Here is a 72,089-nt window from a genome sequence, read left to right as displayed (position 1 = left end):
CTTTTTACTTTTAATTTCCTCTTCCCCTTTTTCCCCTGATGAGTATCTCAGTCCATCCCTTCTTCTGCAGGGCACCAAGGATTGCAGAAAAAAAACACAAAGAAAACACACCAAAATAAAAAGAAATAAGAAGGGAAATCTTTCTTTTTTTTTTTTTTTTTGAGACTTAGAAAAAGCATTTTATTAAAATCTGAATCATGAAACACCCAGCATATTTACAAGAAAACAGAGGTGAAGGACGACACGCTGCGCGCACTGCCGTAATTTCACGGATCTCCCTGATTATGTCTTGCTGGTACCAGCAGAGGCGCTCTTCTATTTGTCCGTCTGTGCTGGTGCCTTTAGCAGGGAAAGCTTTTTGGGCATGTTGGCACTGGCTTTCATGGTGACGTCATGCTCAATCTTATTTCGGATCTGGACTTCTAGATTCTTCTTCAGCTTTTGCTGGTGGATCACCCGAGACTTCTTAGGTGCGATCATTCGAGCTCCTTTCCTCATCACCAAGGGCTTGTTGGTGGCCTTTTTCTTAGGCTTTGCCTTGAGCTTTCCTGACCCCTGCGCCATCACCACAAGCTGACTGCGACACCGGGAAATCTTTCTTAATATGTTATAAATAGTGTAGGGATTTCATTTTTCCTTTTTTTTCAGATTTTTCTCCTCTCTCCTTGTCTGTATACTCTTGCCACAGTTTTCTTTATACCCCTTTGGATAAGTCTGTGTATGCATACAATAGCAAAAGAAACTGTCACAGTCAATGATTTCTGTAGTGCTTGCCTTCCCTTAGCCTCCTCTGTCCAGGACTCAATCCACTATTCCTTTACAGGTTTTGAAGCAGGGGTATCTCATTTAGCCTTTCATATAATACTGTCCATATAGCATATCAGCAAAAAAAATGGGGGGGTTTGTTCCCCTCTCACCTCCTGCACCCGTCAGTCATGGGGACTCTACTCTCCTCCTCCGAACTCTTCCCCGGCCCCAGGCAGCCACTCCGAGCTTCTCTCCGCTCTCAGCCTCTTGCACCGCTAACTGCAGAGCGCTCTCCACAGTCTTTCCTCTGAGGGGGGGCAGAAAAGGAAAATACGGATGCATTCAGGCATATCGTAAAGCCATGATAAATTAAGAGCATGTTGTTAAATCGCCAGACCTATGCGGACACATCAAGGATTTCCCCCTATCAGAGAGGAGGAACATATTCCACAGACCCCACATCTTTTCATACTTCTCCCATTGATCCCAAGCAGTGAGGACAAGATCCTACATTTTATTGACATGCAATCGCTAACAGTGGGAGAATACTGTGTCTTCCAGTACATCGGAATGCATGATTTGGCTGCACCTAAAATATGATGAAGTATCGACTTCTTATATTTTTGCATCGGGATGTCCAACACATGGAGAAGAAAGAAAGCCGGGGTGTCTGGAATTTCATAATCAGTAAGTTCTCTAAAATTTACCTCGACACCCTCCCATAATAGAGAGAGTTTCAGGCATGACCAAAAGATGTGCAGTAACGTTCCCTGCCCCTCTTGGCATCTCCAACACTTGTCAGTAGTGGTCGGGTAGAGCTTGTGTATGGTTGTGGGGACACGATACCACCTTGTCAGTATTTTGTAGTTAGTCTCCTGCAGTTTTGTGCAGGTGGGGGTTGTGAGTACTAGTATGCACACATTGTGTTTCTGCGCAGCTGTGAAGGTACAGTCAAGGTTGAGTTCCCATTTTTGTAGACAAGCTAAACTATAGTCCTCTGTTGGGGTCACCAGTAGATTATACGTTTTAGATAGTGGTCTGGGTAAAACTTTCGTACCCATACAATAATAAAAAAAAAAAGTGCAGCGCTAAAAAGTAAATAGTAAAAAATGTACAATTGTGATGAAAAGATTGATTCAAGAGACCAATAAATGAAGTAACAGAAATTGGTCTACACATGTGGAAGTGATGTAAATCAATGAGTCAATACAAATCAATATAACCAAATGAGAACACACAATCCAGCCAGCAAGGTGTAACTTCTGGAAAGACAAAACGAGGGCAAAGATTGGCCCAGATAATAGGTCAAGCCGTGTCCTCAAGGAGAGGGGGATTTAAATGTGCCTCTATATATCACCAAAATATGCATATATTTGTACAGGATAACAATAACACATATATATTTAAAAAAATTGGAAAATCTTTATTAATACATAGAATAAAAACAATAAGTACGTAAGTTCATCTACAATGATTGAGATGGGAGTAACAATATATTGTACAGCATTATATAGCATGTGCAGAAAGAATTGCTGGAGCTACGCGTTTCGCATAATGCGCTTCCTCAGGGTCCAGCAAAAAGATGTATTTGAGCAGAAAATCAATTTAAACAATCTAAAAATATACAGAATAAAGAGAAAAAGGATTAATTTTCTTATTAAATTCATAAATATAGTTGTACAGATATAGTATTTTTATTATTTTTTAACCCTTTAATTTATCTATATTTAATTTTAAATCATCTGTTTCTTATATCGTACTCTATTGTATTGACTAAAAGGGATCATCTCTACCATTTTTACTCTATAAAGCAGAGCTTATACTATATCATATCTGTAGAAATTAGAAAGAACATATTCTGTATATATATCTTAACATGACAGGATATTTAGGTCTCACATATCAAACAAGAGAAATACAGAAGATTCCAAGAGATAACAACATCAAAACATGATTTCCAAAAGGTATAACCTTCAAAGACATAAAACATAAACAAGAGGAGAAAAAAAAAAAAAAAAAAAGAAAAAGTCCTTCTCTGCAAGGTGTAACTTCTGTTGTAGGTGTGAAGTTCAAACCACTGCAAACAGATGAAGATGATGAAATCTCATACTGATGTAATAATATGCGCTTACCGCAATATATGGACTCACAGTACCTCATGGTAAGAAAGTCAAAATAGGCCAGTAGAAACCACCGTAAGGAAAGTAGGACATGGATCTAGCCACTCCTCCTTGATGTATGTTTCTCAGATAGAAAGCAAAGAATAATCTCCCATTGGCCAGAGGTATATAATCCACCCAAAAAAAAAGGAAAAGTATATAGTGTAATATTGCCAGGGTATGTTACACTAGGCATACATATATATCACTCTAAATCAGGTGAAAAATTGGTATCACTTAGGGATCCAGTAACAAAGAGTAATACAGACAACCGTCACCAGACATGTAAGTAAATTGCAAGTACCAAACAGATGATGACAATCATGCAAGAAGGAAACTCCGAATTGAAATGGTCTTCATGTTGTCACGAGTTGAGCGGACACCTGGATGTCCGTGCTCGGCGGGTTCGGCCGAACTTGAAAAAAAAAGTCCAGGTCCATGTCCCGGACTTTTTCCAAACTTTACCCGGACACCGAACCCCATTGAAGTCAATGGGGACCCGAACTTTCAGGCACTAAAATGGCTCTAAAAAAACCAATGGAAAGGGCTAGAGTGCTGCAAATGGCAGCACAATGTAGTTAAGAGCATGGCAAGTGCTCTGCAAACAAATGTGGATAGGGAAATAACTTAAAAAAATATAAAAAACAGAAAAATAAAACAATTTTCTTCATCTGTGAAGGACGAGGCCCATATGGAGTAGGAGGGAGGTTGAGGTGGCGGTGGATGTGGCGGTGTAGGTGGAAGTGGCGGTGGAGGGGGACGAGGTAGCCAACACTGCTTTTTTTTTAGTCATTTTAAATTAGGGTATACCCCAAAAGAGTGAAAAAGATCAAAAATATAACAATGGCTGGTATCCATATCTATTCTGCACAAGGTACGGAAAAGTCCTGTGGGATCCATGCCTGGTTCATTTTAATGAATGTGAGCTTGTCCACATTGTCTCTGGACAGGCGGCTGCGCTTATCTGTGATAACGCCCACAGCCGTGCTAAATACACGTTCAGATAATACACTGACTGCAGGGCACGCCAGCACCTCAAAGGTGTAAAGGGCAAGCTCAGGCCATGTGCCCAATTTGGAGACCCAGAAGTTGAAGGGGGCAGACCCGTCATTCACTACATGTAGGCGTGTGCATACATACTGCTCCACCATGTTGGTGAAATTCTGCCTCCTGCTAAGACGTTCCATATGAGATGCTGGTGCTTCTGTTTGTTGTAGCGTGCTGACAAAGCGTTTCCACATTTCGGCCATGCTAACCCTGCCTTCTGAGGTGCTGGCGGTGCCCTGGTTGCGTTGGCGACCTCTCCCTCCTCCTCCTCTGCCTTGGCCTTGTGCTTCCACTGTGGCCCCACTGTCAGGTGGGAATGCCAGCAGCATCGCGTCTACCAGCGTGCACTTGTACTCGCGCATCTTGCGATCACGCTCCAGTGAGTGAATTAAGGACGGTACGTTGTCCTTGTAATGGGGATCCAGCAGCGTTGCCACCCAGTAATCAGCACAAGTTAGAATGTGGGCAACTTGGCGGTCGTTGTGGAGACACTGCAGCATGTAATCGCTCATGTGTGCCAGGCTGCCCAGAGGCATCGAAAGGCTGTCCTCTTTGGTAGGTGTATCGTCTGTGTCCTCTGTATCCCCGCAGCCACGCACCATGGTTCCATTTCCTCCTCCATCTCCTCCTCCTCATCCTCCAGAACTGTGCCCCTGCTGGACAATTGTGTACCTGGCGTTTGTGGGTGCAGGAACCCACCCTCGGAGCCACTTGTGAATGACTGCCCTGAAAGCCTTGGAAATGATCCCTCTTCCTCCTCCTCCTCCTGTGCCACATCCTCTTCCATAATCGCCCGAATAATTTTTTGAAGGAGGCATAGAAGTGGGATAGTTAAGCTGACAATGGCATCATCAGCACTGGCCATGTTGGTGGAGTACTCAAAACAGCGCAACAAGGCACACAGGTCTCGCATGGAGGCCCAGTTATTGGTGGTGAAGTGGTGCTGTTCTGCAGAGCGACTCACGCGTGCGTGCTGCAGCTGAAACTCCACTATGGCCTGCTGCTGCTCGCACAGTCTTTCCAGCATGTGCAAGGTGGAGTTCCACCTTGTGGGCACGTCACATATGAGGCGGTGAGCGGGAAGGCCGAAGTTACGCTGCAGCGCTGACAGGCGAGCAGCAGCAGGGTGAGAACGCCGAAAGTGCGCACAGACGGCCCGCACTTTCTGCAGCAGCTCTGACAAATCGGGGTAATTTTTAAGGAACCTCTGCACCACCAAATTCAGCACATACGCCAGGCAAGGGATGTGTGTCAAACCGTCTAGGCCCAGAGCTGCTATGAGATTTCGCCCATTATTGCACACCACCAGGCCGGGCTTGAGGCTCGCTGGCAGCCACCACTCATGTGTCTGCTGTTCCATGCTCCTCCACAACTCTTGCGCGGTGTGTGGTTTTTCCCCCAAACAGGCAAGTTTTAAAACAGCCTGCTGTCGTTTACCCCTGGCTGTGCTGAAGTTGGCGGTGAAGGTGTTACGCTGACCGGATGAGGAGGCGGTAGAGGATGAGGAAGCTGAGTAGGAGGAGTTAGGAACAGGAGGCAAACTCAAGTGCCCTGCAATCCTCGGTGGTGGAAGGACATGCGCCAAATTGCTATCCGAATCAGGCCCAGCCGCCACTGCATTTACCCAGTGTGCTGTTAGGGAGATATAACGCCCCTGACCGTGCTTACTGGTCCACGTATCGGTAGTTAGGTGGACCTTGCCACAGATGGCGTTGCGCAGTGCACACCTGATTTTTTCCCCCACTTGGTTGTGCAGGGAAGGGATGGCTTGCCTGGAAAAGTAGTGGCGGCTGGGCACGACATACTGTGGGACAGCCACCGACATAAGGCTTTTAAAACTGTGCGTCTCCACCAGACGGAATGACAGCATTTCAAAGGCCAAGAATTGAGAAATGCTGGCATTCAGGGGCAGGGATCGCGGGTGGGTAGGGGGGTACTTCCTCTTCCTCCGAAGTGTTTGGGAGATGGAAAGCTGAACGCTTCCACGGGACATTGTGGAGATGGTTGGTGACCCAGGTGGTGGTGTTGCTGACAGATCGTCTGTTTGCGGGGTTGCAGGTGCCGGTATCACTACAGAGGTGGATGAAGAGGCCGAGACTGCAGCAGAAGAGGAAGCAGGAGGAGCCAGAGACCTTTCTTGGTTTTGAAGGTGTCTACTCCACTGCAGCTCATGCTTTGCACTTAGATGCCTGATCATGCAGGTTGTGCTCAGGTTGAGAAGGTTTATGCCTCGCTTCAGGTCCTGTCTTCAGCACATTGTCTGAAGAACTTCCACGCTAGAGAACTCCTTTGAGCTGGCTTTGATGTGCTCGTCCCTTGCTGCATTGGGCAGTAGCAGGCGTAGTGTCTAGGGCACGGCCGCTCCGCTTCTGCACCCTTCTCCCTCTTCTGCTGTGCTGGTGGCTCTGTGCGACCACCGCCTCTTCCTCCAAACTACTCAGGTCACCTGCATGACCTTCATTCCATGTGGGGTCGAGGACCTCATCGTCCTCCACATCATCTTCCGCCCAGTCTTCAACCCTGCCCTCCTTGTCGGTCTCCACAATTCTAAGTGCCGCAGCAGTTGGCACCTGCGTTTCGTCATCATCAGAGACGTGCTGCGATGGTCCTTCCATGTACTCATCTTGAGAAATAAGTGGTTGGGCATCGCTGCACTCAATCTCTTCCACTTCTGGGGCAGGGCTAGGTGGATGGCCCTGAGAAACCCTGCTGACAGAGTCATCAAAAAGAAGAAGAGACTGCTGCATGACTTGGGGCTCAGACTGCTTGCCTGATTTGCAAGGGGGTGAGGTGAAAGACGGTTGGAAATTGGCTGCAGGTGCCAACTCTGACCTTTCTGCAGTAGACTGGGTGGGAGACAAAGTGAAGGAACTGGAGGCACTGTCAGCAACCCAATCTACTATCGCCTGTACTTGTTCTTGCCTCAACACTTGTAGAGGCGCATGATGCCCTACCAAATACTGCTGCAGGTTCTGTCGCCTACTCACATTTGAGGAAGGTGTTTCACTTGTGCGTGTAGCTGGCACAGATCGACCACGTCCTCTCCTTGCAACAGGAGCTCTACCAGCAGCACCACAACCCAGGCCACGGCCCCTATTTGACGTTCTCTTCATATTTCTGTAATTTATGATCTTGCCCTAGAAAGGTGTTTATTGAATAGTGGAACAAAACAACAACAGTATCCCACGGGTGTATCTCACAGTCAAATACGCAAACTATGCCGCCTTTTTATTTTTTTTACCCCAAAAGGGTGTTTATTAAATAGTGGAATAGAAAAACAGTATACAAATACAACGTGTGTATCTCACAGTCAAATATGCAAAGTATGCCGCAATTTAATTTTTTTCACCCCAAAAGGGTGTATATTGAATAGCGGAAAAGAAAAAAGTATATAAAAAGGTGTATATCAGACGTACAAACACAGACCATGCCGCAATTTAAGTTTTTTTCACCCCAAAAGGGTGTATATTGAATAGCGGAATAGAAAAAAGTATATAAAAAGGTGTATCTCACATGTACCGATATAGACTATGCCGCAATTTATTTTTTTTTACCCCAAAAGGGTGTATTGAATAGCAGAATAGAAAAAAAAAGTATAAAACGGTGTATCTCACACGTACAAACACAGACAAGGCCCTGATTACAATTTTTTGTACCCTAAAGGGAGGATGAGGAAGAGGAGTAGGAGGAGTTCGGAACAGGAGGCAAACTGAAGCGCCCTGCAATCATCAGTGGTGGAAGGAGATGCGCCAAACAAATTTGAAAGGTGTATCTGACATGTACCGATACAGACTATGCCGCAATTTAATTTTTTTCACCCCAAAAGGGTGTATATTGAATAGCGGAATAGAAAAAAGTATATAAAAAGGTGTATCTCACACGTACCGATACAGACTATGCCTCAATTAATTTTTTTTTACCCCAAAAGGGTGTATATTGAATAGCGGAATAGAAAAAAATTTACAAAACGGTGTATCTCACACGTACAAACACAGACAAGGCCCCGATTACAATTTTTTGTACCCTAATGGCAGGATGAGGATGAGGAAGAGGAGTAGAAGGAGTTCGGAACAGGAGGCAAACTGAAGCGCCCTGCAATCCTTGGCAGTGGAAGATGCGTCCAAAAAATTTGAAAGGTGTATCTCACACGTACCGATACAGACTATGCCGCAATTTAATTTTTTTTACCCCAAAAGGGTGTATATTGAATAGAGGAATAGAAAAAAGTATATAAAAAGGTGTATATCAGACATACAAACACAGACTATGCCGCAATTTAATTATTTTTACCCCAAAAGGGTGTATATTGAATAGCGGAATAGAAAAAAATTTATAAAATGGTGTATCTCACACGTACAAACACAGACAAGGCCCCGATTACAATTTTTTGTACAATAAAGGGAGGATGAGGAAGAGGAGTAGGAGGAGTTCGGAACAGGAGGCAAACTAAAGCGCCCTGCAATCCTCGGCGGTGGAAGGAGATGAGCCAAACCAATTTAAAAGGTGTATCTTACACGTACCGATACAGACTATGCCGCAATTTAATTTTTTCCACCCCAAAAGGGTGTATATTGAATAGCGGAATAGAAAAAGTATATAAAAAGGTGTATCTCACACGTACCGATACAGACTATGCCGCAATTTAATTTTTTTTACCCCAAAAGGGTGTATATTGAATAGTGGAATAGAAAAAAAGTATATAAAAAGGTGTATCTCACACGTACAAACACAGACTAGGCCCCGATTAAAATTTTTTGTACCCTAAAGGCAGGATGAGGAAGAGGAGTAGAAGGAGTTCGGAACAGGAGGCAAACTGAAGCGCCCTGCAATCCTTGGCGGTGGAATATGCGCCCAAAAAATTTGAAAGGTGTATCTCACACATACCGATACAGATTATGCCGCAATTTAATTTTTTTCACCCCAAAAGGGTGTAGATTGAATAGCGGAATAGAAAATAGTATATAAAAATGTGTATCTTACACGTACAAACACATACTAGGCCCCGATTACAATTTTTTGTACCCTAAAGGCAGGATGAGGATGAGGAAAAGGAGTTGGAGGAGTTCGGAACAGGAGGCAAACTGAAGCGCCCTGCAATCCTTGGCAGTGGAAGATGCGCCCAAAAAATTTGAAAGGTGTATCTCACACGTACCGATACAGACTATGCCGCAATTTAAATTTTTTTACCCCAAAAGGGTGTATATTGAATAGCGGAATAGAAAAAAGTATATAAAAAGGTGTATCTCAGACGTACAAACACAAACTATGCCGCAATTTAATTTTTTTTTACCCCAAAAGGGTGTAGATTGAATAGCGGAATAGAAAAAAGTATATAAAAAGGTGTATCTCACACGTACCAACCCAGACTAGGCCCCGATTACAATTTTTTGTACCCTAAAGGCAGGATGAGGAAGAGGAGTAGGAGGAGTTCGGAAAAGGAGGAAAACTGAAGCGCCCTGCAATCCTCGGCGGTGGAAGATGCGCCAATCAAACTTGAAAGGTGTATCTCACACGTACCAATACAGACTATGCCGCAATTTAATTTTTTTTACCCCAAAAGGGTGTATATTGAATAGAGGAATAGAAAAAAGTATATAAAAATGTGTATATCAGACGTACAAACACAGACTATGCCGTAATTTAATTTTTTTTACCCCAAAAGGGTGTATATTGAATAGCGGAATAGAAAAAAATTTATAAAATGGTGTATCTCACACGTACAAACACAGACAAGGCCCTGATTACAATTTTTTGTACAATAAAGGGAGGATGAGGAAGAGGAGTAGGAGGAGTTCGGAACAGGAGGCAAACTGAAGCGCCCTGCAATCCTCGGCGGTGGAAGGAGATGCGCCAAACCAATTTAAAAGGTGTATCTTACACGTACCGATACAGACTATGCCGCAATTTAATTTTTTTCACCTCAAAAGGGTGTATATTGAATAGCGGAATAGAAAAAGTATATAAAAAGGTGTATCTCACACGTACCGATACAGACTATGCCTCAATTTAATTTTTTTCACTCCAAAAGGGTGTATATTGAATAGAGGAATAGAAAAAAGTATATAAAATTGGTGATTTTTCAATAGCACATGTGAACACAGCAGTGTCTTATGTTTTATGTCACGGTCAGCAGCAGCCTATGAATGGAAAAAAAAAAATTCCCCTTTACATTTGTAATTTTTAAATAGCAGATTAGTACAGACTATGCCGCAATTTAATTTGTTTTACCCCAAAAGGGTGTAGATTGAATAGCGCAAGAGAAAAAAAGTATATAAAAAGGTGTATCTCACACGTACAAACACAGACTAGGCCCCGATTACAATTTTTTGTACCCTAAAGGCAGGATGAGGAGTAGGAGGAGTTCGGAACAGGAGGCAAACTGAAGCACCCTGCAATCCTCGGCGGTGGAAGATGCGCCTAAAAAATTTGAAAGGTGTATCTCACACGTCCGATACAGACTATGCCGCAATTTAATTTTTTTTACCGCAAAAGGGTGTAGATTGAATAGCGCAATAGAAAATAGTATATAAAAAGGTGTATCTCACACGTACAAACACAGACTAGGCCCCGATTACAATTTTTTGTACCCTAAAGGCAGGATGAGGATGAGGAGTAGGAGGAGTTCGGAACAGGAGGCAAACTGAAGCACCCTGCAATCCTCGGCGGTGGAAGATGCGCCCAAAAAATTTGAAAGGTGTATCTCACACGTGCCGATACAGACTATGCCGCAATTAATTTTTTTTTACCCCAAAAGGGTGTAGATTGAATAGCGGAATAGAAAAAAGTATATAAAAAGGTGTATCTCACACGTACCAACCCAGACTAGGCCCCGATTACAATTTTTTGTACCCTAAAGGCAGGATGAGGAAGAGGAGTAGGAGGAGTTCGGAAAAGGAGGAAAACTGAAGCGCCCTGCAATCCTCGGCGGTGGAAGATGCGCCAACCAAATTTGAAAGGTGTATCTCACACGTACCAATACAGACTATGCCGCAATTTAATCTTTTTTACCCCAAAAGGGTGTATATTGAATAGAGGAATAGAAAAAAGTATATAAAAATGTGTATATCAGACGTACAAACACAGACTATGCCGTAATTTAATTTTTTTTACCCCAAAAGGGTGTATATTGAATAGCGGAATAGAAAAAAATTTATAAAATGGTGTATCTCACACGTACAAACACAGACAAGGCCCCGATTACAATTTTTTGTACAATAAAGGGAGGATGAGGAAGAGGAGTAGGAGGAGTTCAGAACAGGAGGCAAACTGAAGCGCCCTGCAATCCTCGGCAGTGGAAGGAGATGCGCCAAACCAATTTAAAAAGTGTATCTTACACGTACCGATACAGACTATGCCGCAATTTAATTTTTTTCACCCCAAAAGGGTGTATATTGAATAGCGGAATAGAAAAAGTATATAAAAAGGTGTATCTCACACGTACCGATACAGACTATGCCTCAATTTAATTTTTTTCACTCCAAAAGGGTGTATATTGAATAGAGGAATAGAAAAAAGTATATAAAATTGGTGATTTTTCAATAGCACATGTGAACACAGCAGTGTCTTATGTTTTATGTCACGGTCAGCAGCAGCCTATGAATGGAAAAAAAAAAATTCCCCTTTACATTTGTAATTTTTAAATAGCAGATTAGTACAGACTATGCCGCAATTTAATTTGTTTTACCCCAAAAGGGTGTAGATTGAATAGCGCAATAGAAAAAAAGTATATAAAAAGGTGTATCTCACACGTACAAACACAGACTAGGCCCCGATTACAATTTTTTGTACCCTAAAGGCAGGATGAGGAGTAGGAGGAGTTCGGAACAGGAGGCAAACTGAAGCACCCTGCAATCCTCGGCGGTGGAAGATGCGCCTAAAAAATTTGAAAGGTGTATCTCACACGTCCGATACAGACTATGCCGCAATTTAATTTTTTTTACCGCAAAAGGGTGTAGATTGAATAGCGCAATAGAAAATAGTATATAAAAAGGTGTATCTCACACGTACAAACACAGACTAGGCCCCGATTACAATTTTTTGTACCCTAAAGGCAGGATGAGGATGAGGAGTAGGAGGAGTTCGGAACAGGAGGCAAACTGAAGCACCCTGCAATCCTCGGCGGTGGAAGATGCGCCCAAAAAATTTGAAAGGTGTATCTCACACGTGCCGATACAGACTATGCCGCAATTAATTTTTTTTTACCCCAAAAGGGTGTAGATTGAATAGCTGAATAGAAAATAGTATATAAAAAGGTGTATCTCACACGTACAAACACAGACTAGGCCCTGATTATAATTTTTTGTACCCTAAAGGCAGGATGAGGATGAGGAGTAGGAGGAGTTCGGAACAGGAGGCAAACTGAAGCACCCTGCAATCCTGGCGGTGGAAGATGTGCCCAAAAAATTTGAAAGGTGTATCTCACACATACCGATACAGACTATGCCGCAATTTAATTTTTTTTACCCCAAAAGGGTGTAGATTGAATAGCGGAATAGAAAATAGAATATAAAAATGTGTATCTTACACGTACAAACACAGACTAGGCCCCGATTACAATTTTTTGTACCCTAAAGGCAGGATGAGGATGAGGAAGAGGAGTTGGAGGAGTTCGGAACAGGAGGCAAACTGAAGGGCCCTGCAATCCTTGGCGGTGGAAGATGCGCCCAAAAAATTTGAAAGGTGTATCTCACACATATCGATACAGACTATGCCGCAATTTAATTTTTTTCACCCCAAAAGGGTGTATATTGAATAGCGGAATAGAAAAAAGTATATCAAATTGGTGATTTTTTAATAGCACATGTGAACACAGCAGTGTCTTATGTTTTATGTCACGGTCAGCAGCAGGCTATGAAGAGAAAAAAAAAAAATTCCCCTTTAACTTTGTAATTTTTAAGTAGCAGATTAGAACTGCAATTTGTAGTAAAATATAGCTGAATGCTGCACACAACAGACTGATAAAAATATATTTTTTTCTCCCTCCACCTCCTCCTCAGTGGACTCAAGTGAGGGCAAAAAGATCGTTCACTGCTCCACCCCCCACACAGCAAAATCGATGTAGATCGCTAACGGACGATTGTTCTGTCCTGTGTCTCCTATCTGTTCCTGCCTACTCTCTCCAGCCTGTCCCTAAAATGCTCAAATATCTTTCCCTTCCTACACTCCGACCTGTTCCTGCATTCTTTTCGGGCACAATGTTTTTTTTCCCTGTCTGTCCCTAATCAGCAGCAGCCAGCACCGTTATGTGTGCTCTCTCCCTACACTACAGCAGACTGACGCACCGCCCTGTGTCTCTCGAGCTTATAAAGACCTGGGTCACATGCTTCAGCTGGCCAATCACAGCCATGCCATTAGTAGGCATGGCTGGGATGGCTTCTTTGGCACACCAGTTAAACGCTTGTTGATTGGCTGTTGAAAAATTACCGAACACGGATTTTAAACCCGAACATACAGTAAAGTTTTCGGGTCCGTGTCCGGGTAGCAAAAATCCAATTATCCGGTACGGACCCGAATAATACAGTCCGTGTTCGCTCAACATAAATGACAATCATGCAAGAAGGAAACTCCGAATTGAAATGGTCTTCATATGGAAAGAACCTTCACAATCCATCCATAAGAGTTGTGCTAAGTAAAATAAGTCCCATAACCCGCTAGAGGAGAAATTAATACGCTTACCAAATATAGTGAACCTATACTGCTGTATAGCAAGATAGGTCAAAATAGGCACTCAAACGGGATTAATCCTCATGCAAAGTGTTCAAAATCCAAATATAGGTGAAATGGTCCAAAAGAGTGTTTCAGGTCCCATCACAGAAAGAAAGAAGAACATGCACGCTTACCAGACAATGTAGACTTGTGTGACCATATAGCCAAAACAAGTCAAATACAGCATGGTAAAACCAGATATTCCTCTGAAGTCTTGTTTACACAGGATGTATCAGGACTTCTCCCAGAAGGGTGTACACATGTAGGCATATGAGTCCCTCAATCAATAGCCATGTAAGCAAGCCAAATAAAAAACATAGCGTAATACTGCTATATAAAATGTATTAAAAGAAAATACTTTTACTTACAAAACATCCATTAGTTTGGCTTGCTTACATGGCTATTGATTGAGGGACTCATATGCCTACATGTCAACACCCTTCTGGGAGAAGTCCTGATACATCCTGTGTAAACAAGACTTCAGAGGAATATCTGGTTTTACCATGCTGTATTTGACTTGTTTTGGCTATATGGTCACACAGGTCTACATTGTCTGGTAAGCGTGCATGAGCTTCTTTCTTTCTGTGATGGGACCTGACACACTCTTTTGGACCATTTCACCTATATTTGGATTTTGAACACTGCATGAGGATTAATCCCGTTTGAGTGCCTATTTTGACCTATCTTGCTATATAGCAGTATAGGTTCACTATATTAGGTAAGCGTATTCATTTCTCCTCTAGCGGGTTATGGGACTCATTTTACTTAGCACAACTCTTATGGATGGATTGTGAAGGTTCTTTCCGTATGAAGACCATTTCAATTCGGAGTTTCCTTCTTGCATGATAGTCATCATCTGTTTGGTACTTGCAATTTACTTACATGTCTGGTGACGGTTGTCTGTATTACTCTTTGTTACTGGATCCCTAAGTGATACCAATTTTTCACCTGATTTAGAGTGATATATATGTATGCCTAGTGTAACATACCCTGGCAATATTACACTATATACCTTTCCTTTTTTTTTGGGTGGATTATAAACCTTTGGCCAATGGGAGATTCTTCTTTTCTTTCTATCTGAGAAACATACATCAAGGAGGAGTGGCGAGATCCATGTCCTACTTTCCTTACAGTGGTTTCTACTGGCCTATTTTGACTTACTTACCATAAGGTACTACCGCATATTATTACATCAGTATGAGATTTCATCATCTTCATCTGTTTGCAGTGGTTTGAACTTCACACCTACAACAGAAGTTATACCTTGCTGACTGGACTGTGTGTTCTCATTTGGTTATATTGATTTGTATGGACTCATTGCTTTACATCACTTCCACATGTGTAGACCAATTTCTGTTACTTCATTTATTGGTCTCTTGAATCAATCTTTTCATCACAATTGTAAATTTTTTACTATTTACTTTTTAGCGCTGCACTTTTTTTTATTATTATTTTTTTCACCACTCTATTTGTCAGTTGGATGTGCTAGCAGCTTGTTATTATTTTATTCTTAGATTAGCACGGTGTTTTCGCACTTTTTTTCTGTACCCATACAATAGTCTTCGAAGATAATAAGGAGGGGAAATTCAGCTCATACAGTCTCCACAAATCAGGAGGAATAAGAATGCCTAGATTTTTGATAGCTGTAGCTCTCTATTTAAAAAGGAAGACTCGATGTAAGATTGTTTAGAAGCGAGGAAGAAATAGCGACCTCCATAGCTTCGGACTTACTAAAATCTATTTTTAAATTGGAGAGACGGACGTAAGTCTCGAACTCCTTTAATAAATTTGGGATAGAGATAATGGGGTTAGTCAGGGAGAAAAGCATGTCGTCCGCATACATCGAAACTTTGCAAGGAATGTCCCCACCGGAATGCTGGAGATGTCAGGGTTAAGGCGTGCCTTACACAAAAAAGGTTCTAAAGATTGTGCGAACACTAAAGGCGAGAGGGGGCACCCCTGACGAGTCCCATTAGTTATTGGAAAGGGGTCGGACAGCATACTGGTACATTTAACTTAGGCTGCAGGGAAAGAGGAAGATCCCTAGCCCAGGGCGGTAAACCACTGCACTAAGTGTGGAGTGAGGGCGGTCAAAAAAGTGGTATAGTAAGGCAGCGTGAACCCATCTGGCCCCAGTGCCTTACCCACTTTGAAGGATTGAACTGCATTTTGGAGTTCTGAGATAGGAGCCTCCAACTGTGCCCGGACCTTGGAGGAAAGCGTAGGCATCAGGGGGGACTCAATGGGAGCATCTATTAGTGATTGAGGCGCATCCTGATCTGGGAGATAATATAGGGAGGCATAGAACCCCTATAAACTCATTAGCGATGTGTTTAGGCAGCGACATTTATTGACCTGAGGGTGAAGTAACATGGGGGACATAACTAGGTGCTGTGCCCTCACCGATGCCATCAATAATTTCCCACATTTGTTCCCCAAGACAAAGAATGAATGATCCGCTTTAGCTTCAGCATATTGGAGGTCAGTAATTTGTTTTCGTAAGAATTAGAGCTCTTGCTCAACCTGGGTCAAGACTGCATTTGTGTTTCAATTCTACTTGGTGTATCTCTGCTAAGAGTGCCGTAATCCGTTGAAAGTGAGCTTTTTTAAGATGGGAGCCATGTTTAATGAGCTTCCCATAAAATACCAGGATCATAGTCCTCTGTCGCATTCACCCGAAAATATTCAGCCAGTTTTGTGAGGACATCTGAATACACCTCTGGAGTCTGCAAAAGACTATCATTTAATCTCCAGACACGAGTTCCCCGTACTGAACCCTCCGAAAGCCTATAGGTCAACGATATGACAGCATGGTCAGAGAACATAATGGAATCAATGGAGGTAGACACGATCGCATGAAGTTGGTGGTGAGGAATAGAGATGGCCTTGTGGTTCGCCCGGCGGACGGTTCGTGGCAAATTTTGCTTGTTCGCAACTTGCCAATTTTGCGAACACATGGCCTTGTTCACGGCGGCCATATTAGTTTACATTGGGGAGAACTTTGACCATGACACAGCAGTCAGGTGGAATGGGACAGCCAATTGAAACATTTCAGCACATGGACATGCCCCCTACCTTATAAATAGACCAGAGCTGTCGGCCATTTCACATTCTGCTTTTTGTCAGCGTAGGGAGAGGTCTGCTGTGTTCATCAGGGAGAAATTGCCAGTGACACAAATCTCTCTGTTAAGATCCACAAAAGTCCTTTTCAGGGCTGGTATTTGGTATAAGTCTACTACAGTCTCTTTTCAGTTTAGGGACAGATATGCTGTATTCATCAGGGAGAGATTGCCAGTGACACAAATCGCTCTGTTAAGATCCAAAAAAGTCCTTTTAAGGGCTGGTATTTGGTATAGGTCTGCAGTCTTTTTTCAGTTTAGGGACAGGTATGCTGTGTTCATCAGGGACAGATCGGCTGCAGTCTCTTTTCAGTGTAGAGACAGGTATGCTGTGTTCATCAGGGACAGAGATTGCCAGTGACACAAATCACTCTGTTAAGGTCCACAAAAGTCCTTTTAGGGGCTGCTATTTGGTATAGGTGTGCAGTGCACTATATAGGGGTGTAATCCACGTATAATATAGTTTGTAATATAGAAAACATATTATAGAGGATTTGTATTGTGCACTGTGCAGCATTGTGACTGGTGTGGTTGAGCGTTGCTGCAGCAATACTACAAACAGTGACAAAAGCACGTTTAATGTATTATAACTGGTGTGATAGACCAGTGGCCCCCCCAATACCACATATTGAAGTGGGGTGTTATTTAACAGTATACTTTTCTAAGAGTGTATTATAGTCCTGCAAAAATGTAGCATCTTTTGCTGCGTTACCTTGCTACACACAGTGACAACAGTTACTGGCCAATTATTTTTAGAACTGGTGTGATAAATTTGTGGCCCCCAATACCACATGTTGAAGTGGGGTGTTATCTGAGTATACTTTCATAAGTGTATTTGTGTCCTGCAATAATATTGCCTCTTTTGCAGTGTTAACTCTGCTACACACAGTGCATAACTCCCTGGCCAATTTTTTGAACAACTGGTGTGATAAACCAGTGGCCCCCCAATACCACATATTGAAGTGAGGTGTTATTTAACAGTATACTTTTCTAAGAGTGTATTTTAGTCCTGCAAAAAGTTGGCCTCTTTTGCTGTGTTAACTGTGCCACACACAGTAACAACAGTTACTGGCCAATTATTTGTAGAACTGGTGTGATAAACCTGTGGCCCCCCAATACCACAGATTGAAGCGGGTGTTATATACCTTTTCCAGATATACTGCGATTCTCTAGAGACAGGGTAATTTAAAAAATGACAGGCAGAGGAAGATGCAGGCCCTTCCGCAGGGGTGGTAGGGGTAGGGCAGGAGCAGTAGGCCGGAGCCAAAGTGTGAAGTTTCAGAAGGTGTGTTCGATTACGTCAAAGGACGCACCAGACTTGGTTGAGTGGCTCACTCAGCCTTCCTCTTCTGCACCCTCCTCATCCTCTCCATCTGCACCCTCTTCACTCTCTGCTGTGTGCACCCCCAAAGTCACCACCACAAACACCACCACCACCACCACCTACCCTCCGCTTGAGTCACTGGAATTATTTTCCTATCCATCACAAGACATTTGTGATGCGCAGCCATTCTTGGCATCGGATCAGGAAGAGGAGGTAGCAACAGCCGCCACTCAGCAGTCTGTCGACAGTACCCAGATCAGCCCAAGGAGGTTGGTCCCCGCTGTTGCTGCCTACTCCGAGATTTTGAATGTTAGTGGTGGGGAAGGTGACGTGGATGATGACGTGTCTATGGACATCACGTAGGTGGCCACAAGAGTGGGCTTTTTTTAATGTATCCGTTGCTGACAACAGTGTTGCCATCTGTAACCTTTGCAGTCAGTGCATAAGTCGCGGTAAGCCCAACACTCACCTAGGGACGACCGCATTAAGAAGGCACCTGAACTCCCATCACTGAGCCCAGTGGGAGCAACACTGTCAGAAGCCACAAAGCAACACTCCAGGCTCTAACCGTCCAGCCTCTTCTTCTTCTCCTACTCTTCTCTCCTCAAAATTGCCATCCACTCCACCTTTCATGATGCCGTTGTCACGTTGTTCTGGAAAAAAGGCAGGCTTCTGTGGCCCAAATGTTGGAGCGTAAAAAAAAATGATGACGCCGGATAACCCTCTTGTCCAACGTTTGACTGCTGGCTTGTCGGAACTGATAGCCCGCCAACTACTGCCATATCAACTGGTGGACTCGGAGGCCTTTCGTAAATGTGTGGCCATTGGAACAAGGCAAAAAATATTTCTCGCAGAAGGGCATTCCAGAGCTGTATGGCCATGTTCAGCGGCAAGTGAATACATTTCTGGCATACAGTGTCAGTGCCAAGATACATCTGACCACAGACAAATGGTCTAGCAAACACGGGCAGGGAAGGTATATCACTTTTACTGCCCACTGGGTGAACCTTCTGACGGCCGTCAAGCATGTAACCTATGGCACCCGTGTAGATTTGGTTGTACCGCCATGGATTGCATGCAGGCCTGCCTCTTCTTCTCCTCCTCTTCCTCCTCCATCCTCCCTCTCCTCCTCGGCTGACTCCTCCTTTTCCGCTGCTACCGTCTCTTCCACTGCACAGAGCTTTGCGTTCACAGGCAGATCAGTGGCTGACACCACTCAATTTGACAGTTGGTAAAGTGGTGTGCGACAACGGTGCCAATCTGCTGAGCGTGTTGAAACAGGACAAAATAACACACGTGCCAAGCATGGCACACACCCTGAACTTGGTGGTGCAGCGATTCGTTGCCAAATACCCTGGGGTCCAGGACGTCTTGCGGCAGGCCAGGAAAATCTAGGGCCATTTTAGAAGATCTTACACAGCTATGGTTCACCTTGCTGACATTCAGCGGCGACACAACCTGCCCGTCAGGCGTCTTATTTGTGACTGCCCGACGCGATGGAACTCTACGTTGCATATGCTTGATAGGCTGCTCCAGCAGAAACGTGCAGTTAACGACTACCTGTACGAACTCTGCAGCAGGACAGGTTCTGGGGAGTTTGGGTTTTTTTCACCTCGCCAGTGGCTGCTCATACGGGACGCATGCAGACGTCTGCGGCCAGTCGATGAGATCACCAAACTGGTCAGTCACAGTCAGGGCGCCATCAGTGACATCGTACCTTAAGCCTTCTTTCTGGAGCATGCATTGCGTCGTGTCATAGATCAAGCCGTCGAAGAGCAGGAGCAAGAAGATGAGGAAGTCGCAATGTTGGATGAATTCCCAGTGGGTGCTACTCCATCTGATACAAGTCAACAACAAGAGTCTGAAGAGGAGTCAGAGGAGGATGGTGCCGGGGCGGATGAGGAGGAGCAAGAAGAGCATGCTTTAAACCTTTCTGGGATCCCTGGTGTTATACGTGGATGGGGGGGAGGAGAACGAGGACGACATTATCCTGGATGATGAGCTGGAGCCAGGCCTTTACACCGCTTCCAGTTTAGTGCTAATGGGGGCCTTCATGCTCCAGTGTTTTAAGGGGGACCCCCGTATAAAAAGCATAAAGGGCAAGGACCAGTACTGGGTGGCAACGTACTTAGACCCCCGGTACAAACAAAAAATGTTTGGAAATGTTATCAGCATCGCGGAGGGCAGTCAGAATGCAGCACTTCCAGGCCTTGCTGTGAGAAATGCTGCATTCTGCTTTTGCGTGCGCTGGCAGAGCAATTTCCAGTCACAGAGAGACAGTTGCAGGTAGCAATCCAACAGCGCCTGCAAGAAGAGGGCGGTTTGAAGATGTCTTGGTCCCTTCAGATATGAGATCCTTCTTTCAGCCGAACCATATCCGTGTAACACTCCTGCGTTTTACGTATGATGTGGATTTTCAGCTGCAGAAATATTCCACTTCAGTAGTCATGTAGAGAAACGCTGAGACACCATTCCCAACTCTCAATGACTCATCATGTGTGGATGATCTCAATTCAGCAAGTAAATACACACACTCAATAAGATGTTTCCTAGAGTGACTTATGTATATAGTAACACAGTGATGATAGGCTGAAGAGACAGGTTGGGTAGAGATGGTAGATGACAGACACTTGAAAGGAAATGTTCTTGAAAGTAAGATAGTAGCAGATGGGATGCAGATAGGTTTAGCAATCATGTATGGTAGCAGATGACAGAGTAGCAGGTGGACATACAAGAGAGATCAACCCAGTGCAAGAACAGGTGGTAGTAGGCTCAAGAGCTAGCAATCTTAGATAATGCAGATGTAGTAATAGTCCTTAGTATGCAGAGCTAGATAGTGTAAGCTTTAGTATAAAGGTTATAGAGGTTTCCCCTGTGGGGTACTTATCACTAATAGCAATGTAGCAGAGGAGAGGTTCGGCAAGAGCGGATGATCCGGTAGCGGGATACAGGGATCAGCGCAGCGTGGTTCCGACAGCGAGGTATGCTTGCAAGCATGAGAGCTTCAAGACAGGTTAGCATCAAGGCACAAAGCAGTTAGAACGAACACATGTGAGTGAGAGCCGGCGATCTAAATAGCCATCCAGTCCGGCGCTCAGTGATGACAGCATCAGTCTTAAAGGTGTATGCGCACCTTACCAAAAGAGAATGGTGAGGCGCATACACTTATGAAAGAGTAATTAGGGTACCCAAAGGTACCAGAACATTACAGTACCCCCCCTTAAGGCCGGCTCCTGAAGGCCTCTGGAGCTGGTTTGTCTGGGTACTTCGCATGAAAATTGCGGATTAATCTAGAGGCATGTATGTCAGAGGTGTTTAGCCAGGTGTCGTCTTGGGGCCCATAGTTCTTCCATCGAACCAAGTACTGAAGTCTTCCTCTGTGGATACGAGAATCCAGAATCTCTTTTATCTCGTATTCTTCTCCACCTTCAACTTGTACAGGAGGAGGTGGGATAGTAGGCCTTATTCCTTGGTCAGGAACATGGGGCTTCAGTAGCGACACATGGAAAATGGGATGTATTTTGAGGTCTATTGGCAATGTAAGCTGTACTACAGCTTTTCCAATAAGTTTCTTGATTGGGAAAGGTCCCAAGAACAGAGGTCCAAGCTTTTTGCTAGGGATTTTCAGTCTTAAATTTTTTGTTGAGAGCCAAACGAGGTCCCCGATAGCGTACTGAGGAGAAGGTCTTCTGCGAAGATCATAGTACTTCTTTTGTTGACTATGAGCGTGTGCAATGGTAGTATTAAGCAAACCCAGAGAGTCCTTTATTTGGGTAAGATAGTCTGAAGCTACTGGGTTATTTGAAGGAAGGATGCGTGGTGGAAGAATAGAGGGATGAAACCCATAGTTCAAGTAGAACGGACTCTGCTTGGTCGTACTGTGGGTTGCGTTGTTGTAGGCAAATTCTGCCAGAGGGAGAAGATCCACCCAATCATCCTGTTGGTAAGAAGTGTAACAACGTAAATATTGCTCGATGCATTGGTTGACTCTTTCAGTCTGTCCGTTGGTCTGCGGATGGTAAGGAGAAGTGAGCTTCCGCTCGATCCGTAGTATGTGACATAGTTCTTGCCAGAACTTGGAAATAAATTGTGATCCACGGTCAGACAGAAGAGTTTTTGGGATACCATGTAACTTAAAGACATGTTTCATCAGGAGTTCTGCCGTTTGTTTGGACGAAGGTAGTCTGCGAATAGCAATGATATGTGCCATTTTTGTCAGATGGTCCACTGACACTAAGATGGTATTAAATCCTTTGGAAGGAGGCAATTCCACTATAAAGTCCAAGGACACAACTTCCCATGGAGTTTGGGGTATTGGTAGACTGCATAGTAGACCGAATGGTCTCGTAGTGTCAATTTTGGACCTGGCACAGACATTGCATGAAGAGACGAATTTTTGTATAGATGTTTTCATGTCAGGCCACCAGAATTGCCTGGTAATCAGATTAAGAGTCTTTGTCATACCCATATGTCCTGCCATAGGCACATCATGCGATAATTCCAAGATCTTGGTGCGTATGGTAGGTGGTATGTAAAGTTTGTCGTTGTAGTAGAGGAAGCCTTCTGCATCAGTATTTAGTTGTGGTGGGGGTGTATCCAAACTTATACCATGCAAAACCTCTTCCTTCAAGGAACGGACAACTCCAATAATGCGTTTGTGAGGTATTATAGGAACGGAAGGGATTTCGAAGTCGTTTTCTTCAGTTAGTCGTGATAGTGCATCCACCTTTTTGTTCTTATCTGCAGGTGTGTAGGTCACTAGGAAGTTAAACCTTAGAAAGAATAGTGACCATCGTACCTGTCGGTGCGAGAGAGTTTTGTTAGTCTGAAGATATTGGAGATTTTTATGGTCCGTGTATATAAGTATGGGTAATTGGGTGCCTTCGAGCAGATGTCGCCAATTCTCCAGAGCCAATTTTATAGCAAGCAGTTCCTTTTCACCCACGGGGTAATTTATCTCTGGACTGCTTAGGGATTTCGAAAAGAAGGCGACTGGATGAAGTGGTGAAGTGTGAGTTGGTCGTTGGGAGAGTATTGCTCCTACTGCCATGTTTGACGCATCTACTTCCAGAATGTATTGGAGGGATGGGTCTGGATGGCGTAGTATGGGAGCAGAAGTAAACCTTGTCTTTAACAGGTGAAAAGCTTTATTTGCTTCATCTGACCATTTGAATGGTTTTTTAATGCTAGTGAGCTGTGTGAGGGGTCTCACAATGGCAGAGAAGTTTCTAATGAACTTCCTGTAGAAATTCGAAAATCCAAGGAATCGCTGTAGCGCCTTGCGTGTGGTTGGTGTAGGGCAATCCTGAATGCAGGATATCTTACTCATGTCCATCTCGATTCCTGTTTTGGATATGATGTAGCCTAGAAACAGTACCTCTTCTTTATGAAACAAGCATTTTTTCAGTTTCACATAAAGGTTGTGTGCAAGCAATCTCGATAATACTAGTCTTACATGTCTTATGTGTTCAGACAGGGATCGTGAATATATAAGTATATCGTCCAGATATACCACAACACAGACATCTAGTAAGTCTCTGAAAATATTGTTTATAAATCGTTGAAAAACTGCAGGGGCGTTGCATAGCCTGAATGGCATTACAAGATATTCGAACAATCCGTATCTGGTTCTGAATGCAGTCTTCCACTCGTGTCCATCACGGATTCGAATGAGATTGTATGCTCCTTTCAGGTCCAATTTTGAAAAATAGGTAGCTCCACGCACCTGCTCAATGAGCTCAGGGATAAGCGGTAGAGGATAGCAATCTTTTATTGTAATAGCATTCAATTGCCTATAGTCGATGATAGGCCTGAGACTTGAGTCCTTATTGCGGACAAAAAAGAGTCCTGCTGCTGTGGAAGAAGTGGAAGGTCTAATAAAACCCTTTTCCAAATTCTCATCCAAATAGTCTTTGAGATGGGAAAGTTTATCCTGTGAAAGAGGATAAACATGACCGAACGGCAATTTGCTATTTGGGAGTAGATCAATGCTACAATCATAGTCTCGATGGGGAGGTAGTGCTTGAGCATTTTTCTCAAGAAAAACCTCAGAGAGATCCTGATAACATAGTGGTGCAATCTCATCTGTCACCACAGACAGGATCTTCCCGAAAGACGGGAGGTTACACGTACCCTCGCAATAGCAAGAGAGGAAGGTCAGGGTCCGTTCCTTCCAATCTATGGTTGGTTGATGTGTGTGCAACCAGGGAAGTCCCAAAACAATGGGAAAGTGGGGTGAAGGTATTAGATCGAAGGTAGTGGTCTCCATATGAGACCCGTTAGTAGTGACTAGGAGTGCCTGTGTCTGATCAGTGATCGGACCAGAGGATAAAGGAACACCATTAATAAGACTTACTGAAACAGGTTTAAGTTTAGAAATAATAGGAACTTTATTTAAAGCAGCAAAACGTATGTCAATATAATTTCCACAAGATCCTGTGTCAATCATGGCCTTAGTAGTAATCCTGTTCTGGTCCCACTGTAATGTTAAGCAAACAGAAAGGTAAGGGTTAGTGATTGAAGTTGTCAATCCCCCTAGGAGGGCATGTGAACACTCACCCTTCTTTTTGTAGACTAGGGGACAGACGTTTATCTTGTGATCCGGGGATGCACAGTACAAGCAGAGATTACCAGATCGTCTTCTGGATCTTTCCATAGTTGATAGAGGTGGGCGTATGGTTCCTACCTTCATAAGAACGGGGTCAACGGCCGAGATCCGAGAAGAACTGGATAATGGCATTCCCATTTTCTCAGCCTTTCTTTCTCGTAGTCTTCTATCTATGGTGATACTGAGTTGTATCAATGCATCCAGGGTTTTTGGCAGATCCGCTCGGGCGAGCTCGTCTTTAACGGCCTCTGATAGGCCAAGCCTAAATTGGGATTTCAGAGATGCATCATTCCATTCTGAATCAAGGGTCCATCTCTTGAATTCTGCGACAAAGTCTTCTACAGGTCTCCCACCTTGTTTCAAGGATCTTAATTGAAGATCGGCAGTACTCTGCCTATTGGGATCATCATATAGGCTAGTGAGTTCTGCTAGGAACAAGGCATAGGAGTTGAGAAGCTGGTCGCTTTTCTCAAAAAGAGAGTCTGCCCAGGCCCGAGGATCGCCTGTTAGGTAAGAAATAATAGTACAAACCTTAATGTGATCAGTAAGGTAGGTACGGGGTTTTAGCAAGAAAAGTAACTCACATGCGTTTTTAAATTCGCAAAATTTTTTGCGATCGCCTGTAAATACCAAAGGAGGATTTATTTTGGGTTCAGGGGACTGAGCAGTGGTAAGTTGTGTCAGTCTAATTACCTGCTGCGACAGAGCCTGATTGTCTTCTTTTAATTCAGCAAGTGCGTGTATTAACGCAGTTACTTGCTGTTTTAATTGTGTCATCTGAGTGGTTATTTCTGCTGAATCCATTTGTGGTTCATTCAATCTGTAACGCTCTTGCGTTTTACGTATGATGTGGATTTTCAGCTGCAGAAATATTCCACTTCGGTAGTCATGTAGAGAAACGCTGAGACACCATTCCCAACTCTCAATGACTCATCATGGGTGGATGATCTCAATTCAGCAAGTAAATACACACACTCAATAAGATGTTTCCTAGAGTGACTTATGTATATAGTAACACAGTGATGATAGGCTGAAGAGACAGGTTGGGTAGAGATGGTAGATGACAGGCACTTGAAAGGAAATGTTCTTGAAAGTAAGATAGTAGCAGATGGGATGCAGATAGGTTTAGCAATCATGTATGGTAGCAGATGACAGAGTAGCAGGTGGACATACAAGAGAGATCAACCCAGTGCAAGAACAGGTGGTAGTAGGCACAAGAGCTAGCAATCTTAGATAATGCAGATGTAGTAATAGTCCTTAGTATGCAGAGCTAGATAGTGTAAGCTTTAGTATAAAGGTTATAGAGGTTTCCCCTGTGGGGTACTTATCACTAATAGCAATGTAGCAGAGGAGAGGTTCGGCAAGAGCGGATGATCCGGTAGCGGGATACAGGGATCAGCGCAGCGTGGTTCTGACAGTGAGGTATGCTTGCAAGCATTAGAGCTTCAAGACAGGTTAGCATCAAGGCACAAAGCAGTTTGAACGAACAAATGTGAGTGAGAGCCGGCGATCTAAATAGCCATCCAGTCCGGCGCTCAGTGATGACAGCATCAGTCTTAAAGGTGTATGCGCACCTTACCAAAAGAGAATGGTGGGGCGCATACACTTATGAAAGAGTAATTAGGGTACCCAAAGGTACCAGAACATTACAATCCGCCAGACAGCCATCCACCCACAACAATTCCTCGTCCTTGTCTTCGCTAAATACAGCGGCATAAAAGGCATTTCATGTCCATTGAATGCCTAATTTTTGGGGCCTTTCATGGCTGACAATTATTTTTTCTGTCAATGCCTAATGAACCTTTAGCCACAGACTACTACGTTCTTAGCTTTCAGGTTAACCCATGTGGGCTAATTTTTGGGGCCTTTTATGGCCGACACTTACTTATTTATCCTGTGAATGCCTAATGTACCTTCAACCACAGAATACTACATTCTTTGCTGACAGGTAAACCCCTGTGGGCTAATTTTTGGGGCCTGGAATGGCCGACACTTACTTCTTTATCCTGTGAATGCCTAATGTACCTTCAGCCACAGAATACAGCATTCTTTGCTGACACTTACTTATTTATCCTGTGAATGCCTAATGTACTTTCAGCCACAGAATACTATGTTCTTTGCTGACAGGTAAACCCCTGTGGGCTAATTTTTGGGGACTTTTATGGCCGAAACTTACTTCTGTATCCTGTGAATGCCTAATTTTTCAAACTGGAATTGGAAATCAATGGGTCTGTAAAGGTTTCGCCAAATTGTGGAATGGATGCAGACCCATTTTACAGATGTGTGAATGGACCCTATATGTATTTGACATGTATTTACCGGCTGCTGTCAATTCTGGCTAATTTAGAAAAAAAAAAAATGTTTTTTGCTGTAAAAAAAAAAAAAATTCTAGGGTAACTTTTCCAATTGCAATACTTCAGTTATGACATTGTCATGTGGTGGGACTATTTTTGCACAGCTAGTAAGTCTTTTGTGGCCTCAAATGTGACCTAAAGGTTTTTAAAGTTCACCTCCCATTAAAGTCAATGGGGCCCACCACAAACTTGTTTACAAAAGATTTTATTAGAAAGTCAGTACAAAAAACAAAAACGCTTACACAGGTCAACAATGTAACATCACATATAAAAAAAATATCTATATATTGCATAGAAAAATACTCTGAAAACATAGCAAGTATACACCGAGCATTGGTCATAGTATAGCAGACTATCAAATAGTCAAATACACATGAGGGGTCAGAACTGTCAAGTTAGACATATAATATAAATCAAGAGGTACCAACAGGCCCAACACAAGTGTCCCAAGTGTCCCAAGTGTCCCATTTAGCATGGAATGTCATCATGGAGCCATGAAGGGAGTGAAAGATCTTTTCTGTTAGTTTAATGCATTCCATCCTGGAGAGTACCTGAGGCCATAATAGAGTATCTGATTTCCAATTACAAGCGATCATCCATTGAATGGAACACATCAAAGTATGAATCAGATTGGATGTAGACTTCGGGACACCAGGGACTTTTACAAAAAGCAAGCATATCTTAGGAGAGAGAGAAACTGATGTCCCTGCCAATCTAGTCACCAGTCTTTGTGCATGATCCCATATGGGTCGCAAAAGGTTGCAGCTCCAAAAAATATGGAGTAAATTACCCTCCTCTGAACAGCCCCTGAAACAGAGGGGAGAGACTGAACCGTAGAAGGAGTGGACCAAGGAGGGAGTCAAATACCATCTTGTAACTACTTTAAGGGGTGTCTCCCTGCATGCACTAGAACGTGAACATTTACGCATGTTTGATATCATATGTTGCCATTCTGGGATGGAGAAACTACAGTCAAGGTCCTGTTCCCATCTAGTCATATACTTATGTTTATCTGGGAGGGTACTAGTAACAATATGTGAGTATAGGTTAGATATAAGCCCTCGATCTCTAGATGAGGAGGAGCAAATGTTTTCAAAAATAGTAAATGGAGGGTTTAGTGTAAGGAGGTCCTGTGATTGAAAAAAATGCCCTCACAATGGTATAGGGGTCCCTTTCAGAACTGGGGAGACCATGTATATCTACCAGTTGTTCAAATGTACAGAAGATATTGCCTATTGAGAGCTTTTTAAGGTTCACCAGGCCTCTGGCTATCCATGGGGATAAGTCCTCTCTGCTCAGAGGGAGCAAACCGGAGTCAATGTGTCCCAAAAAGGATGTTAACGGAGAGACTCGAGACAACAGACCCAGGGGGATTTTCAGTTTTAGCCACAGCCGGTATAAATGAACAACTACTTTGTTCGCAATTGAGTTATAATTAATCGGCTGTGCACCATTCCAGAGAGCCGCTGAGAGATAACTCGGGGAAACTGTGGCCTGTTGAAAAGAAAGCCAGGGAATACTCTTGGGGTCTGCATTCCATTGAGCCATTTGGATGAGTTTGGCTGAGAGATAATAGGATCATAAATCTGGGATGCCCAGGCCACCCTGGGATTGGGGGGCATAAAGTATATGACTGTTATATCTGGATCTCTTACCGTTCCAAATGAATCTAGAAATCTCCCGCTGAAAAGAGCTGATATGAGATCTAGGGACATTAACAGGGAGGGCCCTAAAGAAGAACAAGACCTTAGGTAAGATAATCATCTTTATGGCTGTAACTCTCCCCAGAAACGAGCTGTGGTACGAAGACCACGTCTTTAATAACATACTTAATTTTTTAAATACTGGGGGGAAGTTAGATATAAAAAGTGATTCATAATGAGGAGTAATCTGGACCCCTAAGTAGCGAAAAGATCTCAAACACCAGGTAAAAGAGAAACTCTCTCTGATAGAGGTTTGCATCCAATTACCCAGGTTAATCGGCATAAGAGAGCATTTGGAGAGGTTAACCCCTAAGCCCGACATGGATCGAAATCTCTCTAGTTCGATCAGCAAGTGAGGCAGTGAAATATGAGGTTTGGACAAAAATAATAAGACATCATCCGCATACATACTCAATTTGTATTCTTTCCCCCCCTTGTGATGCCCCGTAATAAGGCCATTCTTTCTAATGGCTGTTGCCAAGGGTTCGATTGCTAGAGCAAATAGGAGGGGGGGAAAGTGGGCAACCTTGTCTCGTACCTCTATGTAAGGGAAACAATTCAGAGTTACACTCGGGAAGGCGAACTCTTGTTTGTGGGGACTCATATAAAGCTTTAAATCCGTGAATGAACCCATCCCCTAGCCCATATTTAGGAAGAAGGTGCTCTAGATAAGACCAGCTGACGCTATCAAAGGCCTTGTGAATATCTAGACTCACAAGGCATGTAGGGGATTTGCTGAGATTGGCATCATTAATTATATTAGCGACTAGCCTAATGTTGTCTGAAAGCTGTCTACCTGGAATAAACCCAGTCTGGTCAGGGTGGATCAATTTATGAATTATGTTGGATAGTCGGTTAGCTAGCAGTCTGCCGAATAGTTTAAGGTAATTATTCATGACCGAGATGGGTCTATAATTTTGAGGGAGGGAATGATCTTTATCCGGTTTCGGAATGAGGGACATGTTAGCCAGGAGCATTTCTTCTGGAAAGCTTCCTCCCTGAAGGACGTGGTTGAATAATTTAGTGAGTCTGGGGGCAAGGATTGTGGCAAAGGTTTTATAATAAGAAGAGGAAAAGCCATCTGGGCCGGGGGCGGTGGAGGTTTTGAGAACTTTAATCATATCTAGAACCTCATCTACTGTACAAGGTGCTTCCAAAATATCCCTTTGTGTACTTGACAAAGACGGAACAGATAAGTTATCTATCCAGGGGTGAAATTCATTTACAGATAGCGTAGAGGGCACTGAGAGAAGGTTCTTGTAAAAGTTTGTAAAGATTTCCAAGACTTCCTTGGAATGTGAAACCATCCTCCCGTCAGACCTTCTGAGCTTGTATACATGAGTGGGTCTTGTTGTTTGAGTTAATTTCTTTGCAAACATAGTAGTAATTATTTCAGAGGACTTAAAGGTGGGAAGACAATGTAATAGAGCAGCACGAAATGCCAGCAGAATGCTTGGATGTATAGGGAGAGGTATAAGCAGTAGAAAGAGAGAAGCGCTTATGCCGCTGTACAGAACACTGGTGAGACCTCACTTGGAGTATTGTGCGCAGTACTGGAGGCCATATCTCCAGAAGGATATAGATACTCTAGAGAGAGTTCAGAGAAGAGCTACTAAACTAGTACATGGATTGCAGGAAAAAACTTACCAGGAAAGGTTAAAGGACCTTAACATGTATAGCTTGGAAGAAAGAAGAGACAGAGGGGATATGATAGAAACTTTTAAATACATAAAGGGAATCAACTCGGTAAAGGAGGAGAGCATATTTAAAAGAAGAAAAACTACCACAAGAGGACACAGTTTTAAATTAGAGGGGCAAAGGTTTAAAAGTAATATGAGGAAGTATTACTTTACTGAGAGAGTAGTGGATGCATGGAATAACCTTCCTGCAGAAGTGGTAGGTGCAAATACAGTGAAGGAGTTTAAGCATGCATGGGATAGGCATAAGGCTATCCTTCATATAAGATAGGACCAGGGACTATTCATAGGATTCAGATATATTGGTCAGACTAGATGGGCCAAATGGTTCTTATCTGCCGACACATTCTATGTTTCTATGTTTCTATGTTTCTAGTAGATGTGGAGTTGCTGTGGAGTGTAAATTTGGCTTTGGACCACCTAAGGGCCTTTTCAGTATCACTGGAAAGGATGTCATCTAATGCATTCCTTTTAATATGGATCTGATCCATAAGTGTAGAGGAGGGGGAGAGATTGTGTTTATAATATAATTGATCTAATTCTTTTGTGAGGGATTTTATGTCTGACAATCTAGACTTGTTCCTGGCTGAGGCCAGGGCAATCAAATTTCCCCTGATGACTGCCTTATGAGCCGTCCGCACCACAGGAGTGGGTGAAATCCCATCCTCATTAATCTGGAAATATTCCACCAGTGAAGAGGAGATCTGTGCAACCAACGCAGGATCGTTCAGTAAGGAGTCATTCAGTCTCCAGTTAAATGTAGTGCTACCCAGACCCACTCCCCCTGATTCAAACAGCACAATTTGGTGGTCAGACCAAGGGCAGACATGTATACCTGCAGCCGAGGAATTAGCCAGCCAAACCGGGGTACAAAAAATATAGTCGAGCCTGGCTGAGCTATCATGGGGATGAGAATAAAAGGTGTAACCCTTTACTCCAACATTGTGGGCCCGCCAGGTGTCTATCAATTGTTTATCACTCAAAGCACGTGTCAGGCTTTTAGGGAAAGCCTTTGATGAGGCCGTAATGTTACTTCTATCCAATGAAGGATGGGCAGCAAGATTGAAGTCCCCTCCTACCACCATGTGTGGGGATTCAAACCTGTCAAGAACTTCGAAAAATTGTCTAAAAAATGAGGCATGCATGTCATTAGGTGCATATACAGAAGCTATGGTAATAGCTTTGCCAGCAATACTCCCCTTGATAATCAAGAATCTGCTCTCTGGGTCACAGTATGTAGAGGATATATCAAATATTATACTATTACGTATAAAGATGGCAACCCCTCTTGTCTTATTATGGAATGATGAACATTTAAATTGCTTGAAGGATTTGTCGAAAAATTTAGGGTGTCTGTCTGTTGCAAAGTGCGTCTACTGTAATAAAATTATGTCCGCACCTAACCTTTTATAATGTTTGAAGGCCTTATGTCTTTTATTGGGGGAATTGAACCCTTGAACATTATGTGACAAAATTTTAATCCCCATGATCTTTTTGAAAAGGACTACGTTCATTCTGAAATTCCTGCAGGGTAAACTTTTGAGAAAAAGGAAAAATGACCAGAGCCGAGTATAAATGACCAAACACGTAAAACATCCGGGGAACCCAGGAAGGGGGCCCCAGACTAATTGGGGGCTGAATCTCTGACTCTGTATAGTGTGAACACCGCTCCCAGTTAGGGGCTAGAAAAGCATAGATCCACCAAAATACTTGCATGATATATATAAAGACCTGAGAAAATGACTTTCTGTTGACATACGAAAATTTTTTTAAACAACAACTGATCAGATAGAAGAAGATCAGCCAAAAATTTTGAACCTGAAAAAACTTCTTGGGGATGGGCAGAAAAATAGAACCCATCCAAAAAATCATTACCAATTGGACATAACCGTCCAAAAACCGTGAGCGGAGATCCGGGCACCGAAGGCGCGGAAAGTCCAGGGGGACCAACCTCGCCTCGGGCGCACGGGAATCCGCAAAACAGCACATAGGGGACAAACCAACGGGAGAGGAGAGAGAAAGGTAAACAAGCAATATCAAGTAAATACGTCAGGAATGTTTAAACCATCAGAATGTCTTTGCAGACACACTAGTGGGCACAGTCACCCCAGCACAGCCGCCCCACGGTAAGGGAGCGACCACACTAGGGCAAGGGCACACCAGCGTCCAAGAAATCCAAGGGGTCACTTATGTGAAATTTAGTGTATCACTGGGAAAGTATTACTCCATAGTGGACATCCTTAGAAACCGCCATCTCTAAAAGGATTCCGCCATCTCCGCTGATCCCTTCTGGTTGCTGGGGTGGACCAGGATGGTGACGGCCTAGGGGTGTTCTGAGGGCGAACTTCAGGGGCAGCTTCCAGGAGGCCTAGTTTGACTAGAAGTTCTTTTCCTTCGGCCAGGTTATACACCACGTAAACTGTGCCATTGTGAGGGACTGACAGCTTGAAGGGAAAGCCCCATCTGTATCGGATTCTGGCTGCTTGCAGCACAGAGGTGACCTCTTTCATTTTGCACCGCCTTTCAAGTGTGGCCTGCGATATATCAGGATAGATCTGTATGCGCGTGCCCTCCATTAAGATGTTGGGAGTGTTTCTGGAAGCTCGCAAAATATCCTCCTTGATTAGGAAGTCTTTGAGACATAAAATGATGTCTCTTGGAGGCTTATCAGGAGGAGGTTTGGGGGCAGAGCTCTGTGAATCCTGTCACAGGTGAAATCCGATTCCTGTTTGTCAGGCAGCAGGTCTGTGAAGAGCTTGGAAACTGCAGGGATCAAATCTGTAACCGTTTCAGAAATGCCTCTAAGGCGCAGGTTATTCCTGCGATTCCTGTTATCCAAGTCCTCCACCTGCATTTGCAACAAGCTATAGTTATCAGAAAGCAGCTCAAAGTCCTTTCTAAGGTCATTATGGGCGATAGAAAGTTCATCGTGCTTGGTCTCTAACAAATCTGTGCGGCCTCCCAAAGCGGCTATCTCCTGTGTTAATGTATTAGTGGACTTGTGAATTTCAGTTTGAAACTTGTCTGCCAGTTTTTCATAGATAGCAGCAAACCCTGCATCCAAATCCGCCTTTGTGACAACACATGAGTACTCACGGGTCCCTGGTTGAGAGCTAGGAGGTGAAGGTGGTTGTGCTGGTTCTGCCTGAGGCGATGGGAGGGCCTGGGCGCCATCTTGAGGCATCCTGGTGATTTCCTTCGTGCGGAGAAAATAGGTCGTCAGGGAATGCTTTGGCGGACCCCCCCGATTCTTTTTCTTGGCTGACGGCATGCACCAGGTGTTCCCCCGGGGGTGTTGAAAGTTGTGGGCAAGTATGAGCTAAATTGGCCCTGGGGATCCCACTGTTCTCTCTCCTCTCCGACGGAGCTGCGCACTTAGCACCCATCCATCTTTGCGCCAAGCATTACGGCATTAATTGGTGCATATTTGATCAAGATAGTAAAAGGCAAAGATCTGTGTCAGTCCAGGATATGGTATATACTCTGCTCGCTTGAGATTGTCTCTGTGACTGGACAGGGTATAGTGGTGTACAGGTTGGGTAGCTGGGTTAGATCCACTATAATAGGTAGAGTAAAGTGTGGGCAGAGGGCAGGAAGGCCTGATGTATCTGCTGGGGTAGATGGCCAGTAACTTGCGGGGTACAGTGCTTACCCGGTGTCCGGATCTCTGATTCAGACGAAACCGCGGCTTCTAGGGCGGCTAGGCCGCAAACTCGGGCGTCTCTATTGTGTTGAATCCTGTGTCCCAAACGGTGGATGGCGGTCTGAGGGTGCCCAGGCAGGTGTTGTCAGCTCGAGGATCGCTAGTGGAGAGTCTCTAGGAGCCCAGAGGGATGCCGCAGTTCCGGACGTCGGATCGCGGCGGCCGTTAGGAAAGGCCGCGGCTTCGGATGATGAGTAGGCCCCGAATCCGGATCTCCGGAATGCTGAAGGTATGGCCCCCAATACCGATCTCGACCTCTGTAGTGGGTCTTGGGGGTTATCTTCTGATGTTTTTGGGGCCGTGGAAGGAGTTTTGGAGGTGGATGGTAACAAATGAGCAAGTTGGGGAAACGGAGCTCTCTTCCAAAGCGTCCACCTTGCTCGGCTTCTGGACACGCCTTCTGGGCCCACCACAAACTTGCAGTTCGCAGACATTTGAGAAAATTTGCGGCTGACATTCGCGAACCGCCCCGGCCGATGTTCGTCCATCACTAGTAAAGAACTAAGAATAAGTCAATTCTAGAATATGTTTTATGAGGCACAGAATAAAATGTGTAATCCCTCTCCCCAGAACGTTGCAAGCGCCAAACATCCACAAGTTGAGCAGTGCAAAAATCCATTTGACCCAGAAGGGACAGAAGAGCAACGTGAGGAAGTTTCGACTGATGGCACCAAGGGCACGTTAAGGTCACCCCACAATAACTTGATTAGAAAAAAATAAAGGTGCGCAAACTGGTGAGTGTCCTATTAGCAGCAACTGAAACTCCAACCTGAGTGGAGTGAGTGTATGGAGAAACGTGTATGAGTGCGCTTGATAGTATATATAATCAAAATCATCAAAAATGTGATCGAAATTGAAAAGTGATGCTCAAAAAACCATCAAAGGTTATAAATTATTTAAAAATAAAATAAAATAATAAAATATAAAGATAAATACATAAAATTCACAACAAAAGTGCACTGTGTGTGTGAAAACACGCATATAATATTCAAGTCCCAAGAGTAGAGTTGAGCGGACACCTGGATATCTGTGTTCGGCCGAACTTGAAAAAAAAGTCCGGGTCCGTGTCCCGGACTTTTTCCGAACTTTACCCGGACACCGAACCCCATTGAAGTCAATGGGGACCCGAACTTTCAGGCACTAACATTGCTCTAAAACACCAATGGAAAGGGCTAGAGTGCAGCAAAATGTAGTTAAGAGCATGGCAAGTGCTCTGCAAACAAATGTGGATAGGGAAATAACTTAAAACAGCAAAAAAAAAAACAGAAAAATAAAACAATTTTCTTCATCTGTGAAGGACGAGGCCCATATGGAGTAGGAAGGAGGTTGAGGTGGCGGTGGATGTGGCGGTGTAGGTGGAAGCGGCGGTGGAGGGGGACGAGGTAGCCAACACTGCTTTTTTTCAGTCATTTTAAATTAGGGTACACCCCAAAAGTGTGAGAAAGATCAAAAATATAACAATGGCTGGGTAAGGTCGGTATCCATCTCTATTCTGCACAAGGTACGGAAAAGTCCTGTGGGATCCATGCCTGGTTCATTTTAATGAACGTGAGCTTGTCCACATTGTCTCTGGACAGGCGGCTGCGCTTGTCTGTGATAACGCCCCCAGCCATGATAAATACACGTTCAGATATTACACTGGCTGCAGGGCACGCCAGCACCTCCAAGGCGTAAAGGGCAAGCTCAGGCCATGTGCCCAATTTGGAGACCCAGAAGTTGAAGGGGGCAGACCCGTCATTCACTACATGTAGGCGTGTGCACACATACTGCTCCACCATGTTGGTGAAATGCTGCCTCCTGCTAAGACGTTCCATATGAGCTGCTGGTGCTGCTGTTTGTTGTGGCGTGCTGACAAAGCTTTTCCACATTTCGGCCATGCTAACCCTGCCTTCTGAGGTGCTGGCGGTGCCCTGGTTGCGTTGGCGACCTCTTCCTCCTCTGCCTTGGCCTTGTGCTTTCACTGTGGCCCCGCTGTCAGGTGGGAATGCCAGCAGCATCACGTCTACCAGCGTGCGCTTGTACTCGCGCATCTTGCGATCGCGCTGCAGTGAGTGAATTAAGGATGGTACGTTGTCCTTGTAATGGGGATCCAGCAGCGTGGCCACCCAGTAATCAGCACAAGTTAGAATGTGGGCAACTCGGCGGTCGTTGTGGAGACACTGCAGCATGTAATCGCTCATGTGTTCCAGGCTGCCCAGAGGCAACGAAAGGCTGTCCTCTGTGGGAGGTGTATCGTCTGTGTCCTCTGTATCCCCCCAGCCACGCACCAGTGATGGCCATGAGCTGGCCTGGGTGCCACCCTGCTGTGAACATGGTTCCATCTCCTCCTCCATCTCCTCCTCCTCATCCTCCAGAACTGTGCCCCTGCTGGACAATTGTGTACCTGGCGTTTGTGTGTGCAGGAACCCACCCTCAGAGCCACTTGCGAATGACTGCCCTGAAAGCCTTGGAAATGTTACCTCTTCATCCTCCTCCTCCTCATCCTGTGCCACATCCTCTTCCATCATCGCCCAAATAGTTTTTTGAAGGAGGCATAGAAGTGGGATAGTTAAGATGACAACGGCATTATCGGAACTGATCATGTTGGTGGAGTACTCAAAACAGCGCAACAAGGCACACAGGTCTCGCATGGAAGCCCAGTTATTGGTGGCGAAGTGGTGCTGTTCCGCAGAGCGACTCACGCGTGCGTGCTGCAGCTGAAACTCCACTATGGCCTGCTGCTGTTTGCACAGTCTTTCCAGCATGTGCAAGGTGGAGTTCCACCTTGTGGGCACGTCACATATGAGGCGGTGAGCGGGAAGGCCGAAGTTACGCTGCAGCGCTGACAGGCGAGCAGCAGCAGGGTGAGAACGCCGAAAGTGCGCACAGACGGCCCGCACTTTCTGCAGCAGCTCTGACATATCGGGGTAATTTTTTAAGGAACCTCTGCACCACCAAATTCAGCACATGCGCCAGGCAAGGGATGTGCGTCAAACCGGCTAGGCCCAGAGCTGCTATGATATTTCGCCTGTTATCGCATACCACCAGGCCGGGCTTGAGGCTCGCTGGCAGCAACCACTCATTTGTCTGCTGTTCCATACTCCTCCACAAATCCTGCACAGTGGGTGGTTTTTCCCCCAAACAGGCAAGTTTTAAAACTGCCTGCTGTCGTTTACCCCTGGCTGTGCTGAAGTTGGTGGTGAAGGTGTTACGCTGACCGGATGAGGAGGCGGTAGAGGATGAGGAAGCGGAGTAGGAGGAGTTAGGAACAGGAGGCAAACTGAAGCGCCCTGCAATCCTCGGTGGTGGAAGGACATGCGCCAAATAGCTATCCACCTCAGGCCCAGCCGCCACCGCATTTACCCAGTGTGCCGTTAGGGAGATATAACGCCCCTGACCGTGCTTACTGGTCCACGTATCGGTAGTTAGGTGGACCTTGTCACAGATGGCGTTGCGCAGTGCAAACCTGATTTTTTCCCCCACTTGGTTGTGCAGGGAAGGGATGGCTTGCCTGGAAACGTAGTGGCGGCTGGGCACAACGTACTGTGGGACAGCCACCGACATAAGGTTTTTAAAACTGTGCGTCTCCACCAGACGGAATGACAGCATTTCAAAGGCCAAGAATTTTGAAATGCTGGCATTCAGGGCCAGGGATCGCGGGTGGGTAGGGGGGTACTTCCTCTTCCTCTCAAGTGTTTGGGAGATGGAAAGCTGAACGCTTCCACGGGACATTGTGGAGATGGTTGGTGACCCAGGTGGTGGTGTTGCTGACAGATCGTCTGTTTGCGGGGTGGCAGGTGCCGGTATCACTACAGAGGTGGATGAAGAGGCAGAGACTGCAGCAGAAGAGGAAGCAGGAGGAGCCAGAGACCTTTCTTGGTTTTGAAGGTGTCTACCCCACTGCAGATCGTGCTTTGCACTTAGATGCCTGATCATGCAGGTTGTGCTCAGGTTGAGAAGGTGTATGCCTCGCTTCAGTTTCTGATTGCACAGGGTGCAAACCACTCGTGTCCTATCATCAGCACATTTTCTGAAGAACTGCCACGCTAGAGAACTCCTTTGAGCTGGCTTTGGTGCGCTCTGTCCCTTGCTGCGTTTGGCAGTAGCAGGCGTAGTGTCTAGGGCACGGCCGCTCCACTTCTGCACCCTGCTCTTCTGCTGTGCTGGTGGCTCTGTGCGACCACCAAAGTATGAGGAAATGTGACCGCACTCTGGTTGATGTTTTTCTTGAAATCAAAAGTGTTTGCTTTATTCTTCAAATAAAATCAAATGACAGACAGTGTACAAGCAGACAAAAATGTTGACGCGTTTCACGACATTCCCAGTCGCTTACTCATAACCACACTGTGAGATTGCAAAGTTCAGCCGGATATTTGTAAGAGAATCATTAATTAAGAGATATAAAGAACACATGGTAAAACACGTGGATGGATGATTCCAACAAGCTGTTTTGCAATGACACAGTGAAAACATTCTGATTGCACATAGGATCCCAATAGGGAAAAGTAATACCAATCTCATTGTTTTAGACAAAAACAATTACACAAGTTTAAAAACATTAGTGCATTTACGGATTCTCTCAAAGAACAGGCTGCACGAATATATGCGTATGAAAAAGGAAATACAAGCACATATATGGACATATGAAGAATAATTAAACATAGTAAAAATTGGTGAAAAATCGTCACATGTATGTGTAAATAAATTGGTGAACCAACGACAAATGATACTCTGTGCGACCACCGCCTTTTCCTCCAAACTACTCAGGTCACCTGCATGACCTTCATTCCATGTGGGGTCGAGGACCTCATCGTCCTCCACATCATCTTCCACCCAGTCTTCACCCCTGCCCTCCTTGTCGGTCTCCACAATTCTGAGTTCCGCAGCAGTTGGCACCTGCGTTTCATCATCATCGGAGACGCGCTGCGATTGTCCTTCCATGTACTTATCTTGAGAAATAAGTGGTTGGGCATCGCTGCACTCAATCTCTTCCACTTCTGGGGCAGGGCTAGGTGGATGGCCCTGGGAAACCCTGCTGACAGAGTCATCAAAAAGAAGAAGAGACTGCTGCATGACTTGGGGCTCAGACTGCTTGCCTGATTTGCAAGGGGGTGAGGTGAAAGACGGTTGGACATCGGCTGCAGGTGCCAACTCTGACCTTTCTGCAGTAGACTGGGTGGGAGACAATGTGAAGGAACTGGAGGCACTGTCAGCAGCAAACCAATCTACTATTGCCTCTACTTGTTCTGGCCTCAACACTTGTAGAGGCGCATGATGCCCTACAACATACTGCTGCAGGTTCTGTTCGCTTACTCACACTTGAGGAAGGTGTTTTACTTGTGCGTGTAGCTGGCACAGATCGACCACGTCCTCTCCTTGCAACAGGAGCTCTACCAGCAGCACCACGACCCAGGCCACGGCCCCTATTTCACGGTCTCCTTATATTTCTGTAATTTATGATCTTGCCCTAGAAAGGTGTTTATTGAATAGCGGAACAAAACAACAACAGTATCGCACGGGTGTATCTCACAGTCAAATATGCAAACTGTGCCGCAATTTAAATTTTTTCACCCCAAAAGGGTGTTTCTTAAATAGTGGAATAGAAAAACAGTATACAAATACAACGGGTGTATCTCACAGTCAAATATGCAAACTATGCCGCAATTTAATTTTTTTCACCCCAAAAGGGTGTATATTGAATAGCGGAATAGAAAAAAGGATATAAAACGGTGTATCTCACACGTAAAAACACAGACTAGTCCCCGATTACAATTTTTTGTACCCTAAAGGCAGGATGAGGATGAGGAAGAGGAGTAGGAGGAGTTCGGAACAGGAGGCAAACTGAAGCGCCCTGCAATCCTCAGCGGTGGAAGGAGATGCTCCAAACAATTTTAAAAAGGTGTATCTCACATGTACCGATACAGACTATGCCGTAATTTAATTTTTTACACTTCAAAAGGGTGTATATTGAATAGCAGAATATAAATGTTTTTATAAAATGGTGTATCTCACACGTACAAAAACAGACTAGGCCCTGATTACAATTTTTTGTACCCTAAAGGCAGGATGAGGATGAGGAAGAGGAGTAGGAGGAGTTCGGAACAGGAGGCAAACTGAAGCGCCCTGCAATCCTCGGCGGTGGAAGGAGATGCTCCAAACAATTTTAAAAAGGTGTATCTCACACGTACCGATACAGACTATGCCGTAATTTAATTTTTTACACTACAAAAGGGTGTATATTGAATAGCGGAATAGAACTTTTTTTTATAAAACGGTGTATCTCACACGTACAGACACAAACTAGGCCCCGATTACAATTTTTTGTACCCTAAAGGCAGGATGAGGAGTAGGAGGAGTTCGGAACAGGAGACAAACTGAAACACACTGCAATCCTTGGAGACTAGGCCCCGATTACAATTTTTTGTACCCTAAAGGCAGGATGAGGAGTAGGAGGAGTTCGGAACAGGAGACAAACTGAAGCACCCTGCAATCCTTGGCGGTGGAAGATGCGCCCCAAAAATTTGGAAGGTTTATCTCACATGTACCGATACAGACTATGCCGTAATTTAATTTTTTTCACCCCAAAAGGGTGTAGATTGAATAGCGGAATAGAAAATATGATATAAAAAGGTGTATCTCACACGTACAGACCCAGACTAGGCCCCGATTACAATTTTTTGTACCCTAAAGGCAGGATGAGGAGTAGGAGGAGTTCGGAACAGGAGACAAACTGAAGCACCCTGCAATCCTTGGCGGTGGAAGATGCGCCCCAAAAATTTGGAAGGTGTATCTCACACGTACTGATACAGACTATGCCGCAATTTAATTCTTTTTACCCCAAAGGGTGTAGATTGAATAGTGGAATAGAAAATATGATATAAAAAGGTACATCTCACGCGTACAGACCCAGACTAGGCCCCGATTACAATTTTTTGTACCCTAAAGGCAGGATGAGGAGTAGGAGGAGTTCGGAACAGGAGACAAACTGAAGCACCCTGCAATCCTCGGCGGTGGAAGATGCGCCCCAAAAATTTGGAAGGTGTATCTCACACGTACCGATACAGACTATGCCGCAATTTAATTTTTTTCACCCCAAAAGGGTGTAGATTGAATAGCGGAATAGAAAATATGATATAAAAAGGTGTATCTCACACGTACAAACCCAGACTAGGCCCGATTACAATTTTTTGTACCCTAAAGGCAGGATGAGGAGTAGGAGGAGTTCGGAACAGGAGACAAACTTAAGCACCCTGCAATCCTCGGCGGTGGAAGATGCACCCCAAAAATTTGGAAGGTGTATCTCACACGTACCGATACAGACTATGCCGCAATTTAAAAAAAGAGAAAAAAATGAATGGTGCAACCTAGGTTGCCCAGTCATATGTTGGCGGACTTTAGAGGCACAGACTGAGTAAGCACAATCAATAATTTAAAATAGTTACATTTATTGAAAAGTTTAAAAAAAAGATAAAACAATCAACAACATATAAGTAAGATAAATATTTCCATAAAGATTCAAGGAAAGTATGCAAGCATTGTATATAATTGATTAGTGAGAGTTACAGCTGTTGTAAGAATCTGGTAGGGTCAACGCGTTTCGCTTTACGCTTCCTCAGGACCCCAGATGGTTGGGTAACCTCTTAATAAAACAAAAATACATGCAATACGTTACTTTTTTATGCATACATTTGTGGTAATAATTACATAGACAAATATCCTTTACATTTGTAGCCGTGGGAGCAACTAACTAAAAGGTGCACAAACCCACCTCCTCACAATGCAATGCGCCGCACCATCGACCGGGAGTTGTGCTCGATGGGGGGCGGACCAAACCCACCTAGGTGTATAAATTAATATTTAACATTGTATAAATTTCCTAGATTATTTTGATTAGATAAGTTCTTATCCTAAACTGATGTATAGTATTGTATATAGTATATATGGTAATATATAACAAGATCGTAGTTACCTAGGATATTTGATGGATATAGGGAGAAAGGGACGGCTGGGTGGCAGGTGATGTTTGTTAAAGTCAATTGAGCACTTTACACCTAGGTATAAATAATATATTTATAGTACTACAGTTCTTATAGATTCTTAATTTTACTTGTAATAGTATAATGTATATTTTCTATTTACCTGAAAGTTATGTAGAAGAGGGTTAGGGTGGAGTTGTTCTGTGGGCTGCATATACCACTCCAAGACAAGGGAAGGAAAGGGAGGAGTAGTGGGGAAGGGAAGGATGAGGGAGGGAAGGGAAAAGTGGGAAAGGGAAAAAGGGAGGGGGAGGGAGGGAAGGGAAAGGAGGAAGGGGAAGGGGAAAGGGGGGAAGGGAAGCGGGAAAGGTAAAAGGTGTGTGTATGTGTAGCCACGAATAAACGGAAATCTGTATTACTTATGTATATTCTTTAGGATGTTTGTCTCTGTGAGATCTGTAATAGGGGAATTATAGAGAGATAACATGTAAGAATATAGCTTACATCTGGGTACATGTCCCCCTTAAGCCCTCTTTTGGGGATTATTGTTTCTTAGATACTTACAAATAAACTGGTATGGTCCCACTTGGACGCTATAAAGTGTCTTTGTTTAGGGATATCCCAAAGGGCTTAATATGGATGGAAATAGACAATCCCGTGTCCCACCGTGCTGATGAAGCAATCCTCTAGTGCTGAAGGTAAAAGATACAGAGATAGCATATAGGTATTAAGCACCCAGTGGGGCTTAAAGGCTGTGCTCGATCATGCTATGTGTTAGCTATCTTCACAAATTTAAAGTGTACTCACATATGACTCTGCCTGTCTCTGCATCCCAGCCGTCCTGTTCTCACCCCTAGTGGTATAGTGGCCTAAATAGGCCCCACACACCAGCTGCTAATCAGCACAGGTGTTTAGACGTCGGTCGCGGCGCACCGGAAGTGCGTCATCGGCCGTCGCCGGAGATGACGTTCGTCAGAACGCATCTCACCCGGAAGCAGAAGGGGCCAAGCGGAAGCGCTGGGTGCTCACCATCAACCCGAAGGGGGTGGGTCATCACCGCCCTGTTACCTCCAGATAGGCCCTCCCCGATCTCGGTAAAGCTATGCTGGGTGTACCCAGCGGAGGCGCGACACTCTGCCGCGAGAATGGGGATCTGTGCACCAAAGGCTTCCACGGCTATACAATAATATTTCAATCATACATGTGACAAAAAAAGAGACAAGAGTTATAACATACAATTCTGTCACTTGTACATGTATTTAATTTTTACTTGCTTCATCTATGTCATACATTTATTTTTATTAATGATATACAACATGTTCTATTTTTAAAAAAAATGATAGATAGTGCTTATTCTATGGGCATTTGGACGGACATATTTTAGGCCTTGGTTGGGGTATTATGCCTGTGTATATGGAGGACAAGAAAATTACCTATTTGGAGAGAAGTACCTGCCCATAAGGGGCTATTTGAAAAAATTACCCAAATGTCGCATCGCACATCTAGCATTGCGACCCTGGCCAAGAGAAAAGACAAAAGCAAGAGGATAAATTGAAAAGGCAAAGAGACCAATTTGGGGGGGGGGTTTCACCCTGATGTAAGGTCGCAGAGTGTAATAGGGGCAACCTTTTGAGGGGGCAAAACAGGAATAAGTTTTTTAACATTAATCCTATACAATATCCCCTAATTTTCATGACCATTGTTAGATTTTATGATTATCAGAGAAAGGGTTTAAAACTGAGGGCCTCATTTAGGCCTGGACTTGATGTGGCCCGAAGGATGTAAATCCATCTAGCCTCTCGTTGGAGTATGATTTTGTCAAATTCCCCACCCCTCGGATCTTCTAGGATCCGTTCTAGGGCAGCGAATTTGACCACCTTTGTGTTATTTCTGTGATAAATACCCAAATGTCTCCCAATGGGCGTTGAGAGAAAATTGTTTTTCCCATAGCCTATATGGTCTTTTATGCGACGCCAAAATTGTCTCTTGGTCTTTCCTATATAATAGGCACCGCATTCACAAAACATGATATACACAATGCCTATTGTTTGGCAATCTACATAGTGTTTTATCGCATGTAGTTGGTCATTGGGTAAGTATAGGGATTGATTTTCATATATCCATTCAAAAAAATCACAACTGCCACATCGCCAGGTACCTGTTATATTCTCTTCCTCTGTATTCCTTTTATCCACAAAGTGGCTTTTGATTACTTGGTCTCTAATTGATTTTGCCTTTTTGAACGTTATTTCTGGGTAATCTTTTAGGTATTTACTTAAGATGTTGTTATTTTTTAATAAATACCAATGTTGTTGCAAGATATTTCGGACTGTTTGGTGCTGTCTATGATACGGGGTGATGATTCGGACATTTTCCTCTGTGTTTTTTGTTTTTTTGTCAAAAAGAATCTCCTCCCTAGTTTTTTGGCATGCCCTATTGAATGCTTTGCGTAGTGTGGTGGTTGTGTAGCCTCTTGCCAACAATCTAGTGCGTAGGTTGTTGGCTTCGAGACAGAATTGCTCCTCATTTGAGCAGATGCGTCGCAATCGTAAATACTGGGAGTATGGTATGCTTCTAACCAATTGTTTTGGATGGAAGCTCTGTGCATGTAACACAGTATTTCCTGCCGTTGGCTTACGGTACAAGGTTGTCTCTATTTTCCCAGTGTTTGTGGTGGATATTGTAATATCCAAGAAGGGTATGGATGTGTAGTTCCACTGGGTGGTAAAATTTAGGTTATATTGATTTGTATTGAGTGTACCTAAAAATTTCCGCAGGTCCTCCTCCGGCCCCGACCACAACATAAACACATCGTCTATGTAGCGGAGCCAGAGGAGGACATGCGGAAAATAACAGGAAAGGCCGTCGTCTGAAAACAGAGTCCGCTCCCACCCCCCCAGGTACAGGTTGGCGTACGATGGGGCACACGAGGTCCCCATCGCCACCCCCTGCACCTGGAGGTAGTGGGAGTGGTCAAAGACAAAGGCATTTCCGGTCAGTATAAAAGATAAAGCCTCCAAGACAAAGTCTATTTGTCCCCTATGTTTGAGGGGGCATTCTAATAAGAATTCCCTTACTGTCTGTAAACCCTTTGTGTGGGGGATACTGCTATAGAGGGCTTCAATATCTATAGCCACAAGTATGGTATTTGGTGGGACCGATAATCCATCCAATCGCTTTAATAGGTCTGGTGTATCTTGGATATAAGATGGAAGTGATGTAACATGTTCTCTCAAGATTATGTCAATATATTGACTTAGGGGTTCTGTGTAGGATCCTATCCCTGATATTATAGGTCTACCTGGGGGTGCTGTGAGACTTTTATGTGTCTTAGGTATAGCATAGAAAGTTGGGGTTTTTGGATTCTTTACCAAAACCGCATGATATGTGTCTTTGTCAATGACACCTTTGTGATATGCTCTTAGGAGTAATTGTACAAATTCTTTTTGAAGTATATTAACCTTATCTTGTGTTATTGGTTTGTACCATTTTCTGTTGTTTAAAATAGCAAGACACATCTCCCTCTATTGCTCTACATCCATCACCACAACGTTCCCCCCCTTATCGGCGGGTTTGACTATAATTTTGTTATTGTTACTTAGTGATAGTAAGGCTTTTTTCTGTTGTGGACTCAAGTTGTCCGTATTGTTTTTAGGTGATGTCGGTATTGACTCAATTTGTTTAGTTACTTGGGTAATAAACGCAGCGATGTTTGGATTTGTCTGTAGGGAAGGGAATTTGTCAGATTTCTTTTTGACTGAATGTACCAAAAATTCCTGTGTTATTGGGACAGGCGGAACTGATGTCAGAGTAGGTCCAGTTGGTGTCCGTGTATCTGTGGTATGAAGAACTGATTGGGGGGACTGTAAAGTCTCTGGAGCCTGAGAGCTCTCAAAGGTCTCATTCTCTTCCAAAAGATCCATGAGGTCCTTTAATGCCCTAAAGTCACATACCCTAAAATCCCTCCACTGTTCCTTAAGTAAGTGATCCTGTTTTTTCCTTTTCCTCTCTTCGTCGAATAGATATTTATACGTTAATCTTCTCCCGAATAGGTTTAAATCTTTTATGATTTCAAAGTGATTTATCTCTTGTGTAGGACAAAACGTGAGGCCGAGAGAGAGAACTTCTCTTTCAGCTTGTGTAAGGGTGTAGGAGGATAAGTTTATCACATCTAAGTGGGTGGTGGTTGTGATAATTTGATTACAAATGTGTCTAGTGTGCCTTTGTTTGGTGCATTGTCTCCTGGTGTTTTGGCCAGATTTAACTGGCTGTTCATCAGGTCTAAAAAACCATCCTCTTGGATTGTGAGTTGGTCTCCTTGTGCAGGAGTATGTGTAACGGGTGTAGTAGATGAGGTTTTAGGACGTACCGAACCATCACCGTGACGCGGGTGCGCTGGGGTTAACGTTGCTTGTGGTTTGTGTGTTTGGTTTGTGGACATGTTTTTTTGTCCGTGCTCTAGTGCGCGTTTCTTACCGCCACCTTGTGTACCATCACCAGATTTTTGTCTTTTTCTTGTCTGTCGATATCTCCAATGGTTGGCATATGCGTGCTGTGAATGATAAGAGATGTTAGATGCATTTGAAGAATCAGATTCCTGGCTATCATTTTCATAGTTACTATTATTTGTGTTTTGTCTGAAAAACCGAGGTCGCCTTGTTCCATTGTTAGGCCATTTATAGGCTGTGTTGTTGCTGAATGCTAGTTTATCGCAAGCAAATTTCTGTTCTTTTTTAGACACTATATCAGCATTATATTTTACCAAAAACTCCTGGAGTGCACTATTTCTAACAGTGAACTCCGGGAGTAAACGAATGCTTTGGTTTTTTGTATATATAGATTTAATTTCATCATTAAGTATTAGCATCTCATTGCGATATTGTTCCAACAATATGGATATCATTTGTTTTGAGCACAGTTTGAGAGTTTTTTCCCATATCTCCTTGAGCTCTAAGGAAACAAATCTCAAACTAGGAAAAATTTGTACTCTTAGGCCTATGGGGTTCAGGTTTTCCTCGTTATATTTTTCAAAATATTTAATGTGCCAGTGAAGATTCGATTTTCGGATTAGGCATTTCCTTAGTTTGACAAAGAAACTGTCTATATCCAAGCATCCTACTGTATCATCTTTAACATTTTTTTGGATTTTCAGCATTAACCCTTCCCAGGATGTGCCTAGATAGTCCGTCATCATTTACAGATTAAATATCATTGCCTATTGTTTTTTTCCTTTTTCTGTCTACGTGCTTTGTAGACCAGGGAAAGAAGGATATATATATATATATATCCAAGAAAATGGGGAGCTCAGAAAGGAGTGGGTGGATAACACCCTGTTTGGATACTAGATAAGGGATGGGAGCTGCCCCTTAGGTGCCATAATCCTAATAGTTTCAAAAAAGAGAAAAAAATTAATGGTGCAACCTAGGTTGCCCAGTCATATGTTGGCGGACTTTAGAGGCACAGACTGAGTAAGCACAATCAATAATTTAAAATAGTTACATTTATTGAAAAGTTAAAAAAAAAGAGAAAACAATCAACAACATATAAGTAAGATAAATATTTCCATAAAGATTCAAGGAAAGTATGCAAGCATTGTATATAATTGATTAGTGAGAGTTACAGCTGTTGTACGAATCTGGTAGGGTCAACGCGTTTCGCTTTACGCTTCCTCAGGACCCAATACGTTACTTTTTTTGCATACATTTGTGGTAATAATTACATAGACAAATATCCTTTACATTTGTAGCCGTGGGAGCAACTAACTAAAAGGTGCACAAACCCACCTCCTCACAATGCAATGCGCCGCACCATCCACCGGGAGCTGTGCTCGATGGGGGGCGGACCAAACCGACCTAGGTGGATAAATTAATATTTAACATTGTATAAATTTCCTAGATTATTTTGATTAGATAAGTTCTTATCTTAAACTGATGTATAGTATTGTATATAGTATATATGGTAATATATAACAAGATCGTAGTTACCTAGGATATTTGATGGATATAGGGAGAAAGGGACGGCTGGGTGGCAGGTGATGTTTGTTAAAGTCAATTGAGCACTTTACACCTAGGTATAAATAATATATTTATAGTACTACAGTTCTTATAGATTCTTAATTTTACTTGTAATAGTATAATGTATATTTTCTATTTACCTGAAAGTTATGTAGAAGAGGGTTAGGGTGGAGTTGTTCTGTGGGCTGCATATACCACTCCAAGACAAGGGAAGGAAAGGGAGGAGTAGAAGAGTAGCTTCCGCTTGGCCCCTTCCGCTTCCGGGTGAGATGCGTTCTGACGAACGACATCTCCGGCGACGGCCGATGACGCACTTCCGGTGCGCCGCGGCCGATGTCTAAACACCTGTGCTGATTAGCAGCCGGTGTGTGGGGCCTATTTAGGCCACTATACCCCCAGGGGTGAGAACAGGACGGCTGGGATGCGGAGACAGGCAGAGTCATATGTGAGTACACTTTAAATTTGTGAAGATAGCTAACACATAGCATGATCGAGCACAGCCTGTAAGCCCCACTGGGTGCTTAATACCTATATGCTATCTCTGTATCTTTTACCTTCAGCACTAGAGGATTGCTTCATCAGCACGGTGGGACATGGGATTGTCTATTTCCATCCATATTAAGCCCTTTGGGATATCCCTAAACAAAGACACTTTATAGCGTCCAAGTGGGACCATACCAGTTTATTTGTAAGTATCTAAGAAACAATAATCCCCAAAAGAGGGCTTAAGGGGGACATGTACCCAGATGTAAGCTATATTCTTACATGTTATCTCTCTATAATTCCCCTATTACAGATCTCACAGAGACAAACATCCTAAAGAATATACATAAGTAATACAGATTTCCGTTTATTCGTGGCTACACATACACACACCTTTTACCTTTCCCGTTTCCCTTCCCCCCTTTCTCCTTCCCCTTCCTCCTTTCCCTTCCCTCCCTCCCCCTCCCTTTTTCCCTTTCCCACTTTTCCCTTCCCTCCCTCATCCTTCCCTTCCCCACTACTCCTCCCTTTCCTTCCCTTGTCTTGGAGTGGTATATGCAGCCCACAGAACAACTCCAGCCTAACCCTCTTCTACATAACTTTCAGGTAAATAGAAAATATACATTATACTATTACAAGTAAAATTAAGAATCTATAAGAACTGTAGTACTATAAATATATTATTTATACCTAGGTGTAAAGTGCTCAATTGACTTTAACAAACATCACCTGCCACCCAGCCGCCCCTTTCTCCTAATATCCATCAAATATCCTAGGTAACTACGATCTTGTTATATATTACCATATATACTATATACAATACTATACATCAGTTTAAGATAAGAACTTATCTAATCAAAATAATCTAGGAAATTTATACAATGTTAAATATTAATTTATCCACCTAGGTCGGTTTGGTCCGCCCCCCCATCGAGCACAGCTCCCGGTGGATGGTGCGGCGCATTGCATTGTGAGGAGGTGGGTTTGTGCACCTTTTAGTTAGTTGCTCCCACGGCTACAAATGTAAAGGATATTTTTCTATGTAATTATTACCACAAATGTATGCATAAAAAAGTAACGTATTGCATGTATTTTTGTTTTATTAACAGGTTACCCAACCATCTGGGGTCCTGAGGAAGCGTAAAGCGAAACGCGTTGACCCTACCAGATTCGTACAACAGCTGTAACTCTCACTAATCAATTATATACAATGCTTGCATACTTTCCTTGAATCTTTATGGAAATATTTATCTTACTTATATGTTGTTGATTGTTTTCTCTTTTTTTTTAACTTTTCAATATTGATTGTGCTTACTCAGTCTGTGCCTCTAAAGTCCGCCAACATATGACTGGGCAACCTAGGTTGCACCATTCATTTTTTTCTCTTTTTTGAAACTATTAGGATTATGGCACCTAAGGGGCAGCTCCCATCCCTTATCTAGTATGCCGCAATTTAATTTTTTTTACCCCAAAAGGGTGTAGATTGAATAGCGGAATAGAAAATATGATATAAAAAGGTGTATCTCACACGTACAGACCCAGACTAGGCCCCGATTACAATTTTTTGTACCCTAAAGGCAGGATGAGGAGTAGGAGGAGTTCGGAACAGGAGGCAAACTGAAGCACCCTGCAATCCTCGGCGGTGGAAGATGCGCCCCAAAAATTTAGAAGGTGTATCTCACACGTACCGATACAGACTATGCCGCAATTTAATTCTTTTTACACCAAAGGGTGTAGATTGAATAGCGGAATAGAAAATATGATATAAAATTGGTGATTTTTCAATAGCACATGTGAACACAGCAGTGTCTTATGTTTTATGTCACGGTCAGCTCAGCAGCAGTCTATGAAGGGAAAAAAAAAATTCCCCATTAACTTTGTAATTTTTAAATAGCAGATTAGTAAGGCTATGCCACAATTTAATTTGTTTTAACCCAAAAGGGTGTATATTGAATAGTGGAATAGAAAAAAGTATATAAAATTGAAAATCACTCAATAGCACATGTGAACACAGCAGTGTCTTATGTCACGGTCAGCTCAGCAGCAAGCAGGCTATGAAGGGGAAAAAAAAAATTCCCCTTTAACTTTGTAATTTTTAAATAGCAGATTAGAACAGCAATCTGTAGTAAAATATAGCTGAACACTGCACACAACAGACTGATGAAAATATATTTTTTTCTCCCTCCTCCTCCTCCTCCTCCTCCTCAGTGGGCTCAAGTGAGGGCAAAAAGATCGTTCATTGCACCACCCCCCACACTACAAAATCAATGTAGATCGCTAACGGACGATTGTTCTGTCCCTGCCTAATCTCTCCAGCCTGTCCCTAAAATGCTCAAATAACTTTCCCTGCCTACACTCCGACCTGTCCCTGCATTCTTTTCAGGCAAAATTTTTCACTGTCTGTCCCTAATCAGCAGCCAGCACGTATGATGTGTGCTCTCTCCCTACACTACAGCAGAATGACGCTCCCCGCTGGGTATCTCGAACTTATAAAGACATGGGTCACATGCTTCAGATGGCCAATCACAGCTACTAATACATTTGTAGGCATGGCTGGGATGGCTTAAGGCACACCAGTTAAACGCTTGTTGATTGGCTGTTGAAAGCCCGGCATTAAAAGCGCGCCATTACATACAAAACAGGAAATAAAATTACCGAACACAGATTTTAAACCTGAACATACAGTAAAGTGTTCGGGTCCGTGTCCGGGTAGCAAAAATCCAATTATCCGGTACGAATCCGAATAATACAGTCCGTGTTCGCTCAACACTACCCAAGAGTCCATAAACATGTGTACATGAATCTTCTTGATGATAAAGTGCAATAATGGTTCACAGACTTGTGTCCTCCACAACACCACCTGAAAAGTGGGAATGGTGATGGTACCCTTACCAGCTAACAAGATAGCATACACTTTATAACTTGCAAGGGCTGGTGTAGTGCATCAAGAAGTCTTCCCACAACCAAAATCTTTCACCTCGTAAGATAGTGAGGATGAAACTCTTACCAGATGTAAATTATTACAGGTCAGGTATGGGAAATATTGCCAGCAACCACCGGTATCTCTGATATCCAGGTTGACTCCCTCTGAACAGTCCTACTGCGGCTCCGTATCAGTATGGATAAAAACTTCCTCTATGGGTCACTCCCGGTGTATCTCATTCACAATGATAGTCCCCACATAAGAAAGTAAGGAGCAGGCAATCGTGCATTATCTCAATGATAAGTTTAATACAAAAAAGGTAGAACACTTACATGAACAGACGATAAGATGGGCGAGTAAATGGTTACAGATGATCGCAGCCGCTCTGCAGCGCGGACCGCGAGAAGTGACAGCGCGGCTTCTCCTTCTTTTTTTTTTTTTTTATATTTCTTTATTAAGGATTTTCAAATACAAAGGTAAAAATGTAATACAATTCATTTCGTTCTTCACCGAAAAATAAACAATTTTTCCCAGTAGAGCTCCCCATTCTCCCTCCCCCCTATTTTCCCCATCCCTATCCCCTCCCTATCTTACATCTACCGACAATCCCTTTTTTCTTTAAACTTTTGCCATGTCTCCCAAATCTCTATCCTATTCTCATATTGTTCTTCTCCCCACACTCTTAAAGCTTCCAACTTTCTCGTTTTCTCCACTCGTAGGAGCCACTCTTTATATGATGGGGGTTACTTCTCATTCCAATTTAGGGGAATTAAACTTTTTGCTGCATTTAACAGGTGTGGAATCAAGGATTTTTTATATTGTTTTATCGACATTTTAGTCCCATGAAATAAACAAACCGAAGGATCTTCATCAATGTCTATGTTGGTAATTTTTTTAATTGCGGCTAATACTTCCTGCCAGTATTTTCTAATTTTTGGGCATTCCCACCAGATGTGGGTTATTGAACCCATCACTTGACATCCCCTCCAGCAATATTTTGAGTTCTCCCCATGGTAATTCCCCACTTTATCTGGGGTATTATACCATCGGGAGACCAGTTTATAATTAGTTTCTGCCATGCTCATGTCTATTGAGGAGCTATGAACCAATTTCAAACTTTTTTCCCATTGGAAACCTTGACTATGAGCACCCAAATCCTTTTCCCACTTTTCCGCGAATGGAGGCAAAGCCCCTCACCTTCATTAAGAATTTTATAAACATTTGAAATACTATTTCGTATTTTCTCAGATATACATATCTGTTCAAATGGCAATAGTTCATTTGCCTCTCTAATCGGCTGGGGTAGAGAATTAACGAAGTGTTTCAGCTGGCAGTACCTCCATTCCGTGAGGTTCCAGTCCCTCCTCTTTTCAAATCTGCAAACGTGATAATTTTTCCCTGTTTCATAATATCCTTTAACCTCACATCCCCTTCTCCCATCCATTTTCCATATTCCTTACCCTCCCCTGGTGCAAAAAATTTTGTGCCCTGAAGTGGCATTAGTGGTGAGTTATATTTCCATTTTTCTCTGGTGTATATTATATCCCAAATTTTCAGTGCCAGTCGTGTGATGTCGTGTGTATTAATATTTAGCTTTCTATATTTTACTGGAATCCAGATCATTTTCCCTAAATCAGTGTCACTCATTGTGTTTTCAATTTTAACCCAATTTTTTTCACTCTCATTTTTTCCCCATTCCAACACCCGTGTAAGAATTGATGCCTGATAATATTTTTTAAAATCCGGAAGTGCTAAACCCCCCTCTCCCTTACTTTTACTTAATGTTGTGTACTTAATCCTTGGTTTTTTATTTTTCCAAACAAACTTGGTTATTAGTGCTTTTAATGTTTTGAAGAATACCTGTGGGATCCGTATTGGTATCATCTGAAATTTATATGATATTTTAGGTAAAATTACCATCTTTATGATATTGACTCTTCCCATCCATGATATGGCTCTCGATATTAGTCTATTTATTTCTGTTTTAATTTCGTTTAATAAGGGCAGGAAATTTATCTTATATAGCTTTTCTGGGTAAGGGGTTAGTTTAATTCCTAGATATTTTAAATCTTCTTTTCTCCATAAAAAAGGGAATTCACTTTCTAGCCTATTCCTCTCCTGTGTACTCATCTTAATACTTAATATCTCTGATTTTGTTTGGTTGATTTTAAAATTTGAGAGTTCTCCATATTGTTTCAGGTTTTTTATTAAATTTGGCAAGGAGATTCTAGGGTTGGATACGTAGAACAGCAGGTCGTCTGCAAACGCAGCGACCTTATGTTCCACCTTCCCAACTTTTATCCCTTTGATGTCTGTGCATCCCCTTATTGTTGCTAATAGTGGTTCTAAAGAGATCACAAACAACATTGGAGACAGGGGGCACCCCTGTCTCGTTCCGTTGTGCATCTCAAAAGGGTCGGATAGTGTCCCATTTATTTTTATTCTTGCGGAGGGTTGGTTATATAATGTCTTAATCCAAGCCATCATCCTCAGCCCCAATCCCAGTTCCTCTAATGTTCTCATTAAAAACTCCCAGTCGACCCTGTCAAATGCTTTCTCAGCATCAATTGACAGTATCACACTTGGGGTTTTATTTTTGAGCATTTGATTCATCAGCAAGATTGTTCTAATGCCGTTATCTTTGCCTTGTCTTCTTGGTATAAAACCTACCTGGTCGCTATGGATCCACTCATTCATTAGCCTTTTCATTCTTATTGCTAGTATTTTTGTGAATAATTTAGTATCTGCGTTCAAAAGAGATATCGGTCTATAACTAGAGCATAACGTTTGATCTTTTTCTTCTTTTAAAATAACTGTGATGGATGCTAGGAGGGCTTCCTTACTCATATTGAATTTGGTGCCTAGTCCATTCATATACTTTTCAAGCCTTGGGATAAGGAGATCTTTATATTGTTTATAGTACCCGATGGTAAACCCATCGGGTCCTGGGCTTTTACCCGCGGTAGTTTCTTTTATAGCTCTAAGTATCTCCTGATTTGTAATTGGGGCCTCTAGTGATATTAATTTTTCCTCATCAATTTTTTGCATTTTTGCTTTTTCCAAATATGCTTTGATCTTTCCTTCTCTATCCGAACTATCATCTTGTTTTTCCTCCCCTTTTACCGCATACAGGTTACTGTAATATTTTTGAAACTCCCGTGCTTTTTCGGTAACTGAATGGACTAGTTCCCCATCTTTATTTTTAATCTTATCTATATAATTCCTTGCTTTTTTTTTCTTAGTAATTCTTGCCAGATTTTTTCCGATTTTGTTTCCTTCCACATATTTCTCTCTTGCCACCCTATTAAAGTCTTGTCTGATTTCCTGTTCTAATAATTTTTTTAATTCTTCTATTTTCCTCTCCAATAGGGGGGTTAGCTCATCCTTGTTTGTTTTTTTTTGTTTTTGTTCCAGGTCGTACTCCTCTCTCATCAATCTATCTTTATTTTTGATTCTCTCTCTCTTCCTTTGTACTCCTTTTGATATTAGTATACCCCGCATATAGGCTTTATGTGCCTCCCATATGATGTTTTTGGATGTCTCCTCTATGTCATTATTTTGGAAGTAAGATTCCAGTTCTTTCTCAATTTCCTTCCCCCATATTTTATCCTTAATTAATTCTTCGTTGATTTTCCATACGTTCATTTTGGGTTGTTTTTTGCCCAATTTCATTTTTAATGTAATGGGGGAGTGGTCTGACCAGGTTCTGATCCCAACCTTCGCCTCTATTACATTTTCTATCCAACGGTGTTCTACCAAGAAATAATCGATTCTTGAATATGTCCCGTGTATATTTGAATAATAGGTGTAGTCCCTTTCTTTTGGGTGGAGAATTCTCCATATATCTGCCAATTGATTTTGATATAATTTTTTCTTAATCTCTTTATTCTGGTGAATCGAAATTCTTTGGTGCCACGCTGTATTATCTATCTTTGGATCGAGGCTCAGGTTGAGATCTCCTGCCAAAATCACCCCTCCTTTCCTAAAGTTTATTAATTTCCCCAAGGTTTTACCCAAGAAGGGCTTCTCCTTCTGACGCGTTTCCCCTAAGAAGGCATCCACGAGGAAAGACTCCTGCCTGTCATTTGGAGCATACACCGGGTCAATAAGGGAGTGTCGGAGAGTCCAAGGGAGCCTGGCTGAGAATAATACTGACACGCCCCTGGATTTTGCCCTTGAAATGGTTGAGTGGTAGGCTGTAGGAAAAAATCTATTTCTCAGGGTTGGCTGCCTGTCCTCTCTGAAGTCGGTCTCCTGAATGAATGCTATATCCGCCTGGCAACATTTTAGATCAGTAAGAAGTATTCAGCGTTTTTCTGGGACATTGAGTCCTTTAACATTGAGATATCACCTTAACCACTTGACGACCGCCCGCCGCAGATTTACTGCGGCAGGCAGCCACTCCTTGGCAAAGTGACGTAGCTCTACGTCGCTCGCTCTCAGGAGGCTAGGGGGGTGCGCGTGCGGCCGGCAGCACGCTCCCGCCCCCGCTCGTCAGCCGGGGAGCCAGTGCGTGTGTCAGGCGGCTCCGATTATAAATCAAAAAAAAGGTCTGCGCTAAGCAAGCATTGTGAATAGATTGTGATACAAAGAAAAGCTGCTTACACAAACCCATAGAACAAAGTCCACATAGTATGTAATAAAATAGTGCACAGGTGAAAAAAAACAGCCACTAAACAGTGAAATAATATATAAGTGATATGAACACCCTAAAGGTGTAAATGGTATAAACCAGTGTTAAGGAGGACTGCAAGTCCCAGCAACAATATCATGAATAAGTCCTCCAATGTGATGAAAATTATGATGAAAGGTCCATAAGTGAAGAAAGAAAAAAACACAAAGTGCCCAAAAAGGGAGTAATGAAAAATAAACTTGACAGGAACCACTAGTCCCAGCGATAGCAGAGTGTCTAATTAGAAATCCATGAGTGGCACCCGTGACCAGAAAGGAATACAGGCGGTCCCCGGGTTACAAACATCCAACTTACAAACGACTCCTACTTACAAACAGAGGGAGACAACAGGAAGTGAGGAGAAATCTAGCCCTAGTAAGGGAAATTCACTCCTGTAAGAGTTCTCATGAGAAAAAAGGGGCCTCCACTGAAGCTTTATCACCAATCCTTGTTTCCACAACAACCCAAAATTTTCAAAATCCAATTGTCATAGGGACAGAAAGTGAGGTGAAATCTTCTGAACAGGGGTACAGACAGCAAAACAAATGGTACAGGGGTGTTAACCCTTCCCTATGCTATCCAAAAAACGTAAAAATTATTCTTTTGGCTAGGGCTACATTTAAAAAATGTACCTGTTCCGACTTACAAACAGATTTGACTTAAGAACAAACCTACAGTCTCTATCTTGTTTGTAACCCGAGGACCGCCTGTATATGGTAGGCTGCTTACCAGACCCTTATGGGCATCTGAGCAAATAGATAGACCACAAATCGCTTTGGGATGGGGAACGTCAAATGGATCCCACGGAACACTCCTCAGAATGTACAGATCCAGTTGTCATCAGTGTATAGCCAATCCTCATGTTATGATAAGTAAGGCCCATACATGAACAATCAAGGAGAGGAAAGAGGCACATAGTGTGATACCATAAACAAAAAAAGCTAATTTATTTAAAAGTTACACTTAGTAAAACATAGTAGCAGGTGAGCATTACATAATGAACCCCACAAATGTAAGAACCAAAGCTGCGGCATCCCGTGTATGCATAGAAAGTCTCGGACCGGCAATGGGGGTGTGGCAATGTCATGTCTGGAACCACCCAAATAGTTTCATCATAGGTTGACGTCTTACGGGGCGTGGCTCCAGACGTGACCAGCACGCCCTTATATCCCCCTTTAGGTTGAGAAGCTGAAGCCAGTCTCCCAGCAACCGCCCGTAGGGGCGGAAGTGCTCCAACATAAACACAGAACAGAAAAGGCGGATATGATGTCACGCCTTGAGAGATTATCAGATGGACTCTTGTGAAAAACGTTATGTCCAATATTAACAAATAGTGGAAAGGTGGGTACATAATGCGAACACCCAATCCTCCTAACAAACCATAATGGAAAATATGTAATAAAAAAGATACCATAACTATGAATACTTATTATTTCAGAATTAGAAATTATATGGGTGGACAAATGAGACAGAAGGCTCCACCTAGTGGAAAAAAAGATAATGTTAAAAAGAAGCCTATTGGAATGCTCTATGTATATAATGGAGCACCTCCTGATCCCTCATATAATAATACAATTTTACTATAAAAAGTTAAACAACAAATGCCAATTGTTAATGAAGCAGTTAATATCCCACTCCACATTCAAACCATGAGGAACATATGTTTCTAAAAAATAAATCCACCGTGTTTCGATGTGGGAGATCTCCCTCTTTATATTCGAACCCCTCCAGTGGGGTACAAATCTGTCTATGGACACAAGAAGGGTACCTTGTGGATTTCTCTGATGGCAGAGGTCATAGTGCTTAGAGACACTATGGCCTGGGAAACGTTTTTTAATATTTCCCACATGTTCGCGCAAACGTATTTGCATAGTTCTCATAGGGCGGCCTATGTATTTTTTGCCGCGCTTGCACTGAAGCATATACACAACGTTTTTGGTGGAACATGTTTTCTGTGACCGAAATTCTTTAATTCGTCTGACCTTGAATAAATTTAGAGCGCAATTGCTACATTTAACCCTTTTAAATCACGAAAGAAGACAGTCCTGGAGGGTCCATCAATAACGTTTTTGCTATTTTGTGCCGGAGAGATGCCACACCTCTAAAAATAACACTAGGTTGATTTGGCAATACTGGACCTAGAACACGGTCGTTTTTAATAACCGGCCAATGTTTTTTAATTATGTTTTTTAGAACATAATGCTGTGTTAAAAATGAGGTTCTCAATTCATTTTTGAAAGAGTCAGAATTCTGGCTTCTCCTCATGCTATGTACCAGTAATGTTGATCTGTCAATGCTAGCCACCTCCCTAATGGCCTTGTCTAGGTTGTCATGATTATAGCCTTTATCAAGGAACCTGGATTTTAAATTTGAGGCCTGTGACAAAAAATCCCCAAGGTTAGTACAGTTTTGGCGAAAATACAGAAACTGTCCCTTGGGGACTGCCCTCAACCAGGCCTCATGATGGCAACTGTCCATAGGTATGAAGCCATTACGGTCAGTTTTTTAAAAATGTGTGGTGGTTATTAACCAATCCCCACATACAACCAAGTTCAAATCCAGAAAGGTGATTTGTGATGTGCTGCTAGAACAATCTAGCTTAATCCCTCTATCATTCATATTAAGATCCTGCATGAAATAATCGAGGGAAACTTGGTCACCTTCCCATAGGAGGAGGATGTCATCTATGTACCTCCGCCACAGAACAAGTTGTGGCAGTCGGTCTCTAAAGATGACATCCTCCTCCCCCCTTGCCATGAAGAGGTTTGCCAGACTTGGAGCAAACTTAACTCCCATCGCGACACCGCAATCTTGTAGGTAGTAGGTGTTATTATACCAAAAAAAATTATGAGTTATGGCAATCCTGAAAAACCTCCAGGTGGCTCCGATTGCCTCCTGACACCGGTGATCTCTCCCCGCTGACACAGAAGGACGGACGGCTGATGTAAACACAGCCTTCCGTCCCTCTCCCTGCAATGATGACAGAGGTCATGTGATCCTGCTATATAGGATCACATGTCTCTGTGATCATCTGACAAGCCCAACCCCCCCCCCCCACAGTTAAAATCATTCCCCTAGGCTTACTTTTAACCCCTTTTTTACCAATAGTATTAACCCCTTCCCTGCCAATGGCATTATTACAGTAACAGTGCATATTTTAGCACTGATTACTGTAGTAATGTCACTGGTACCCCCAAAAGTGTAAAAAATGTCAGTTAGGGGTCCGATCTGTCCGCCGCAATGTCACAGTCCCGCTAAAAAAAAAAAATACATAAATCTTTCCCCTAGTTAGTAGATGCAATAACTTTTGCGCAAACCAATCAAAATACGCTTATTGTGATTTTTTTTACCAAAAATATGTAGCAGTAAACAAATTGGCCTAAAATGTTAAAAAATTTAGATTTTTACATTTTTTTGGGGAATGTTATATAGCAGAATGTGAAAAATATATATATATTTTTTCAAAATTGCCGCTATTTTTGTTTATAGCGCAAAACATAAAAATTGCACAGGTGATCAAATACCACAAAAAGAAAGCTCTATTTGTGGGGAAAAAAGGACGTCCATTTTATTTGGGTACAGCATTGCATGACCGTGCAATTGTCCGTTAAAGTAATGCAGTGCCGAATCGCAAAATAGGGCCTGGTCATTAAGCAGGAAAATCTTCCGGTCTTAAAGTGGTTAATGACATCCATCTCTAAGGAGCGAGGGGGAAAGGTGAGGGGGGGGGTAGGGGGGAAGAGATGAGAAAGAGAGGGGAGGGAAGATGAGGCAGAAGAAAAACAGATAATAAAGAAGAGGTGAAGGCTCTGTAGGTAGAAAAAGTAGAGGCAAAGAAAATAGGAAAACAGTAGGTAGAGAAATGTAAAGTATAGTAAGAAAAATCAAGAGGCAAGACACCTCAATGGTATACTAGAGCACAGTGTCACAAGTTAGCCTATAGTTTTGTCTGTATATTCTTACCTCCTTGCTGCAGTGCTTCTGTTTTGCCTCCCTTCACATGTGGTGTTTGGGCTTCTCTGTTTCCTATGGGCGTCGCCTGCTCCACTGTGGGTTATATCCTGTTCCTGTCAATTACTTCCTGGGTCACCTTCCTGTTTGCTTCCTATATATACACATGCTCAGTGCACTGTTCCTTGCTTGAGCAACTTCGCTGTTCTCTGAGCTCCCATCCGTGTATCCCTTGGCTATTGTATCTGATCTCCTGTGTACCTACCCGGCTTTGTTTCTCCGTCTACATTTGTCTGCTGCCTGTCCTGACCTCGGCTTGTCTCTTGGATCTCTTATAGTCTCCTGTTTACCCTGCACACGCCAGCGGTCTCCACATTCTCAGCTGGGCCTACCTGGGGGCCGCGACCTGGTTCCAGTCTGCTGCAAGTCCATCCCCACCATCAGGGGCCCTGGTGAAGAAGCAGGCTGGGGCTTAGACTCCGCGCCCTGGGGAATCCTGAGCTGGGGATCTATAAGGGCTCACTACCACAGACCCGTTGACAGTTTGCTCAAGCCATGTGCTCGTCGGAGACACCACAGCCACTTCAGGATCAACTTCAGAGTTTGGAGCAGATTTAACGTTCAGCAGGCTTATCAAGAACAGATTATGCAGTGTCTGCAGGCTCTTTCTTCCCGTTTGGATCAGCTGCAGATTGTTCCTACTCCCGCTTCCTCCCTTCCAGCTCCTGTGTCCACCCCTGTCGCTTCCGCTTCCGCAGTCCCTCCAGCAGAGGTCAGTCCTGCAAAACTCCAGCTGCCTCCGCCATCTCGCTTCTCTGGGGACCCCAAAGCTTGTCGGGGATTCATCAATCAGTGCTCAATCCACCTCAAGCTAGCAGGCCATTACTTTCCTACTGATCATTCCAAGGTGGCGTACATGATTTCACTCCTGTCGGGACCAGCTTTGGCTTGGGCCTCGCCGCTGTGGGAGTGTCAAGATCCTACCATTTCCAGTCTCACTGCCTTCCTACAAGCTTTCCATAATACCTTTGATGTGCCTGGCAGGGCCTCATCTGCTTCTGTAGCCCTTCTTCGTCTTCGTCAAGGAAACATGACTGTTGGTCAATATGTAGTTCAGTTTTGCACCTTGGCTTCGGAACTGGCATGGAACAACGAGGCTCTTACTGCAACATTTTGGCAAGGTCTTGCAGATCGTATTAAGGACAAACTAGCTGGCAGAACTATACCTACCACCTTGGATGGCTTGATTTCCCTTAGCATCCAAATTGATGTCCGCTTCCAGGAGCGAGATCTGGAAAGGACTGTGTCACGTCACCCCCCACTGGGTCACCTTGCTCCTGTTGTCCAGAACATTCCGGAACAACCCATCTCTCCCGCAGTATTGGCTTCTGAAGAACCCATGCAATTAGGCCGGACACGCCTCGCTCCACAAGAGGTCCCGTCGCCTGAGACTCGGCCTGTGTCTTTACTGCGGAGCTGGTGGTCATTTAATAAAATCCTGCCCCGTCCGTCTGGGAAACTCTCGGGTCTAGGTCGCTCAGAGGGAGGCGATCTAGACCAGAATCTGAACTCTGCCATCTACCCTCGATTTGTTATACCGTCTCTATTCATTGGGCCCTAAATTCATATCAAGTTTCTGCATATGTAGACTCTGGTGCAGCCGGGAATTTCATTGAGCAGTCTTTGGCCACTGAACTGGGCATTCCTCTAGTTCCCCTGGCTATGCCTCTAGCTGTTTCGGCAGTGGATGGCTCGACCTTGGCCTTCGGACCCCTACGCTTCAGAACAGCCTCCATCACCATGCATGTCGGTGTCCTTCATCGGGAGGAAGTCTCCTTCCTGATACTTCCCAAGTCTTCTAGTGCCATCAAGGAGGACTTAGATTTTGTGGGGATAACTGAGACTTGGTTTGACAGCTCTCATGTTTGGATGGCGACCATTCAGGGGTATTCCCTTTATTGCAGAGATAGAGAAGGTAAAAAAGGGGGAGGGGTATGTCTGTATATTAAGAACAGCATACAGGTAAATACGAGGGATGACATTAATAATGGAGCTATGGATGAGGTAGAATCCCTATGGGTAGAGCTTCAAAGGGATGGCACAGCGGGGAAGGTAATATTGGGCATATGCTATAGGCCCCCCAACCAGAGGGAGGAGGGTGAGGCAGACCTCCTTTTACAGATAGGATTGGCAGCAAGGATGGGAAATGTCATTATAATGGGGGACTTTAATTATCCAGATATAGACTGGGCAGAAGGAACCGCGCACTCAGCCAAGGCTAGGCAGTTCCTAAATGTTTTGCAGGACAATTTTATGGGTCAGATGGTGAATGCACCGACAAGAAACAATGCGGTACTTGACCTACTGATTACCAACGATACAGACCTGATCGCGGATATAGAAATACGGGACAACTTAGGAAACAGTGACCATAGGTCAATAAGTTTCAGTATTAATTACAGTAATAGGAAGCATAGGGGTAATATAAGAACACTGAATTTCAAAAGAGCCAATTTCCCTAAACTGCGCTTGCTGCTAGAAAATATCAATTGGGATAGAACCCTGGGAACAAAGAACAAGGAGGAAAAATGGGAGCGCTTCAAGAGCATACTAAACAGGGGGATTGGCCAGTGCATTCCAAAGGGAAATAAATTTAAAAGAGCAAAAATAAACCCTGGATGGCTAAACTCCAACATAAAAATGTATATTAGTGCTAAAGAAAAGGCCTTCAAAAAATACAAGACTGAGGGGTCATTAGCAGCATTTTTTTTTTTGTCATTAGCAGCATTTAAGCATTACAAAGAATGTAATAAAAAATGTAAAGATGAAATCAGGGCGGCTAAAATAGAACACGAGAGACATATAGCGGAGGAGAGTAAAAAGAACCCCAAGAAGTTCTTTAAGTATATAAACAGTAAGAAAGCGAGGCCAGAACACATTGGCCCCATAAAAGATGTGAAAGGAAATATGGCCACTGAGGACAAAGAAAAGGCGGAAGTGTTAAATAATTTCTTCTCTTCAGTCTTCACAAAAGAATCGGGGGGCTACACGAACCCAGCTTGTAAGGCCGAACTAAATAATACACCCCAGGAAGTACCGCCATGGCTAACAGAAGATAGACTTAGAGCTAAACTAGAGAAACTTAACATAAATAAATCCCCGGGACCGGATGGCTTGCACCCGAGGGTTCTTAATGAGCTCAGCCAGGTGATTGCCAGACCATTATTCTTGATCTTTAAGGATAGTTTACAGACGGGTATGGTGCCAGCTGATTGGAAAAAAGCCAACGTGGTACCAATATTTAAGAAGGGGCCGAGATATATCCCGGGTAACTATAGGCCGGTCAGCCTAACATCTGTAGTCTGCAAAATTTTGGAGGGGATGTTAAGGGACCACATACAAGACTTTAGTAATGAAAACGGTATTATAAGTAGTAATCAGCATGGATTTATGAAAAATCGTTCCTGCCAAACCAATCTATTAAACTTCTACGATGAAGTGAGCAGCCACCTAGATAAAGGGAAGCCTGTGGATGTGGTATATCTGGACTTTGCAAAGGCCTTTGACACCGTTCCCCACAAACGATTACTGTTCAAACTAAGGAAGGTAGGTATGGATCATAAGGTGAGTATCTGGATAGAGAACTGGCTCCAGGGGAGAGTACAGAGGGTGGTGATTAATGGGGAGTACTCGGATTAGGCGGGTGTGGAAAGTGGGGCCCCCAGGGTTCTGTCCTGGGACCAATCCTGTTTAATTTGTTCATAAATGATCTAGAGGAGGGGATATCTAGTACAATCTCGGTATTTGCAGATGATACTAAACTAGGCATGCCAATATCTTCTATACAGGATGTGGAAACCTTGCAAGCAGACCTGAACAAAATAACGGGGTGGGCAACTACATGGCAGATGAGGTTTAATGTTGATAAATGTAAAGTAATGCACTTGGGGGCCAGAAACCAGAAAGCAAGCTACTCACTAGGGGGGGGAACCTCTGGGTGAGTCTAGGATGGAAAAGGACTTGGGGGTACTGGTAGACAACAAGCTTGGCAGTGGCATGCAATGCCAAGCCGCCGCAAGCAAAGCCAACAGAATACTGGGATGTATAAAAAAGGGGATTCACTCCAGAAATAAAGAGATTATTCTCCCACTCTACAAGACTCTGGTCCGGCCACATCTGGAGTATGCTGTCCAGTTCTGGGTACCGGTCCTCAGGAAGGATGTGCTGGAATTGGAGAAAGTCCAGAGAAGGGCAACAAAAATAATTAGGGGAATGGAGGACATCAGCTATGAGGAAAGACTACAAGCACTGAACCTTTTCTCTCTGGAGAAAAGACGATTGAGGGGGGATATGATATCAATGTACAAATACTGTACTGGTGACCTGAGCATAAGGAACAAACTATTCAGAGAAAGGGAATACAATAAGACACGTGGCCACTCACTAAAACTTGAGGAAAGGCGGTTCAACCTTAAAGTGCGTAAGGGGTTCTTCACTGTAAGAAGGGTCGTATCAGCAGGGAGCATTGATAGTTTCAAAAAACTATTAGATGGACACCTTAAAGACCAGGGGTATACAATGTACGGTTAAAGCAAACACACACACACATCATAGGTTGAACTGGATGGACTGATGTCTTTTTTCAACCTCACTAACTATGTAACTATGTAATCATTCTTGGACTTCCATGGTTGAAGAACCACTCACCTTATCTGGATTGGAACTCTGGCCAAGTTTTATCTTGGGGGTCGCAATGCCATCAGACCTGTCTCCCTAAGGTGTCTCCACCTCTCCATGTACCTGTGGCTGAGGTCTCTACCTCTCCAATTCTTCCTCGGCAGTATCTGGCCTTCCGAGATGTCTTTTGCAAAAAAGCTGCTGACAGTTTGCCTCCTCATCGTCCCTACGACTGTGCGATTGACCTCCAACCCGAGGCTTCACCGCCCCGAGGTAGAGTCTACCCTCTCTCCATCCCGGAGACCCAAGCCATGTCCAAGTACATCCAGGAAAATCTGCAGAAAGGATTTATACGGAAATCCAATTATCCTGCTGGGGCTGGGTTCTTCTTTGTGGAGAAAAAGGATGGTACACTCCGGCCCTGCATTGATTATAGAGGTCTCAATGCCATCACCATTAAGAATCAGTACCCGTTACCCTTGATTTCCGAACTTTTTGACAGGCTACGAAATGCTCATATTTTCACCAAGTTGGACCTCCGTGGAGCATACAATTTGATTAGGATTCGAGAGGGGGATGAATGGAAAACCGCTTTTAACACCAGAGATGGGCACTATGAATATCTCGTAATGCCTTTTGGCTTGTGTAACGCCCCAGCTGTCTTCCAGAACTTTGTTAATGACATTTTTTCTGATCTCCTATATGTTTGTGTCATCGTGTATCTGGATGACATACTCATCTTTTCTCCAGATTTGAATACTCATCGCCAGCATGTTTGTACAGTTCTTCAATGTCTTTGGGACCACCGCTTGTATGTGAAGTTGGAGAAGTGCCTCTTTGAGCAATCCCAAGTTCCTTTCCTAGGCTACATAGTCACAGATAAAGGGCTGCTTATGGATCCTGCCAAACTTCAGGCCATCTCCAACTGGCCTCAGCCTTCTGGTCTAAAAGCAACGCAACCGTTCTTGGGATTCACCAATTTCTATCGCCAGTTCATCCCTGATTACTCCTCTCTGGTGGCACCCATTACCTCCTTGACCCGAAAGGGTGCCAATGCCAGAACCTGGCCTCCTGGAGCTGTCGAGGCTTTCCACAAGCTCAAATCGGCCTTCCTATCGGCATCTATTCTCAAACGTCCTGACATTCTTCAGCCTTTCTTCTTGGAAGTAGATGCTTCGTCCTTGGGAGTGGGGGCCGTCCTTCTCCAAAGGCATGACAGTAAGCTCCGCACCGGTGTCTTTTTCTCTAAGAAGTTTTCTGATGCAGAGAAAAATTACACCATCGGGGATCGGGAGCTTCTGGCTATCAAGCTGGCACTGCAAGAATGGCGACATCTACTGGAGGGGTCTCCTCATCATATTCTGATCTATACCGATCATAAGAACCTCCAGTATCTGCAGTCCGCCTGACGTTTAAATCCCAGGCAAGCACGCTGGGCTCTCTTTTTTGCCAGGTTTAATTTTGACATCACCTTCCGGCCCGGCTCCAAGAATGCTTGTGCGGATGCCTTGTCCAGATCATTTGACGTTGCTGACTCAGAGTGTCATATTGAACCTGAACATATTATTCCTGCCAATTGTTTCCTGGCCTCCACTCATCTTCAGTCTCCACGTATCCCTCCCGGAAATACCTTTGTGAGGCCCTCCCTTCGCCCCAAGCTTCTCAAATGGGCACATGATTCTAAACTCTCTGGACATCCTGGTGTGCAACGCACCTGTGCCTTCCTGCTGCGTTACTACTGGTGGCCTTCACTCCGGAAGGATGTTGAGGAATATGTTCAGGCTTGCTCCATTTGCCAATGAAGTCTTCTACTTCAGCTCCAGCATTTCTCCTGTTACCTCTACCTGTTCCAGATGTACCGTGGCGCTGCATCTCTATGGACTTTATATCTGAACTACCCCCATCAGTGGGCTCCACCGTTATCTGGGTGGTGGTGGACAGGTTTTCTAAAATGTGTCACTTAACTCCACTTCCAGGCCTACCCTCTGCTGTCACTTTGGCTTCCATCTTCATTAGGGAAATCTTTCGTCTCCATGGTACGCCCTCACACATTGTCTCAGATAGAGGAGTTATGTTTACAGCCAGGCTTCTGGAGAGCCCTGGCCACGTCATTTGGAATCAAGTTGGATTTCTCCTCAGCTTTTCATCCGCAGTCAAATAGTCAAACGGAAAGGGTTAACCAGAATGTGTAACGGTATCTTCGTGCCTTCATTTCTGCCCATCAGGATGATTGGGTAGACCTTTTACCCTGGGCAGAATTTGCCCTCAATAACCATGCTAATGCCAGCACTGGTGAGTCTCCCTTCTTCACGGTATTTGGCCGCCATCCTTCAGTACTATTTCCTGTTCTGATCTCTGCTGAGGTGCCGGCAGCCGCAGAGGTGCAACGATCTCTCAATTCTATCTGGGCAGATATTTCCAAGAATTTACATCTGGCAGCTTCCAGGTACAAGGTAGCTGCAGATTGTCATCGCCGTGTGAGCCCCAAAATTCTCCCTGGTGATAAGATTTGGCTCTCTACCAAGAATATCTGTCTCAGAGTACCCTCTATGAAGTTTGCTCCTCGTTTCATTGGTCCCTTTACAATCCTCTGCCAGGTTAACCCTGTCGGTTTTAAGCTCCGTCTCCCGTCACATCTAAAAATCCCCAATGTTTCCCATGTTTCTCTCCTTAGACCATACATCATCAATAGGTTTTCTCGTCCTATCCAAATTCTCCAGGGGGAGGCTCTTGTATCTAGTGGACTGGAAGGGATATGGTCCTGAGGAGAGATGTTGGATTCCTTCCACTGATGTTTCTGCACCTCGTTTGGTGAAACTTTTTCATCAGAAGTTTCCTCTCAAGGCTGGGCCCAAACAAGTGGGGAGGCCCCGTAAGACGGGGGGTACTGTCACAAGTTAGGCTATAGTTTTGTCTGTATATTCTTACCTCCTTGCTGCAGTGCTTCTGTTTTGCCTCCCTTCACATGTGGTGTTTGGGCTTCTCTGTTTCCTATGGGCGTCGCCTGCACCACTGTGGGTTATATCCTGTTCCTGTCAATTACTTCCTGGGTCACCTCCCTATTTGCTTCCCTATATATATACACATGCTCAGTGCACTGTTCCTTGCTTGAGCAACTTTGCTGTTCTCTGAGCTCCCATCCCTTGGCTATTGTATCTGATCTCCTGTGTACCGACCCGGCTTTGTTTCTCCGTCTACATTTGTCTGCTGCCTGTCCTGACCTCGGCTTGTCTCTTGGATCTCCTATAGTCTCCTGTTTACCCTGCACACGCCAGCGGTCTCCAAATTTTCAGCTGGGCCTACCTGGGGGCCGCGACCTGGTTCCAGTCTGTCCCCACCATCAGGGGCCCTGGTGAAGAAGCAGGCTGGGGCTTAGACTCCGCACCCTGGGGAATCCTGAGCTGGGGATCTATAAGGGCTCACTACCACAGACCCGTTGACACACAGATAAAATGCATATGCATAAGCTGGAATCAGCATGACATGTGTGTGGTCCTAAGTAGGGATGTAGGTGGAGTAGGTCCAGCAAAATAGGAAGGAGTCCATCCCATCCACCCGACCCAGCAAGCAAAGTATCATTAAACCAGACATGAAGTCAAAACGGCACATGAAGCCAACATAAAATGCAGTAACTAAAGCAGAACCCAAAAAAGTATCGAGTTCTACAACCCCAATAGATGCATGGAGATCCAGGTCACCCAGCTGCGCCCAGAGGATGCAATCTTTCCCAGACAGGGAGAACTATCGCAGCCGTGCCTGAGTACGCGCCAGGGCTGGAACCCATGTCATGCACTCCGGTACAGCAAGAACAGCTTAGCTGTTGCTGATAAGCCATGCCTGCGAGCCGACCGTGAACTCCCAGACCCCGACCCACTAACACATGTATGGTACCCACACAAAGTAGGCACATAGTGTCATCCCGATGAGAATAGTGTAGGCCACACAACAATCAACACCGGTATGAGACCGCCCCTATATGGAGCCACAGGTGTAACCCGATATATTCCTCAGAAAGTAGGGCAGATTAGATACCTATATGAACATGTCAGCGATATCAAAAAACATTAAGGCTCAAAGTCCTTCCTGTAAAAATAGCGCAATAAGCATATACTATAAAATAGCAGCATCTGGAACTACAAAATCTATAGAACATTGAGGCGCAAATACCCCTCAAGGACAATGACACCACCTCCGTACCCCCTCCTGTGACAAAGAACATAAAAAAACACAGGTGGGGGGTTTAAGTGGGTGGGTCAAGTACAAAGTAGTGGCCAAACCAAAAAGAAAAAATCCATGGAGGATGGAGGTATAGTCATAGAAAAGGAGCACCATATAGGCACTGAGAGTTAATCCTTCTCCTGGTCACGTGCAGGAAGGCCAGTGTCTGTAGATAATAGTAGAATGAACACTGCTCCGGGGATACAGAGTCCATCCAAAGATGAGTGGAGTGTAGCTAAAACAGACAGAGAAAAAAAATAAATAAAAAAATTGCTTGAGCATGTTTAAAGGCAGATATCCAGCGGGAAACCTATGAGTGCAGGTACAGTTACTGAGGCAACACAATCTATTAAGTATAAGGGTAGTCCCCATTACTCACAAAGTTACAGTCATCATGGCTCCCGCAGGCCCTCTGGTGTCGGTGCCCTAGAGCAGCAGCGGGCTCTCTGTGGACACGGTAGCTGGTTCCGCCATGGTGGGATGTTATTTCGACGTCCCATTGGGTGGGAAAGCACCTGCAGCCAGTCTGGTACTTGAATTGGGTTTGCATCCAGAAAGGCAAAGAGTTCAGGCAACTCACCATGTGATCTAAGGGTGAAAAAAGCGTTGACTTTCCGAAATGTGACAGATAGGGGTAACCCCAACGATAGGTGACACCCAGATGCCTCGCCAGGTCCAGGAGCGGGCGTAGCATCGCTCGGTGCAATAGAGTAGCCCTCGATAGGTAAAGGCAGGATCTTAAGCAGGGCCCATTCAAAGTCAATAGGCCAAGACTCCCAGGCCCTGCGTACAACCAGTTCCCTGTGTGTGTAGCAGTGGAACTGGCATATCACATCTCTGGGCCTGTCAGGGTCTGCAAAACGCTTTTCCAGGGCTCTGTGGATCCTGTCAAATTCCAGATTCATGGGAGAGCAGCCCCCAGCATCTGCCCCATTATAGCAGTGACTGTAGCTGATAGGTCCTCTGCATCCGTCGTCTCGGGTAGACCCCTTCATGTGTAGCTTCAATGTCGCATGGAGTCCATCTGGGATGCCTGAGCCTTCTCCACTGTGGAGAGCCGCCGCTCCAGTGTGGCAACTGAGGTTTCCCCCCAGGATACTCTGTCTGTGAGCTGGCTCACCTCCTTACGCACCACCTGCACTTCCTGCCTGTGGGTCTCCTCCAATCTCCCCACTATGGCTTCAAGATCGGCCTTACTCGGCAGGGAGCGGAGTAGAGCCCGCAGTTCCTCATCTGCCCGGAGAGTGAGGGGCCCCTGTGACGCGCTCAGGGAGTGGGGATGGAGCACCGCCGGGGTGTCCAAGAGAACCTCCGGGGTCTCTAAGAAAGTAGGCTGAGGGTGGTGGTAACTTCCGCCATCTTGTCGGCCGGAGAAGATGTCTGCGAGGATGGGAAGAAATTCCGGATAGCTCCCCCCGGGGCCGTTTTATGAGGCGCGCCTGTGATCAGTGGGGTGCTCTTAGACGTTTTTAACCGACTTCATGCCTTGATGAGATGCTGAGTATAAAGCGGGCCAGGTGGGGTAGAAGAAAGCAGCCTCAGCCGGCCATGTTCAGACCACACCCCCCCCCTATAATGGCAACTTAACTATCACACATCCTATCAGATAGTGCCCACATTAGTCCACGTAAGTCTTAATAAAATTTCCACACAGTCAATAATTTCATTATACATTATTATTATTACAGCAGCATGAGAATAACGCAAATCTGCATTCTACGCTGGTTACGGCAGTGATCGTCTGGTTCCCGCTTCCATCCAGAAACACAGCCAGTGCTCAAGGCTGCCACGAGACCGAGACTGTTCAGAGAGGCTCTGAGACTGACGATCATATCAATTGTACCCATATTACTGATCTATTTTGTGAGTTGCCATTTGTCTTATTTGCATTAAACTGTTGATTTTAATACTGTACATAGTCAGGCGCCCCTCTGTTCCTGTTTCAACTATACAGAGAGTAATTAAAGTGTAACTGCTATAAAGTATCTCTACTCTGTTATGGTTTCATGAAAAACTTTGAATTCTGGGTAAGAACTGCCATTTTCATGATTACTTTAAAATTAAACCAGGCACTGCAAGTGACAAATTACAGAGAAAGGAATGAGTTTCTTCTAAATGAATATATGGGAAAGGGCATTACTTACTATGAAAGGCAAAAGAATAACATTACCTGAAATTCAAAATTCTACTTTAGAAATAATGGAAATGCCACTTTAGCACCTTGATATATTATTAAAGCCTTGCGTGATACCTAGTAATTACTGTAGACTGATTTTAAAAAAATGTGTCATTACTTCTCAGCACTGTAATTTTTCAACTATTTATAATGTACTATGCATGATCAATATTCTTTTATCTTTTTAGTAATGACTTGCCTATAATTAATATTTAATTTATTCAGTTTTTTTGTCTTTTGTTATGACTTAGTAGAAACCAACTACATAACACTTGAGAAAAGCCTTTATCCATAGCTTCAAATTTTTACTGGTCATCCTAACACTCCACTCTCTACTACTCTCAGTTGCATTTTAGAGGTTGTGAATCTTGCTCCACACTAGGTTAGAAACTTTGATTTGACTATTACAAGTGAAATAAGGTAAGGTATGGTTTGTCAGAAAAAAAAAGAAAAATCTTTATCTTTTCTGGAGGGGTAGTACTCTGTATTTTTAGAAAGACGATCTTTTTGAAGGAACAACTACAAAGGTGTATAAAGGTACAGAAGTGCTCTATTTTTTTAGTGTATGTATCCTTTCTATTTAAATAAGCTGTGAAAAAGGGACTGTTTCCACTAACTGGTACAGGAGGAGTTGCAGTGCCAGAAGCCTGTCCACAGTTACATTCAGAACAGTGAATGCGTTTAGATGAGAGCCTAAAAGTTGATACTTTAAGGCAAGGTGGGAGTAGGCAAAGGCTGAGTTTCCAGCCTTTCCATTTACCATATTTTGCCTGGTCTCATAACCCGCCTAGTTGCATGAAGTAGAAAAAGACAGGCCTTTCAGTCACCATGAAAATCTTTTCTTTCTCACTGGAA

This window comes from Pelophylax lessonae (assembly GCF_965119305.1).
Source record: "Pelophylax lessonae genome assembly, chromosome: 6".
NCBI lineage: Eukaryota > Metazoa > Chordata > Amphibia > Anura > Ranidae > Pelophylax > Pelophylax lessonae.
Note: the sequence above shows the minus strand (reverse complement) of the source record.